This window comes from Salvelinus fontinalis, chromosome 23 (assembly GCF_029448725.1).
Source record: "Salvelinus fontinalis isolate EN_2023a chromosome 23, ASM2944872v1, whole genome shotgun sequence".
NCBI classification, from domain to species: Eukaryota; Metazoa; Chordata; class Actinopteri; order Salmoniformes; family Salmonidae; genus Salvelinus; species Salvelinus fontinalis.
Genome location: NC_074687.1, coordinates 34,777,945 through 34,850,033, shown reverse-complemented (window position 1 = coordinate 34,850,033; position 72,089 = coordinate 34,777,945). Strand labels below are relative to the sequence as shown.

General features: G+C 42.6%; 2 protein-coding genes across 9 annotated transcripts in view; both read right to left on the bottom strand.

The window, feature by feature from the left end:
* Positions 1–14,127: 14,127 nt before the first annotated feature.
* On the bottom strand, positions 14,128–63,283 carry gtdc1 (glycosyltransferase-like domain containing 1). Of its 4 annotated transcripts, none has more exons than XM_055878563.1 (10): positions 63,192–63,283; positions 58,636–58,832; positions 48,542–48,709; positions 47,623–47,796; positions 27,662–27,919; positions 19,032–19,141; positions 17,785–17,929; positions 15,281–15,351; positions 14,789–14,880; positions 14,128–14,591 (listed from the first exon to the last, which is right to left on the bottom strand). In XM_055878563.1, exons 1-10 carry the CDS (start codon positions 63,228–63,230, stop codon positions 14,508–14,510), a joined length of 1,338 nt encoding a protein of 445 aa, XP_055734538.1. In that variant the 5' UTR covers positions 63,231–63,283; the 3' UTR covers positions 14,128–14,507. The 4 variants fall into 4 exon arrangements, with proteins under 4 accessions (XP_055734538.1, XP_055734537.1, XP_055734539.1 ...); XM_055878562.1 differs by having other exon boundaries at positions 27,662–27,922; positions 63,192–63,282; XM_055878564.1 differs by lacking the exon at positions 58,636–58,832 and having other exon boundaries at positions 27,662–27,922; positions 63,192–63,269.
* Positions 63,284–64,706: 1,423 nt separating this feature from the next.
* LOC129821191 (zinc finger E-box-binding homeobox 2-like) overlaps positions 64,707–72,089 on the bottom strand; it is a 52,558-nt gene continuing 45,175 nt past the window's right edge. For 4 of the 5 annotated variants that reach the window (XM_055878556.1, XM_055878557.1, XM_055878558.1 and 1 more), the window contains 4 exons: positions 71,549–71,657; positions 69,157–71,189; positions 68,554–68,731; positions 64,707–66,806 (listed from right to left, as the gene is read on the bottom strand). In XM_055878556.1, coding sequence (XP_055734531.1) covers positions 66,223–66,806; positions 68,554–68,731; positions 69,157–71,189; positions 71,549–71,657 — 2,904 coding nt within the window. In that variant the 3' untranslated portion in view covers positions 64,707–66,222. The remainder of the gene's footprint in view (positions 66,807–68,553; positions 68,732–69,156; positions 71,190–71,548; positions 71,658–72,089) is intronic. The other variant, XM_055878561.1, reaches the window with a different exon arrangement.

Here is a 72,089-nt window from a genome sequence, read left to right as displayed (position 1 = left end):
AATTATATCTGTGAGTAAAACAGAACTCCTTTTGCAGCAAACTTCCTGACAGGAAGTGGAAAATCTGAAATCGATGCACTGTTCTAGGGCCTACCTATTAATGTCTTTGATATTTATTAGTATAGATGCACTTCATACGTCTTCCACTAGATGTTGACAGGCAGTGAAAGAAGAAATGGAGTGTGTAGATGGATCTGGGGATCTGGGGTCGGATCTGGGGTCGAATAATAGCTTTCTGCATGACGTGTCACCAGTTTCCTGTTTTCTGGAGAGCGCGTGAAGGGACCTGGATTTGCCTTCTGATAAGCTGTCATTATGGACGACTAATATCTCCAGCTTTGATTTTATTTGATACATGTGACAATATCATCGTAAAGTATGTTTTTTCAATATAGTTTTATTAGATTATTGAAATTTATTCGGGACGTTAGGCGTGTTGCGTTGTGTGTCTTTGTTCAGGAAGGAGAGCTTAGCGCCACTTTGCTAGCTTTCCGTGCTAATTGACTGGAGAAGAGGACATTCTAAATCCAAACAACGATTGTTCCCGACAAAGGACCCCTTGTACAACATTCTGATGAAAGATCATCAAAAGTAGGACCCATTTTATGATGCTATTTCATATATCTGTCGAACATGTTGTACTAGTCGTTTGCGCCCAGATTTTGGGTACTCTCTCGCTATACCTAAGCTGGATGTAACACGGCGATTGCATGAAGAACTAGTGTATCTATCATTTCCTATACAACATGTATTTTCTAGTAATGTTTATGAATAGTTATTTGGTCAGAATAGTTGGAGTGTCATAAAAATATCCGCACATTCTGGGAAAAAGATGCTACGTTAGCACAATGTATAACCACTGATTTCAGCTCTAAATATGCACATTTTCGAACAAAACACAAGTGTATGTATAACCTGATGTTATAGGACTGTCATCTGATGAAGGTTTATGAAGGTTAGTGAAAATTAATATATTTTGCTGGTTTATTCCCTATCGCTAACGTGCCTATTGCTATCGCTAACGTGCCTTGATGAATGAATGCAGTAGTGTGGTAGGCTATTGTAGTAAGCTAATATAATGCTATATTGTGTTTTCGCTGTAAAACACTTAAAGAATCGGAAATATTGGCTGGATTCACAAGATGTTTGTCTTTAATTTGCTGTACACCATCCATTTTTCAGAAATGTTTTATGATGAGTATTTAGGTATTTGACGTTGGTGTCTGTAATTACTCTGGCTGCTTCGGTTCTATTTCTGACGGTAGCTGTGATGGTAGCTGCAATGTAAAACTGATTTATACCTCAAATATGCACATTTTTCAAACAAAACATAGATTTATTGTATAACATGTTATAAGACTGTCATCTGATGAAGTTGTTTCTTGGTTAGTTTGGTTGGTTCTTGGTTAGTTAGGTTGGCTTTGTGCATGCTAGCTGTGCTGTGAAAAATGTCTGTCCTTTTTTGTATTTGGTGGTGAGCTAACATAAATATATGTGGTGTTTTCGCTGTAAAACATTTAAAAAATCGGACATGTTGACTGGATTCACAAGATGTGTATCTTTCATTTGCTGTATTGGACTTGTTAATGTGTGAAAGTTAAATATTTCTAAAAAATATATTTTGAATTTCGCGCTCTGCCTTTTCAGTGGCATGTGGGAGGAGTTCCGCTAGCGGAACGCCAGAGCCAGACAGGTTAAACTGTAATAATTTATGTCTGAGATTATATGAGCATGACTGGGCATTCAAACATATTTGTATCCATTCATCATCATCAATATCATCTCCCAGTTCTTCCTCACATTTTTGTTTCACATGTTTTGTGTCATCGGGAAAAGCCTCTATCAACCCTTGGTACAGTTTGGAAATCAACTTTAGAGGTTTGTCAGACTGCTTTAAAATAGTTTAAATCTTTTAAGCTTCTTGCTTGTCCCATGTTTTCTGTACAGAGAAAATAAAGTGTTGTGTCTGCAGCTCTGTCACAGACTGGTCTTCCCTGGCTGCCTGACCCTGATTAGACCCCTGTCACTGTCACTGTCTGATCCTATTCAGATGAGGCATGACAAAGAATGACATTAGTATACATTATATTATCCATGAATAGAATCAATGGTTCAACAATTGAAATTACCATTATTCCCAGATCTCAGACTGTAGCCTACCCGTCAACTCAAGATGGAACTTTGTATGCATTCACTCATAGTTATAATATACTGCAAAATTTACCTGAGCTATGTAGACTGGTCTTCCTTGGCTGTCTGACGCTGCAGGGACACCTGTCACCATCTGATCCTTCTAAGACATGATGAGCATAGTGTTGTGTAATGACTGTGTACCATGACAGTGAAGCCTGTAGAGCTGTGTATACTGTGTCAGTGTGAAAAGTAGGGAATTAGCTAGGGAAACTGACAGTTCAAAAACATTACATTGCTATACTGACTAATAAAAACGTCAGAATATCAGTCTTCAATCATTTGGCCACTGGTTTCATCGTTTGATTTAGCTCTGGTGTGATTGAGGCAAAAATAATAGCTAAAGTTAGCGAGCTAGCTAATTAACTAGCTAATGTTAGCCAGCTTTTGGCTAGCTCTGCTAGCTAATGGTACAATGGTACATCATCAAATGTACCTCCGTTGAAAAGGGACAAAGCAAAGGCTACAAAACATTTCCAAACACACAACAGCTGTTAGATACTGTTTTCTGACAGATAGTTAGAGGCTAGCTAGAGCTGAGCTGGCTGTGGTAGCTACTAGCTAGCTAACTAGCTGCTAGTAGTTAATTTACCTCAGTCGGGGGGGGGGGGGATGAAACATTAGCTAAGGTAACATGTCTGTTACACTACTAGCTCAGTACTGGGAATCTATATATTTTTCTTCTGTCAAACAGTAGTTACCTTGCCAGCTAGATCAGCCAACTAAAGAGTAGCCAGTTTCTGCTCTGCTTGCTTTTACAACTCAGAGATAAATCGCAACACAGACAGCAGCTACCTCTGTTCATCTCTCCTGTGCTGGTCTTATACGCCAGCCTTTCAGAAGCTTTGCCTTCAAACAGCCTGTTTGCTCTGTGGTGTCTCTGCGGTCCTAAATCCAGCAAGCTGAAACCAGAAAACAGCCTACCCGACTGCTCTGAGGCATCCGCATGGTCCTAAAGCACACCAGAGACGCGTTTTGTAACACAGCGCAATGATAAAACTATGGGGGACAAAAATGCAATTTCAGAATCTGGGGGGGGGGGGGGGGTGCCCCTTGTCACCAGCGAAAGTTGCGCCCCTGCCCCTGTTGGTCACAGACACCTTAAAAAAAGTAGGGCATGGATCAGAAAACCAGTCAGTATCTGGTATGACCACCGCAGCGCGACACATCTCCTTCGCATATATTTGATCAGGCTGTTGATTTTGGCCTGTGGCATGTTGTCCCACTCCTCTTCAATGACTGTGCAAAATTGCTGGATATTGGGGGGAATTGGAACACGCTGTCGTACATGTCGATCCAGAGCGTCCCAAACATGCTCAATGGGTGACATGTCTGGTGAATATGCAGGCATATTCATATGAAGGGACATTTTCAGATTCCAGCAATTGTGTACAGAGCTTTGCGACATGGGCCGTGCATTATCATGCTGAAACATGAGGTGATGGCAGCGGATGAATGGCACGACAATAGGCCTCAGGATTTCATCACGGTATCTCTGTGCATTCAAAATGCCATCGATAAAATGCAATTGTGTTCGTTGTCCGTAGTTTATTCCTGCCCATATCATAACCCAAAGGCATCAGCTCTGGTGCAGTCAGCATGTCAATTGCACGTTCCCTCAAAACTTGAGACATATTTGCCATTGTGTTGTGTGACAAAACTGCACATTTTAGAGTGGACTTTTATTGTCCCCAGCACAAGGTGCACCTGTGTAATGATCATGCTGTTTAATCAACTTCTTGATCAGGTGGATGGATTATCTTGGCAAAAGAGAAATGCTCACTAACAGGGATGTAAACAAATTTGTGCACAGAACGAGACAAGCTTTTATTTCTGCTCATTTCTTTTATTTAGCTCATGAAACACAGGACCAAAACTTTACATTGCGTTTATATTTTTGTTCAGTGTATTCAATTCACAAATCATTATTCCCAACTGCCTGATATTAAATGGTATTAAACGGTGGTTATTATTCATAGGTTATTACTGCATAATTAGCACTTAGCCTGCAATGTTTCAGAAAATACCTGATTAATAACTGACGGTTTGCATGTAGGAAATAGATTATTTTCAAAGACCTTGACAGTTATAATAAAGCCATTGGAGAGATGATCAACATCTTTATTCAGCATCTCAGTCTCCAGAGTGGAATAGCAGGTCTTTCCCACATAGAAACCTATATCAGATGTAATGAGGAAAACAGTTGTGCCTTATCCATATCCACATGTGCACATGTACATTTGCATAAACACATTTCCCCAGACCAGTCTTTGTTTTTGTCTTTCTTTGAGTTTGTCATTCCATGCTGGAGGTGTTGTTTCAGTCTAGAATCAGACAGCCTCAGAACCAAGAGAACGGAACCAGGCTTTTTTCTGATGCGTGAAATTAATGTTGCTGTTCTTTGTTGATAATCCACCAGTTTCAAAATGCCCCAAACCAACATTTTCTTACTTTCAAATTCAAATAGCAGAGGCTTTTTCTCTGTCTTCCATCTCTCTAAAGAGTTTATTTTTACAAAAAAAGTTAATTGTAATTTTAATATTCACAATAATACTGTCCGTCATATAGGGAAACTATCTGCAGGAGTCAGTTATTTCTTGAAAAATGGCATTAGCCTTAGACATGAGGAAAAATGATATTGCCATAGTTCATGGATGTATGGAAGTATATTTCATTGTGAGGCTAAGACGAGTGAACAAGCCCTGTGCTCAGGGCCACAATCTAGTGATTCAGAACCTCCAGCAACAATCTAGCCGACCTACACATTAAGTCGACCTACACATTAAGGAATGAACTGTTTCCCTTTATTTGACCCGTGGCAAAAATAAAATACTTTAATTACCAGGGAGAGAATTATTCTCACTTGGCTGTACGCATGAGTGGAGGGGATAGGATAGGGAGAGACAACAGACTCCAAATGTAACACCAAGACATAGCGAGAGATCACGGTACGCTGATTCTCATGGGTTAGGTTGTATAGCCTCTTCCTTCTTTACCTTATTACAAAGTAGACTGTCAACTCCTTAAAAACTTTCATAAAACCGTAATCTCTGGAAATATACTGTAACCTAGCTATAAAAGGGATTTAATGATTCTGCTCTTATCAGAAACTAATAACAAATATGGTAGATTATCAAAATAAAGGGAGGGACAAACAAACACATCTCATTCATGGTTCCATCCGACTTAAATTGGGGATATTCCGAATTTTCCTAAATCAAAATGAGGAAAGTGGTCACAAGTCGGTTGTTTTTGAGTAACACAGTCCTAGATCAACAGTCATGTACATATCAAACACACACACACTTTCAGAGCACACAACTCATACAGTAAACACACACATGCAGTACACACGACACCAACTGTTCAAAGCAACGTGTCTTAACAGGCCAATGAAAACGTTTAATGCATTCAGTATTTTATGGACTCTGCTATAAAACCTTTTACAGTGGGGTGGCATTTTGCGACGGGGTAGACGGAAGGCATTGTTATGGGCTTTACGGCGTCGTCAGGTCGCGACCTGAGTCTGTTGTGGCTGCTCTGCTAGTCTACAGCTACTAGGAGCATGGTACAGAAGGCATGGGTAGAGGAATGGTGGATGTGTAGTAGACAGAATAGGGTTGTAATTGATTCTAGGATTAGGGTTGAACCAAGTTATGGACATGAAGCTAAGGTTGGAGTTGAGGGTTGGGGTTGAACCAGGACGTGGACATGAAGCTAGGGTTAGGGTTGTGGTTGACTAGGGTTATGGTTGAACCGGGATGTGGACATGAAGCTAGGGTTAGGGTTGTGGTTGACTAGGGTTATGGGTGAACCGGGATGTGGACATGAAGCTAGGGTTAGGGTTGTGGTTGACTAGGGTTATGGTTTAACCGGGATGTGGACATGAAGCTAGGGTTAGGGTTGTGGTTGACTAGGGTTATGGTTGAAGCGGGATGTGGACATGAAGCTAGGGTTAGGGTTGTGGTTGACTAGGGTTATGGGTGAACCGGGATGTGGACATGAAGCTAGGGTTAGGGTTGTGGTTGACTAGGGTTATGGGTGAACCGGGATGTGGACATGAAGCTAGGGTTAGGGTTGTGGTTGACTAGGGTTATGGGTGAACCGGGATGTGGACATGAAGCTAGGGTTAGGGTTGTGGTTGACTAGGGTTATGGTTGAAGCGGGATGTGGACATGAAGCTAGGGTTAGGGTTGTGATTGACTAGGGTTATGGTTGAAGCGGGATGTGGACATGAAGCTAGGGTTAGGGTTGTGGTTGACTAGGGTTAGGGTTGTGGTTGACTAGGGTTGGGGTTGTTCATAATCAGGAGGGAATAGAAACCCTGTCCACGGTTATGGATAATATTAAATCAGGTGTTAGTGAATGATAACTCAATGAATCCACCGATGGAAGGATGCTAGATGATCCCAGTGTGAATATTGGAACAAAAGTAAGAGTGATGTGGACAATCTAAAGGTTGTCACAGAATAAATTAAGATGTAACAATATTACCTAATCTCTGCCATGACTTTAACTGTTCTATCAGAGGCACGCAGTGATTCATAGCTTCATAACTGTTGGTTATCCTATCGTCTCTCCCAATTGGTCTGTAAAGAGGGGTGACATCTATTCAAATTTCATAGTAATAATACCTTATACAATCAGTGGAGGAGTAAGGAAAGATAGCCTTCCACCTGTGACCAAATGCATCTACTTTTTGGTTAAATTTGAAGACTAATCTTCACACATTTTCAAACAAAGAATCTCTTCATTCTCAATATCCAATGCAGCCAGTCTTTAATACTGTCTACACAACAGTACATGCAGCCAGTCTTTAATACTGTCTACACAACAGTACATGCAGCCAGTCTTTAATACTGTCCCCACAACAGTACATGCAGCCAGTCTTTAATACTGTCCCCACAACAGTACATGCAGCCAGTCTTTAATTCTGTCTACACAACAGTACATGCAGCCAGTCTTTAATACTGTCTACGCAACAGTACATGCAGCCAGTCTTTAATACTGTCTACGCAACAGTACATGCAGCCAGTCTTTAATACTGTCTACGCAACAGTACATGCAGCCAGTCTTTAATACTGTCTACACAACAGTACATGCAGCCAGTCTTTAATACTGTCTCCACAACAGTACATGCAGCCAGTCTTTAATACTGTCTCCACAACAGTACATGCAGCCAGTCTTTAATACTGTCTCCACAACAGTACATGCAGCCAGTCTTTAATACTGTCTCCACAACAGTACATGCAGCCAGTCTTTAATACTGTCTCCACAACAGTACATGCAGCCAGTCTTTAATACTGTCTCCACAACAGTACATGCAGCCAGTCTTTAATACTGTCTACGCAACAGTACATGCAGCCAGTCTTTAATACTGTCTCCACAACAGTACATGTTTATTATGTTCAACAGTCTTGATTTCAATTCTGTTCCAACCGTACTATTGTTGACAAACTGAGTGGGCTGTGCTGTTTGTTGCCTCTACAATACTGCGCCACGACGTGAACAGCAGAGTCAGTCTGACACACTTTGCTTAGCGCGAGAGATTGCATTAATTCTCCCATTTCTCCCTGTGACTACCAGGTGGAAGAGCATAACCACAGGGCAAAATTGTTCAGTGTTTAAAACATGGAATGCCATTTTTCTAGTTGTACGGATTGAATGTGTTAGCGGTAAATTGCAGTGATGTGTCATGTCGTGTTTAGTGGCCATTTAGTTTATGATACCGACGGATCCACATTGCATTATGTTCCGCTCTCTACGGAGCTGAATATTGGAAATGAGAGGGTGTCATCATGGGTAGGATTGGGACAAATATCAGGTCAATTGCTTTATGGAGATATATGTGAAGCCCAAATGGATTACTTTTCTTGTCACAAACGATACCAATATGGCATACACCAAACAAACGGATCCCAAGGGACTACAACAGGGCTCCAAACTGGGCAATCTAGGATTTGAATGAGATTCAAAGCATCAAAGACGTCATTATCTCCTAGTAACCCATCGACTACCGTGGTACTTGATAATACCCTACGCATTATGTCAATAGAAAATACAGCCACCATGCTGAGGGCCCCCTGTGTACTCACCACTCCTACTCACACATTAGCTGCATTCAAAACCTCTGTGAGCCACTCTCTGTGCTGGCTGAAGGTGGGGGGCCAGAGGGGTTTGGGGGGGGGGGGGCAGGAGAGGAGGGGTCCCCAAGCCCCTCCACCCCCTCTTCCTTTTATATCATCTTTGAGAACGTAAAATGCATTGGAAGGGGATTGTGGGTAGGTATGCCCGGGGCTAGAGCCGAGTGTCGCGCTCAGTCGTGTGGGTGGACAGTTTGATGATGCACCCTGAGGCCTGTGTTACCTCAAAGTCCATTAATAACCACGATGGGCGCCTCTCCAGTCCCTATGCAGCATAGCCCTACAACACAGCAGCCCTAAAGTACGTGTGCATAATGAAAAGGTTTAATTCAAATATTAACTCTATCGGTTTAAAACATCTTTTCCTCCTCGGTGTCGTGTGAGCCCGTTTGACTAATTCTGTTTTCTTGGCCTGATTTTACTCCATAAAAGATCAAGGGTATATAAGAAGGCAAGGGATTCAGGTTGCTGCTAGCAACACTAAAGGGGAACATGCTTTGAATAGGGGGGAGAGATTGAAGAAGGGGAAGGAGGCCAAACAATGCTGTGGTTAGGCCTATATGCTTAATTCCTGATGATATGGTTAACGTTTAACCTTTTCACCCTCCGCTAATGAAAGTGTCTGTTCTACCTTGAATACATAGTTGTAAGGTATTCTCTAAAGGGGCTGAACAATTATTTAAACCATGGTAGTACATGATTGCATTGTTAGTACTGGCAGTCTGGGCATGACACATTGAGAGCCCCACCTGAAAATGCATGTACCAAAGATATTTGCTTGTCAGATATGGATTCTAGTATTGTAATATGTTGAACATTCTCAAAACAAAACATTATATTCTACAAAACAATAGAAAACAATGTTTATTTGTAGAACTTTACAAGACAGAGCGTAGACAGAGAGACCTGCATTGATACCAGCAGACAAGAACCTAGCCCAAGTCAGTTTAGGTACTTCAACAGTCTCCTGGAGCCTCATTTACAACTGTTAAATATGGGCAGAATAAGCATGCATGCTGCCTTTAGCAAGTGTCTAAGATTGATTGTATATTCAAAACTATTTACACTGAACAAAAATATAAACTCAACATGTAAAGTGTTGGTCCCATGTTTCATGAGCTGAAATAAGATCCCAGAAATGTGTCATTCGCACAAAAAGCGTATTTCTCTCAACTTGTGTGCACACATTTGTTTCCATCCCTGTTAGTGAGCATTTCTCACTTGCCAAGATAATCCCTCCACCTGACAGGTGTGGCATATCCAGAAGGTGATTAAACAGCATGATCATTACACAGGTGCATATTATGCTGGGGACAATAAAAGGCCACATACTAAAATGTTCAGTTATATCATGTTTTTTTTTAAATTATAATAATTTAGCAGGCGCTCTTATCCAGAGTGACTTACAGTAGTAGTAGTGAGTGGATACAATGCCACAGATAGTCTTAAATTGAGGGAGCGAGCAATTGGCATGCTGACTGCAGGAATGTCCACCAGAGCTGTTGTGAGCATTGAATGTTAATGTCTCTACCATAAGCCGCCTCCAACATCATTTGAGAGAATTTGGCAGTATGTCCAACCGCAGACCATGTGTAGTAACCACGCCAGCCCAGGACCTCCACATTTTGTTTCTTCACCTGCGGGATCGTCTGAGACCAGTCACCCAGACAACTGAGGAAACTGTGGGTTTGCACAATGGAAGAATTTTTGCACAAACTGTCTCAGGGAAGCTCATCTGGGTGCTCGTCGTCCTCACCAGAGTCTTAACCTGACTGCATTTCAACGTCGTAACCGAATTCAGTGAGCAAACGCTCACCTTCGATGGCCACTGGTACGCTGGAGAATTGTGCTCTTCACGGTTTCAACTGTCCCGGGCAGATGGCAGACGGCGTGTATGGCGTCATGTGGGCGAGCGGTTTGCTGATGTCAACGTTGTGAACCGAGTGCACCATGGAGATGTGTCACACTGCATGAGGAAAATGGTGGTCACACCAGATACTGACTGGTTTTCTGATCCACGCCCCTCTCTTTTTTTTAAGGTATCTGATATCTGTATTCCCAGTCATGTGAAATCCATAGATCAGGGTCTAATGCATTTATTTCAATTTACTAATTTCCGTATACTGTATGAACTGTAACTCAGTAAAATCCTTGAAATTGTTGCATGTTGCATATTTTTGTTCAGAAAAGGTGAGGAATTTATTCTGCAATGGTTATGGAAATAAAATAAACAGGAAAAAGATTCCTATGTCTATATTTTAGATTCTAAAAATAAAACACAGATGTTCTCTTCTCATTAAAGTGGAACTGACAGTATTTTAACTACTTTGCAGATACAAAACAGACAATCATATCAGTCAAAAATATCAAATTCCCAGTTTATGCTACAAAACCAACTTCATAAGAGGTTTAAAAAATAGGTTCTATTTGACTCAACGTTCCATGATGTACACTAAGGCATTAGATCAGTTCAATGCATGATTAAAATAATTCACTAATACATTTCTTGGTAGTCCCAAAAATATGACTTTATGGTTGTAAATCACAGCTGGCCTGGTACATTGTTTGCTGCCTCCATTCAGGACACACCGTTTCAGTTTCAATTACTCAATATTTTGACAAAAAACTGACAAATGTAACTAAGGCTGGGAATGTCAATACAATCAAACTAGCAAGGGCAATGATCACCAGTCAGTCATAACATGGCTAATATGCTAGCGTATCTATTTATGTAGCAAGCTAAAAACATAGAGCCTAACGTTAGCTAGATAGCTAGCTAGATAGGTGCTAGGAGGACACTGTGTCATTGGAGAGGTCATGGTCGCAAATTTTCCCCTGGTATTGTTTTTCGGTGGCTACACAGCTAAAGATGCACGTGTAATTTGGTTAGCTAGCAAGAAATGAGAATCGCTTTGCTAGCTAGCTAGCTATGCTGAACGACTGTTATCCAATTAGCATATCTCTTGCATTCTACATTGTAGAATAATAGTAAAGACATCAGACAATGAAATAGCACATATGGAATCATGTAGTAACCAAAAGAAGTGTTACATTTGAGATTTTTCAAAGTAGCCACCCTTTGCCTTGATGACAGCTTTGCACACTCTTGACATTCCCTCAAATCAGCTTCATGAGGTAGTCACCTGGAATGCATTTACATTAACAGGCGTGCCTTGTTAAAAGTTTATTTGAGGAATTTTTTTCCTTCTTAATGCGTTTGAGCCAATCAGTTGTGTTGTGACAAGGTATGGGTGGTATACAGAAGATAGCCCTATTTGGTAAAAGACTAAGATAATATGGCAAGAACAGCTCAAATAAGCAAAGAGAAATGACAGTCCATCATTACTTTAAGACATGGTCAGTCAAAAGGTTAACACTTTTTTGGTTACTAAATGATTCCGTATATGTTATTTCATAGTTTTGATGTCTACACTACTATTCTACAATGCAGAAAATAGTAAAAATAATGAAAAACCCTTGAATGAGTAGGTCCAAACGTTTGACTGGTACTGTAGGGAAAGATAGCCTACCTTTAAATCCCGTTGTATTTAGCTACAGTTGAAGTCGGAAGTTTACATACACTTATGTTGGAGTCATTAAAACTTGATTTTCAACCACTCCACAATTTCTTGTTAACAAACTATAGTTTTGGCAAGTCGGTTAGGACATCTACATTGTGCATGACACAAGTCATTTTCCCAACAATTCTTTACAGACAGTAATTTCACTATAATTCACTGCATCACAATTCCAGTGGGTCAGAAGTCTACATACACTAAGTTGACTGTGCCTTTAAACATCTTGGAAAATTCCAGATGATGTAACGGCTTTAGAAGCTTCTGATAGGCTAATTGACATAATTTGAGTCAATTGGAGGTGTATCTGTGAATGTATTTCAAGGCATACCTTCAAACTCAGTGCCTCTGCTTGACATCATGGGAAAATCAAAAGAAATCAGGCAAGACCTCAGAAAAACAATTGTAGACCTCCACAAGTCTGGTTCATCCTTGGGAGCAATTTCCAAACGCCTGAAGGTACCACGTTCATCTGTACAAACAATAGTACGCATGTATAAACACATTGGCCGTCATACCGCTCAGGAAGGAGATGTGTTCTGTCTCCTAGAGATGAACGCACTTTGGTTCGAAAAGCGCAAATCAATCCCAGAACAATAGCAAAGGACCTTGTGAAGATGCTGGAGGAAGAAGATACAAAAGTATCTATATCCACAGTAATACGAGTCCTATATCGACATGACCTGAAAGGCCGCTCAGCAAGGAAGAAGCCACTGCTCCAAAACCACCATAAAAAAAAGCCAGACTGCAGTTTGCAACTGCACATGGGGACAAAGATCGTACTTTTTGGAGAAATGTCCTCTGGTCTGATGAGGCAAAAACAGAACTGTTTGGCCATAATGACCATCGTTATGTTTGGAGGAAGAAATGGGAGGCTTGCAAGCTGAAGAATACCATCCAAACCGTGAAGCACAGGGGTGGCAGCATCATGTTGTGGGGGTGCTTTGCTGCAGGAGGGACTGGTGCACTTCACAAAATAGATGGCATCATGAGGCAGGGAAATTATGTGAATATATTGAAGCAACATCTCAAGACATCAGCCAGGAAGTTAAAGCTTGGTTGCAAATGGGTCTTCCAAATGGACAATGACCCCAAGCATACTTCCAAAGTTGTGGCAAAAAAAAGCTGAAATAAATCACTCTCTAATATTATTCTGATGTTCCACATTTTTAAAGCAAAGTGGTGATCCCAACTGACCTAAGACAGAGAATGTTTACTTGGATTAAATGTCAGGAATTGTGAAAAACTGAGTTAAATGTATTTGGCTAAGGATGTACAGTACGTAAACTTCTGACTTCAACTGTACATATTTGCAGAAATCCATTTAGCCTAATGCGTTCTAATGATCTAAAGTCGTGCTGTTGCAACCGCCTGTAAACACACAGTCCAGTTCAAAGTGAGTGATGGCAGGCCCTTGTGGCAAATGGCTTGTTGGAATATAGACCTAGTGTACCTGATCGGTGTACCGCACCAGTCTGCGTAGACTCTAGTCCTGGACAAGACAGATGTTTTTATTAGGTTTAATTTACTGCAGTGTCTATTAATTGTCCAAATGCACAGCTGCTTTCCCACTCTATATCGCTATAGAATTTTTACAAATGCTTTAGAATGTTTGGGAAGTATGAATACTAAGAATGTATGACAGTGACCAAATCTAAGTGCTTGCTTGTCAGAAAATGTAAAAAGAAGTGTCATTCCTCCTGGGGGGGGGGGGGGGGGGGTCTATTTTAATAAGATTTTACGTTGCTAAAATACTGTCAGTTCCACTTTAATGGGAAATGGCTGCATTCTTGTTAATATGTTTTATGAATAAGCTTTTCATCATATCCCCCATTTGCACAAAATACTTACTTGCCAGATTGCAATACAATATTTCATACACTAACAGAGATGTGCGTACGCATCGTCTAAAAGTTGTGGGTAGGTGAGCAAATTATCATGTCAAGTACATTTTTTAAATAAATGCCAACTTTTGTGTGAACTGGCGCATGCACATTTTGGGGTATATTTTGGTATGTACGCACAATTTATAAATGAGGCCCCTGGCAACCCAGGTGGGGAGGCAGAGAACAGCATTTCAAGCCACAACTTGGCTGCCACTCTGTCGGGAGTCGTGGGGTGGGGAGCAATTCCAGCTCCAGGTCCTCTCCAGTACAGGATACAAATGAACACAACCGGATATATGAGGTGGCACCGCCTTTGAGAAACCTTTGAAAGAGTTTACACGTTCTTTTCTCTTTATTTCAAATTCAAACCACAGTAGACATAAAAGACCTCTCCCTCTCGCACGTGAAGATGGGGACATTTACAACAGGCACAATGTCTCAAAGGCATGGCTTTGATTTGAGCAGAGTGGAGCTGAGTGGAGAGAGAGAGGTGGTGGGGACAGGCTGTCTGAGGCCACCACAGGTTTGTAGCCCGTGGCTCCATGTCAGGCAGCTATGACGACAGCCCTTGAGACTCTCCCTCCCTCGCTACGCTGCAGACTTTCCATCAACCTTTAAATCCATCTCATTCTGCCACTAATCGAGTGAACTAAGTGTGCCCACTTCTGAGCAGATCCGCGGAGACTCGCATTGGCCCAGTTGTAGTCTGTCCGTCAGGGATGGTGGTCCTCTTTGTATGCCAGCAGACTCCTGAAGTCCTCCTTCAGAGCAGCCCAGGAATAGGAATTGGTGTCAACCTACAGTACAATACAGAGGAAAGAATGAAAGGCAGGATTAAGCTCTGGTGTCAACTGTCAACTTACAGTACAGAAGAAAGCAAGGAACACCGGCAGGGTGAAGGGTGAGGAGAAACCGTAGAGAGAGAAATGAATTGTGAACTGAATGAAGCGTGTGTTAGCTAATCCTGTTCCTGTCATGTCAAAGTGTTAATTACCTTAACGTGATGTCTCCTCACCACGTATGGCCTTCTGCACAGTCCCTGTAGTTTCTTATAAAGTTGCTCAGGTGTAGAGTACAGATACTCCTCTGTAGGACAGAGCGAGGAAAGGAAAACATATTTTGATGAAAGAAAAACCTCAAAGCACAGGCTTGATACAACGCACTTTCTTTATAATTAAAAATACATATTACACTGAACTGGGACAGGTTTTACATAATTAAACTAGTATTCTTTTTAAAGATTCATATTATTTATGCAAATCTAATTTAAGGAAGAGGCACAGCTACGGTGTTAAGAATCAGGTAAATTAGATTTTTTTGTTGTGCTCAGTAATCGTAGCGTTGACTTCAGCGTTCTATTTTAGTGATTTATTTTTCAGATTTACACCTTGAACATCTAAATACAACACATTTCTATAGATGCAAAAATGTGAGAATTAAACATCTTGCAATGCAATGGTGTATTAGCGTATTTGTGTAGTAATACCTGGGAATATTTCAGGATACACCAAAGCCTTGGGGCAGAGTGGATAGCAGCCACAATGAACAGCTTCTAGCCTGCAATATAACATTTTATAGTTTAGTCAGCGTGAAACACATTTGGATTTGAAACACACCAGTTGTATAACATGATCATTGTCTCAGAAATCCATTTACTGAAAAAGTGTGCTCTGGTCATGCAAAAGATAGAAAAACGTTGGTTTACTCTGTCCCCAAAATTGGAAAGTGAACACAATATCTGCCCCTAATAACTTCATGAGCTGAACAGCGTTGTCAAAATGGGTCCCATTGTGTCTTTGTTGACATTGGTTTCTTTTGATGCACAGTTCAGAATAAATGAAGTCCAACAGACTAGCTGGGGAAAGAAAGCATCCGGACATAGCACATTTCTCAGCAACGCAGTGGAACTCTAACCATTCGTAAAAAAAGATGGGGAGAGAAAAGCATCTCTTTCACTGTTAACACATCATCTGCAATGTTACAGGATGTTCAAAACCATCACAAAAGAGAGGACCTAAAATCCATCCAAATGGTTTTCAAATGTGAATAAGTTATTTATTTGTGAAATCTCCTGAAAAAAGTGTAGAGCTCAAAAAGCCTGTTGGTATGGTACATAGAGCTTCCCTCCACGTTCACAGAACTTATCTGAACCTCACTGACCAGTGCAGAAACCTGCCTATTTAAATTAGAATGTGCATCAATATTGATGACACCTCAATTTCACTCCTTTCCATCACTTTATTACATCATTCCTCATGCAACAGACATACATTTTTAAACATGGGATTAGTTCTCGGGACTTTAATTTCATGTTAAGACTAAAATGATGGGTGAAATCCTCACACGTATGCAATGACGCCATTCACTAGTCTGCACTCTAAAATGTACCCAATATCCTCAAACTGGTTGGAAATTCTATCTACAACATCAGCTGCATCTTACCATTTAACAACGGCAATTTTTGAAACGACAAGAATAACAGCAATATTGCTCTTCTGTCATCGTAGTAGGTTTGACAGGCAACAGTTTGTTCCTGGGAAACAGGGGTTTAATAAGTCGAACTACCTTTCGGCACCGTACGAAAGTGGTTAATGCTTTCTAATAGTCTAATTGCCTTTGCCTGCATTCCAAAGAATAGCATGGCTAATCAAGCTAATTTAAAGGTAGCAAGACAATAGCCCCGTGGCTTATGACAGCAAAATCTATGAAACCGATTATTAAGGTCAGTTCCATTTCAGTGGCGTAATGTGTAAGCGTGCAAATGGTTATAAGGCTTTCCATCTCAAATATAATTAGCCGATAATTTTGCTGGGGTAAATGACTTCTTCACTGCAGGGCATGAATAGGCGTTTGCTCACATCGCCAGACCATAATGAATCATATTAGGGCCAAATTCCACAATAATGAGGATGAAACACATTGGTGACACCTCTGTCGGGCAATATGACTGGACTGCTCTTTTTTGTTTATTGTGCTCTTCAGAAGCCTACATGTCTGTTTATCCTTACGCAGAGTGTGGAAATGAGAAACCCTTAACTATTTTCCTGTTTTGAACGCTATGTGAAGCTAATGAAATTGAACAGGTATTCTAAATCACTTGCTAACTTGAAAAGGTTTGTAATGGAACACTCAACGAGCACCGATGTCTATTTTGTTTACTTTCAAAACAGGTGAGTGAAGCCGATTGGAAGCTGGAGGAAACATTTAACACCCTCATCCACCTGAGCATCTCTCTTAGGAGAACCCAGTGTTGATATTCACCCATTCAATGTGCGTTTCTCTGTTGCCGAAAACACACACAAAGGGCCTCCACCAGCACTGCATCCACAAGGTTTACTATCAATAGAGCTTAGTGGGTGGTCGTGTGTCTCAGATCCCCCTGGTTTGGATCAAAGGAAGTATAAAACATCATTGTACAAGACTCCCCCAGAGGGACATCCCTTCCTCAAACTCAGGACAGTGTTTTTCACAACCATAATTAGCACATGGCTTCTTTACTGTGCACAGCCAAGCTTCTAACAGTGTTTTCAGCCAAGCTATCTAAAATAGATTCCCACACTGACTGCATGAAGCAATCCATAGAATGAACACACCACCAGGCTGGTGTTTTGTAAGAACACAACCTTCCTCTCTACTGAAGTGACACTACTCTGGCTCCAGTCCTGCTCTACCTTGGCTGTAGGCGGGATCTGACCAAACCCTTCAAATGCACAGCACAGGTGACTGACGTTTGGCTTCATACGGTAGCAAGTCTCATCATACACTTTGGACTCTACCTCCCTAGAGGTAAAAACACTTAGAAATACGAGTTTTTAGTTTAGTTTTAATGAACGGTCACTACGTTTTTCATGTAGACAGCACGTCAAATTCAAATGTTTACTTCACATGAAAACCAACCAAATTACTTTTCATTCACTCTTTCAGCAGTTCATGTTTTGTTGTTTCTTCAGTAGATATTAAAGAAACAAACCAGGAGAGTGAGTTACTTACATGGCCACTCCAAAAAACTCATGCTTGGCTGTGGAGACCACCACGTCTGCCTGGCAGAGGACATGGAGGTAGTCCTCTTTACTGGGCATGAACCCCCAGTGGAGGACATGGGCATTCAGGGCCACTCTGGCCTCTGCAAAGATGTCTGAATGGGGGCATAGAGACTGATGTATATTATTCACAATAACCATATCTGTTAATGTATAAATGCTTTCATTTGATTGAGTAAAATGCCAGAGTGGACTGATTGACTTTGTCCAGTTGCTCGTTTCGTGAACTCTTTATAACCGATTAGATTCCCACATAAAGGACTTGAGTTTAATGGAGGATAAATTAAATTAAATAATGCAAAGAAAATGCATGTCATTGAAAAGCCATCTGTCCGTGACATTCTGGATTCATAATGAGTTCCATGCTGCTGTGTATTCACAAAATAGTGATGACATCAGGAAGATGTTTCAGTGACCAAAAAGTGTTTGGAGAACAGATCAGTGAAACAGGGAATGGACTGAATCCAGGAAAACAGAGGAAGAAACATCCTATGAAAAACAGAGGTCAGAACTGAAGCTGAGGCATTTACTTTGGACTAAAAATGATATACAACATGAGATCGGGAGAAACAGGTGAGGGGTGAACATAATCAATACCGTGACCCTATTAAGAAAATCAAAGTAGATTAAAATTGTTCTAATGCGATTGCCTTCCGAGCAATCATAAACGTAATGACTAAATATGAGAAAAATTTACAGTCTCTCTTTCCATCTGTTTATGCTCCTATAAAAGTTTACATCCCAATATGAGAGAGTGTGTTTCCTGTAAGGATGTCTTTGCTTCCAGCCATGGGGCCAGAATGTGTATTAATTTACTTAACACTCAGTGGTGAATACATTGGAGTGTACTAAAGCCATTATAGCATCATCATCTACTAATGGGGAGCGGATGTGATCAATTAAACACTGTCCTGAGGGCTTCAAAAGAACTGGCCTGTCAGACGACCTTAACCCCACACTTAGTCAAATTACCAATTACATTGAAAGCCATAACAATTACATACAGTATGCCATAGGTGCACAAACTTATACTACATCGTAAAAAACGAAGTATAGCTTTTCACTCACCTTTCGAGAAGTTGTGCAAAGTTTTCTACTCAAAGTTTTGAAACCAAACACCCACTGCTTTGAAAACAAGTGTCATCGCGAAACCAGAGCCCACTTAATCCTTTGCTTGTAAAATGAGTGTGTGTGTACCTGGTACGTCAGTGAAGGTCTCCCCCAGGACAGACAGTTGAAAGCCCAGGCCTCTCTCTTTCAGCTTCAGCAGCATCTTGAAGAAGAGCTCGGGGTCTTTGTCGTGTTCCCTTCAACCACAAACAGAATTCAGGGCCTTGATGGTGCTACGTACACACACACAACAACACACACAGGACAGGCTCAGGACAGGCTCTGCTCTGGTGTGTGCCGGGCGTCCAAAGGCTTACCCCTCTCAGTACCATTCTGCTCTGCGATTTATTCACACAGAAACACACACACACACAGAGGCCAGGTTACACAAGGCAAGGCAGCAGCCAGAAAAAGAGAAAGATCATAGCACTCCCCAGAGGACACTTGACTGTGGTATCGATGCGGTGTGCAGTACGCCAGGTGGGGGATTTAACAAGCTGACAGACAGAGAGACAGAGATCCCTGTTGGCTCAGAGAGTGAAGCAGCCAGTCATCCTTGATGTGTTCAGTGCCTGGAAGGCCCTGCTTCTAGTTAACACAGGTGCTGTGTTCAGCTGTGGAGCAGATGTCATACTGTGCAAGTGGCCTGTCACTCACCATGCTAATCTGAAGGAGGGAACAGGGAGTACAGTCAACTGATCTAACAGGAGCGTCTGCACATTATCATTAACAGCAGCTAGCATTAGCTCACACCTGCCTTTAGCGATGACAAAACAGGGAATCTGTGAAGGTCGATGACACAAATGTGTTTAGAGTAGCCTTGTGCCCTTACTAGTGCACTGTCATTTACGGTTTGTCACTAGCATAAACTGTAGGAAATGAATGAAGGTTGACTACATGCAAATGTCTGTATATCTCTGCTGATTTCCCTCTGGAGCTGTAGTGAGGGGGTCTGCACCTGAGACTATAAGGGTTGTGGCTGGGAAGTGGTGTTGGAGGACCAGTAGGGGGCACTCTTCCGTCTGGTGTAATAGAGCCCTCAAGGCCGAGGGCTAGTGACCTGCAAAGGGTGCCGTCCCCTGGATGTGACATTAAAATGTAGGTTCTGGCTCTCTCTGGTCACTAAACCTACCATGGCACTCACTAAACGTACTGAGCTGCCCCCGGGTGGTAAGGCAGGTAAAAGCACATCTGACACTCTGCTCCTCAACACGGGGGCAGCTCAGGGGTGCGTGATCAGTCCCTTCCTGTACTCCCTGTTCACCCATGACTGCATGGCCAAGCGCGACTCCAACGCCATCATTAAGTTTGCCGACAACACAACAGCCTGATCACTGACAACGGTGAGACAGCCTATATGGAGGAGGTCAGAGACCTGGCAGTGTGATGCCAGGACAACAACCTCTCCCTCAACGTGATCAAGACAAAGGAGATGATTGTGGACTACAGGAAAAGGAGGGCCGAGCACGCCCCCACTCTCATCGACGGGGCTGTAGTGGAGCAGGTTGAGAGCTTCAAGTTTCTTGGTGTCCACATCACCAACAAACTAACATGGTTCAAACATGCCAAGACAGTCGTGAAGAGGGCAAGACAAAGCCTATTCCCCCTCAGGAGACTGAAAAGATTTGGCATGGATCCTCAGATCAACAAAAGGTTTTCCAGCTGCACCATCGAGAGAATCCTGACTGGTTGTATACAGCCCAGTACGTCACTGGGGCCAAGCTCCCTGCCATCCAGGACCTCTATACCAGGTGGTGTCAGAGGAAGGCCCTAAAAATTCTCAAAGACTCCAGCCACCCTAGTCATAGACTGTTCTCTCTGCTACCGCACGGCAAGCGGTACCGGAGCGCCAAGTCTAGGTCCAAAAGGCTTCTTAACAGCTTCTACCCCCAAGCCATAAGACCTCTGAACAGCTAATCAAATGGCTACCCGGACTATTTTCATTGACCCCCCCCCCCCATTTTTACGTTGCTGCCACTCTGTTTATTATCTATGCATAGTCACTTTACCTCTACCTACATGTACATATTACCTCGACCTGTATATAGCCTCGTTAGTGTTCTTTTATTGTCTTCGATTATCTATTACTTTTCTATATTTATTTTTTACAGTGTACTTTTTATTTTAGTAAGTACTTTCTTAACACTTATTTTTCTTAAAACTGCATTGTTGGTTAAGGGCTTGTAAGTAAGCATTTCACTGTAAGGTAAACTGAATAAAACTCTTCCCACATTGACTACAGCTGTAAGATTTCTCTCCTGTGTGTGTTCTCTGGGGTATAGTCAGATGGCTAGATGTAACAAAACTCTTCCCAAATTGATCACAGCTATAAGGTTTCACACCTGTTGTATTCGACGCTTGTGACAAATAAAATGTGATTTGATTTAAAGCAAGAGTAGGGACTATTACATGCCCAGTAGCTTCAGATGTAAAGAATCACGGTCCTCTCTCCACTTACAATCACGGTCCTCTCTCCACTTACAATCACGGTCCTCTCTCCACTTACAATCACGGTCCTCTCTCCACTTACAATCACGGTCCTCTCTCCACTTACAATCACGGTCCTCTCTCCACTTACAATCACGGTCCTCTCTCCACTTACAATCACGGTCCTCTCTCCACTTACAATCACGGTCCTCTCTCTACTTACAATCACGGTCCTCTCTCCACTTACAATCACGGTCCTCTCTCTACTTACAATCACGGTCCTCTCTCCACGTACAATCACGGTCCTCTCTCCACGTACAATCACGTTCCTCTCTCTACTTACAATCACGGTCCTCTCTCCACGTACAATCACGGTCCTCTCTCTACTTACAATCACGTTCCTCTCTCCACTTACAATCACGGTCCTCTCTCCACGTACAATCACGGTCCTCTCTCCACGTACAATCACGGTCCTCTCTCTACTTACAATCACGTTCCTCTCTCCACTTACAATCACGGTCCTCTCTCTACTTACAATCACGGTCCTCTCTCCACTTACAATCACGGTCCTCTCTCTACTTACAATCACGGTCCTCTCTCTACTTACAATCACGTTCCTCTCTCCACGTACAATCACGGTCCTCTCTCCACTTACAATCACGGTCCTCTCTCTACTTACAATCACGTTCCTCTCTCCACTTACAATCACGGTCCTCTCTCTACTTACAATCACGGTCCTCTCTCTACTTACAATCACGGTCCTCTCTCTACTTACAATCACGGTCCTCTCTCCACGTACAATCACGGTCCTCTCTCTACTTACAATCACGGTCCTCTCTCTACTTACAATAACGTTCCTCTCTCCACTTACAATCACGGTCCTCTCTCCACTTACAATCACGGTCCTCTCTCCACGTACAATCACGGTCCTCTCTCTACTTACAATCACGGTCCTCTCTCTACTTACAATCACGGTCCTCTCTCTACTTACAATCACGGTCCTCTCTCTACTTACAATCACTGTGTGTTTTGAGCATTCTGGTGTAAAATGGCTGCCATGCATGACTCTACACACTGAAGCTACACATTAATGGATGGTTGAAAGTTTCAGGTTTTTGAGTTGCACCCTGCAAAGCACTACAATATACATACCCTTCGTAACACCACACATTGTATTTTATCCCCAACAGATCTCTGAATTGTAATAATCGACTGTACTCTACAACATTTTTGTGATAAAGGACGCAGGATTTGTCTAACAGTGGATAGTGTGTGAAGGTCAAACGCCTTCTACAAAGCAGCCTCATTCAGACAGATCCCTCCTAATGCTACCTCCACAGGATCTCCTTAGGTGAGGTATTATAGGAGCTTATTTATTCTCATTTTCAGCTCTCATATTCATTGGCTTCCCCTGTGGATAAAAGCTAATTCCCTTATTTCCTACCCTTTTTAACTCCTTATGCGAGGCATGAATCCCTATTCCCCCATTACAGATAGAGAGGAGGACAATGAGTGAATGAGACGGTGATAATAATGCTCTGTGCACTAGGCTACCATCCCCCTCTGTAGGAAAATGAGTGTTAATTAATGTGTGGGATATGACTATCAGGAAGAACCTCTCTCTCAAAACACACGCGCACACACACACCTCGGCAGCGTATCACAGTGCGAGCCCTGACTCCCCACTGATGCCCTAGATCTGTTAATGAGGACCGTTAACCCCCAGCGACAGTCAACCAAGTCGGAGGGAGCTGTCATCCCACTGATTAGAGGGAGAGTGACAAACAAAGGCTATGTGGCATCTTCACAAAATCAGCCACACTGCCAATACACACCACTAATCTGCTGCTAAGGCACATCAAGGACGTTTTCTAAGGTACAGTACAGTTTACAGTCAGAACTCCCTCAAGTCAACTGAACTGATGTTTCCCTCCAACTATCCCATTCCCATCAGGTATGCTATCTTCCAAAATCAACAGTTACCCTATATTCTGCTAGTCTGGTCTCGAGAGATACGAGGTTGGTACATCTTCCGTTTGCTTAGTTCTCCCTCCTAAGTTTACAGCTTCGACTAACATTTTCCTCTTTCTGCTCTTACTTTATATGAGTCCTTTGTGGTGCGTTATCACCCCTGTGACCTCACAGATGAATGCAGATGAAGCCGGGTAAAATGATCAAGTAAAAAGTATGTTCCGTACTACCCAGAAAACCTCATTAATATGTATCACGTAGCAGCCAAAAGAAAATAAGATCCTCTCATTTAGAAATCTATGATTAAATATTCTCCTTTATGTTGCACCCAAGAGGTGCGTTTTAAAATTCAAATACTATTTACTCCAATGCACAATGTGAAATGAGCCCAATCACCAGAAACCAAAGGACTGCGCACTAATTAAGGGGACACTTGAAAGACAAAGAGTTGGTTGTTGAAGATAGACCAACATGCAGTAGGAGCGGACCGAGGAGATTCTTCTATTCAAAGGCCTGACAACATGCACCACTGTAGATAGTGGTGATTTTCAAATCATACGTCTAGGAGAACTACAAAGGGTTAGACATTTCTTAAAATAGAGCTAACTTTGGGAACGGCAACAGGCTGCATCTTCACACACAAATACATATCCTTCAGTGCCTGATGCCTACTACAATGTACCGGCCCCACATGACATAGTCTCATTGGAGTATAATGCCTCTAGGTTCAGACTCACAAATGCTGAAGAATGGCCATAAAGCATAACAAACAACACATTGTAGTGATGACTCTGAAAAACAGAACTGCGAGTCAATCAGCTCACACCCCTGTATTTAACTTCTATTTCCTGGTCCTATGTCAGTCAGTCCTGAGGGTTGGTTGAGGTCAAGTTGGCGGCCTGAGGCCATGCCAGGGGAAAGCCCAGAGCAGGATGGGTGGGGGTCAATACTGATAGACTCTGTTGGCACATCACTGGACGAGTCTGTGCGTCAGCACTTAAATGACCAGTGGCCCGTCTGGACAGGGATTAGCAGAAAAACAACAAACAATACACCCAGGCACCTCAGTAACGTTAGGCTAGCCCCTCTCGCAGGGTGTCCTATAATCAGGAATCAAGAATAGTGTCATGTACTCCATAACATTCTGAGGGTCTCACACTGCCCCAAAGTGTTTCTTTTTTCTCGATTGCCTGCTGTGTGCCTACGTGACTTACGCGTCTTGATTGCGTTGTTTGTTTTGCAATCAGAAATACTCCAGGAGGACAATCCTCTTGAGGTAAAAGCTGATCCTGATGAACCTTAGACGAAGTTAAAGCCCCTGGTAGCAGAGATTTAGCCTCCGTCCTGCTATGCTCTTCTCTCCCGCTGGTTATTATCATCACTACTGTGGCACGAAGCCATCTTCACCTGTAAAACAGCTGTCCTGTCCTCTGGTGGGGCTGATCTGATCCCACTGGCCTGGCCGCCCGGGCCATTGCCTGCAATAAGACAGTCCTGTAATCTGAGGATGAACGCCTATCCAGGCCACACACAGATTAACAATCTGCAACCAATGATGAGCACAAAAAAGTGAGGGCAGAGATAGTAAAAATGTAGGAGAATGAAATGCAACAAACTGTGAGCAGCATCAATCGAGGAGATTATCTGGGCTGCTCTCTCTCTCTTTCCTCTATCTCTCTCTCTCTCTCTCGCCCACTGTAAATCCTAATTTACCCCAGAATAAGCCAAGGTTTATGAAGCCTGGATGTTGGGAGCGATAATCCATCTGTGTTTTGCTCAGTTTAGAGGAGATTACATGATGGGTGCTTTTGTTATTGATATAAGAGTAGGTGAAAAACAGACACCCGACCCATGCAAACACAGAGAGGGAGGGATAATGGAGAATGGCAATGATGCCGACAATGGCAAATCACGACGCCAGCGAGGAACTACGGCACTGGTGGTCTTTGCGGTTGTTAATCTGATTTACGGACATGTTTTGGTGAGGAAACTAAGCCTCGCTGCCGAAAGGAGAATGGAGTCAGAGGAGAAAAATGTGAATCCACAGAAAAGCTGTTGTCTTTCCTCTCCAACACAGATGAGCCAGAGATAGAGAAACGGTGTGCCAAAAAAGGGGCCTACACTACTCCGAACAATGTAAAGGATATTTCTGCTTATGTAAAAGAAAAACATTCACAAATCCACCCAGAGTATCTTGAAACTTCCCCCTAACTGTTACACAAGTCATGTTTTAATATGCCATTTAATTTAACTTATGTTTTAACATTCTATGGCTAATGTTGACTGGGAAACAACACAGTAAGAGCATACCTGTTTATAGAAATCCTTAGCAAAGGCCTTAAAGCTTAAACTCAAAACACAACCAATAATATCTAGCTAGTTTCCACTCTTTTTATGACATTGTTACAAAAAAACGTGTTAGTAATTTTCCATGCCCTCGGTTTGTTGTCAAACAACACTCTGATGATCCAAAGCAAATAACTCTCCGCAGGGTTGGTACATACGTACATTGCTGTTAGAGAGGTATTTCCAGGTCATTCTAGTTCCAGAATAGGCCTACGACATGATCTTTGGATTATGGTTTGCATGACTGCTTTGTTCTAAGACATGCCATGCGATGCCAGGAGCGGCAAACACAGCAAATCAAGCAAGGTAACAACAACCCAGTTGCCAAACGTGTTTGCTGTTTTTGTAAATCATGACAGGTGTTTTGATACGCTAACACGCTAGCCTTCACGGTAGGTTCCAAACACTCTCTTCATGTTTCTTAGTTCTGAAACAAATAACCTCTATCCATAGGATTTTCCTAGAGTCCTTACTAAACATAACCATATATGGTTAACATTGAACATTACTTCAGAAAGTACTCATAACCCTTGACTTGTTCCACATTTTCGTTGTGTTACAGCCCAAATTCAAAATGTATTAAATGGAATACATATACAAAAATTCACACCCCTGAGTCAATACATGTTAGAATCACCTTTGGCAGTGATTACAGCTGTGAGTCTTTCTGGGTAAGTATATAGGAGCTTTGCACACCTGGATTGTGCAATATTTCCCCCCCAAAAAATGTAATTCTTCAAGCTCTGTCAAATTGGTTGTTGATCATTGCTAGACAGCCATTTTCAAGTCTTGCCATAGATTTTCATTCTGATTTAAGTCAAAACTGTAACTAGGCCACTCAGGAACATTCAATGACATCTTGGTAAGCAACTCTACTGTATAGTTGGACTTGTGTTTTAAGTTATTATCCTGCTGAAAGATAAATGTATCTCAGTGCCTCTTGGAAAGCAGACAACCAGGTTTCCTCTAGGATTGTGCCTGTAATTAGCTCTATTTAATTTATTTTTATCCGAAAAAAAACCTCCCTTGCTGATGACAAGCATACCCATAACATGATGCAGCCACTACCATACTTGAAAATATAAAGAATTGTAATCAGTGTGTTGGATTTGCCCCAAACGTAATGCTTTGTATTCAGGATATAAAGTTAATTTCTTTGCCACATTTTTAGCAGTTTTACTTTAGTGCCTTACTGCAAACAGGATGCATGTTTTGGAATATTTTTATTCTGTACAGGTTCCTTCTTTTCTCTCTGTCATTTAGGTTAAGATTATGGAGTAACTACAATGTTGTTGATCCATCCTCTGTTTTTTTCTCCTATCACAGCCATTACTCTGTAACCGTTTTAAAGTCACCATTGGCCTCATGGTGAAATCCATGAGCGGTTTCCTTCCTCTCCGGCAACTGAGTTAGGAAGGACGTCTGTATCTTTGTAGTGACTGGGTGTATTGATACACCATCCAAAGTGTAATTAATAACTTCATTATGCTCAAAGGGATATTCAATGTCTGCTTCTTTTATTTTAACCCATCTACCAATAGATGCCCTTCTTTGCGAGCCATTGGAAATTCATCCATGGTCTTTGTGGTTGAACCTGTGTTTGAAATTTACTGCTTGACTGAGGTACCTTACAGATAATATATGTGTGGGGTACAGAGATTAGGAAGTCATTCAAAATCATGGTAAACACTATTATTGCACACATGTAACTTATTATGTGATTTCAGATTTTCATTTTTGTATTAATTTATAAACATTTCTAAAAGCATAATTCTACTTTGACATTATGGGGTATTGTGTGTAGGCCAGCGACACAACATCTCAATTGAATCCATTCAGGCTGTAACACAACAAAATCTGTAGTAAGTCAAGAGGTGTGAATACTTTCTGAAGGCCCTGTATGTGTGTTCTTGTGTGTGTATCTATCTGTGTGTATCTATCTCAAGTGTAGAGATAACAAGACATCAACTCACCACCTATGAGGCCAGACGATATGAAGAGGTCTGACGTGGCTCTCTTCTCCTCCTCCATCCCCCTCTTCCTTCCCTCCCCCAGGCCCTCGCTCTTCCCTGGGGTGAGAAGGAGCCTCGGCCTGCCCGGTGCCTTCCCTCTGATCCAGGATGGCAGCCTCTGGCTCTGGGCTCAAGGACAGCGCTTTGGGAGCCAGAGGGGAGCTGAGACTGAGAAGTCCCTCCTTTTCCTCTTCTACTGGACTTCGTAGTACTTCAGGTCTGCTGTGGTTAAATCAAAGTGACTCATGAAGACATACACACTGTACTGCACCACTTCATAAAGTGATAAAGACATAAATACACTATGGTATGACCCTTGATGATGATCCGGCAGTATATTATTATATACTGAACAGAAATATAAACGCAACATTTAACAAGTGTTTCATGAGCTGAAATAAAAGTTCACATAACTTTTCCATAGGCACAAAATGCTTATTTCGCTAACATTTGGGTACAATATATTTACATTCCTGTTAGTGAGCATTGCTCATTTGCCAAGATAATCGATCCACCTGACAGGTGTGGCATATCAAGAAGCTGATTAAACAGCATGTTCATTACTCAGGTGCACCTAGTGAAGGGAACAATAAAAATGCCAGTCTAGGTAGTTTTCACAACACAATGTCACAGATCTCTCAAGTTGAGGGAGCATACAAATGGCATGCTGACTGTAGGAATGCCCACCAGAGCTGTTGCCAGAATTTCTCGACCATAAGCCGCCTCCAATGTCATTTTAGAGAAATTGGCAGTACGTCCAACTGGCCTCACAAGTGCAGAACACGTGTAACCACGGCAGCCTCCACACCCGGCTTCTTCCCTTGCGGGATCGTCTGAGTCCAGACACCCGGACAGCTGATGAAATTGTGTCACAACCGAAGAATTTCTGCACAAACTGTCAGGAACCGTCTCAGGGAAGCTCATCTGTGTGCTCGTCGTCCTCACCAGGGTCTTGACCTGACTGCAGTTTGGCTGATTTACTTATATGAACTATAACTGAAATTGTTGCATGTTGCGTTTATATACAATTGATATGATAATATGGCAAGACCAGCTCAAATAAGCAAGGAGAAATGACAGTCCATCATTATTTTAAGACATGGTCAGTCAAAAGGTTAACACTTTTTTGGTTACTACATGATTCCGTAAATGTTATTTCATAGTTTTGATGTCTACACTACTATTCTACAATGTAGAAAATAGTAAAAATAATAAAAAACCCTTGAATGAGTAGGTCCAAACTTTTGACTGGTACTGTAGGGAAAGATAGCCTACCTTTAGATTATTTTTTGATCAATAGGACTGTAAACTTCCCAAATGTAAGAGGATTCTCATTGTATTTAGCTACAGTTGAAGTCGGAAGTTTACATACACAAATTTCTTGTTAACAAACTATAGTTTTGGCAAGTCGGTTAGGACATCTACTTTGTGCATGACACAAGTAATTTTTCCAAAAATTGTTTACGGACAGATTATTTCACTTATAATTCACTGTATCACAATTTCAGTGGGTCAGAAGTTTACATACACTAAGTTGACTGTGCCTTTAAACAGCTTGGAAAATTCCAGAAAATTATGTCATGGCTTTAGAAGCTTCTGATAGGCTAATTGACATAATTTGAGTCAATTGGAGGTGTACCTGTGGATGTATTTCAAGGTCTACCTTCAAACTCAGTGCCTCTTTGCTTGACATCATGGGAAAATCAAAAGAAATCAGCAAAGACCTCAGAAATAAAATGTAGACCTCCACAAGTCTGGTTCATCCATAGGAGCAATTTCCAAACGCCTGAAGGTACCACGTTCATCTGTACAAACAATAGTATGCAAGTATAAACACCATGGGACCACGCAGCCATCATACCGCTCAGGAAAGAGACACGTTCTGTCTCCTAGAGATGAACGTACTTTGGTGCGAAAAGTGCAAATCAATCCCAGAACAACAGCAAAGGACCTTGTGAAGATGCTGGAGGAAACGGGTACAAAAGTATCTATATCCACAGTAAAACAAGTCCTATATCGACATAACCTGAAAGGCCGCTCAGCAAGGAAGAAGCCACTGCTCCAAATCCACCATAAAAAAGCCAGACTATGGTTTGCAACTGCACATGGGGACAGAGATCGTACTTTTCGTACAGAATCGTACAAAAACAGAACTGTTTGGCCATAATGACCATCGTTATGTAAGCCAAAGAACACCATCCTAACCGTGAAGCACGGGGGTGGCAGCATCATGTTGTGGGGGTGCTTTGCTGCAGGAGGGACTGGTACACTTCACAAAATAGATAGTAGCATGAGGAATGAAAATGATGTGGATATATTGATGCAACATCTCAAGACATCAGTCAGGAAGTTAAAGCTTGGTCGCAAATGGGTTTTCCAAATGGACAATGACCCCAAGCATACTTCCAAATTTGTGGCAAAATGGCTTAAGGACAACAAAGTCAAGGTATTCGAGTGACCATCACAAATCCCTGACCTCAATCCCATAGAAAATTTGTGGGCAGAACTGAAAAAGCATGTACGTGCAATGAGGCCTATAAACCGGACTCATTTACACCAGCTCTGTCTGGAGGAATGGGCCAAAATTCACCCAACTTAATGTGGGAAGCTTCTGGAAGGCTACCCAAAACATTTGACCCAAGTTAAACAATTTAAAGGCAATGCTACCAAATAATAATTGAGTGTATGTAAACTTCTGACCCACTGGGAATGTGATGAAAGAAATAAAAGCTGAAATAAATCACTCTCCACTATTATTACTAACATTTCACATTCATTAAATAAAGTGGTGATCCTAACTGACCTAAGACAGGGAATTTTTACTAGAATTAAATGTCAGGAATTGTTAAAAACTGAGTTTAAATGTATTTGGCTAAGGTGTATGTAAACTTCCGTCTTCAACTGTATTTTTGTTGAATGTATTATGACACTTTTTCTTTTTTTACAATAAAAAAAACATGTCAGTCATTTCTCATAGCCTCCACTTAGTCTATTCTATCACTGTTGTATTACTGTGGAGCCTCTGGCCTGCCTGGAGACATGGGTTAACCCTGTGAGGCTTGTGGGGCTCTGAAGTCATCAACATGATGCTGGCCTGTGATGGAGATGGAGCTTGTGTTCTAGGAATATTGTTTAAATGCATTTACCCATGCACACACACTGTTCAATTTCACAGCAATCGAAGTAGATATGAAAATCTCCTCATAGAACTGTATCCATCTCGTGCATTGTGAATGGTTTGCTTCACTAATGAAAACAAAAAAACGGAGAAGATCTTCCGACGCTACCGAAATCCTCTGTCTTTGTCAGGTTGCTTTGCTTGGAGAGGCAGACTTGGATGAGGAAGAGAACAAGTATGGAAAGATGCTGATGTCATTGACGAAGGAATGGGAAACACATTTAAAGTGCTGGCACCAAGGCAAGTGTTCGTGGCTAGGGTGAATTTATGAAGGCAGGAGCCACTGCTTTTCATGCTACAGAGTGGCATAGACCGAGGGTCTTGTTACTGTTCTAGTCAGTCTAGAGATCCAGTCTACTTATTACTTCTGGATGATACCACAAGGCCAGACCAAGATTAGGCCCATAAGTATTTAGTCAAGAATTACTGGTTCACAGAGGAATTGTCATTGGCTTTATAAATACCTGTATTTTTCCAGTGGGTGAGGAAGACAAAGATACGGTATATCAAAGCATACCGCACACAGCCTTGGTCTTTCTTAGCAACTACACCTGAATGAACCAGCAACTATTGTAGCAAATACAGTGGAGTTTCAGGCCCATTTCATTAAAAGCTTGTTACTGATGCCAGAAGAATCCTGTGGTGAGAATGACATCACGGTGTGACGAATCTCCGCTAACAGATTTAGCAACGTTACCATAAGATGTTCATGGTGTTTTAAAAAAAATATTTCTGGAAAAGTAATCTACAATTAAGCAATGGGTGTGGTAGCCTATAGGCTACAGTATATGGTTCCACTGCACTTCATTGGGTAAAACCAGTTTCCTCATGTCAACTTCCTTAATCATCTACCTCAAGCACTACCGTCTTTCACATATTGAATCCTTCTTGAGGAAAGAGACTGAAGAGAGGGTGATAATATTGCCTTAGGTGTGGAAAGATTAGCATAAAGAATGCATGAAAACATATGGCTAGGCTAGAGGACAAATGTTAAGCGCTGTCCGTCTCTAGCAATGCACTTGCGTTATTAGAATCTATAAAGCCTTTCTTTTCAGAACTGTGTTGCTGAAATCAAGCAGCAAGACGTTACCTTGACAAGGTATTGATAAACCTGACAAAGTGGGATAGAGTGGGCAGATGGATAAAGAACCTAACCGATATGGACATGGGATGGCCTCTGCCGTACAGCTGGACTGTGGAGCTGACAAACAGCCAGTTGTGGTTAGGTATGACCAATGAGGCTGCCTCACAGTCCCCTAGGAATATTTTATTCGATAAGCCATTTTAAAAATTGGATGAAGGGGTTTAGACTAGGGGCAATAAAAACGCTGCCGTATCTACCGGCAGAGAGCGAGAGAGAGAGGGAAAAAGAGGGAGAGAGAGCGGTACTTAGGGAGAATGCCGCCAATTAGCTTATTTATAAATCAACAGCAATTTCTGTGATGGCTTTACCTCTGCATTTGATTAAATGTGAAAGGATGAAGGGGGGAGTCAAAGTCAAAAATCATTTGATCTAATTTCCTTTATTGGCAATAATCACAAGTGTCTCTCCCACTGGGTAATGAAAAACGGCAGTGATCTTGAGCCACGGTGAGAATGGGCTCTGCTCTGCTCTGGGGAGGGAGGAAAATGGAGGCATCTGGGCTGTACACTCACACAGTAGCATTACACAGGCTAGCCAAGGACTGTTTGGTACATAAATAATGTACAACCTCACATGAAACACGTACCCAAAGAAGACCAAAGTGCTGCTTGGTAATATGATAAGTATTAGCTATGACAATGATTCATTGTAGGTGATGGGGTTTCTTCTTTGTTTGTGAGGTTGAGGTCAGATCTATAGCACAAGTGGTACCAGGAGTTGATCAACATAGGTTCCCAATAAGTAATTGAGTTAGAACTAAACACAGAGTCCTGTTTTTAACGACAACAGACACCACGGTTGAGGTTATCTAAGGACACTCCCTGGTCCTTCCAGGATGAATCTGACCTGACAAAGTAGGAGTGAGTGTTCAGAGTAGGACAGAATACAGGGCACGGAACCATCCAAAGGTTTAGCATCGAGGTTACTGTCCTGAGGGCATCACTTCAAAACAATCTCATCAGCATAATCCCCAAAACTAGCCATTTAGCCCATCTAATAGTGGCTTGATGAGGGACGGCCAGGCCAGTCAGCTACTCTTTAGCCGTTCCTGAGGCAGCCAGAGTACTGGGAGAAGCCTCAGCCTCCGTGGCACGGGCAGAGCAGGTCATTAAAGCCCATTAAGATCTACATTACAGTCATTATGAGGCTGGCGAGCTGACCCTTTAGTCAGAAACTATCGGCGCAGTCCACTCTGCAGCACTCCTATGAGGGATGCTGGTCTACTCGATATGGCATGGCGAACGGAGGCTACGGTCAGCGAGAGGGCCCAGGGGGGGAATTCCCCACGAGTGTTCTGACTTAGACAGAGATTAAGGTGGAAGGGGAGCGAGGAGGACGGAGGAGGATGGAGGACGTTTTGCCTTGAGTATCATGGATGACTGTAGAGCTCAGAGTCTGAGAGACCCAAAAGTCATAAAATAATAGGGAGTTTTTTGTGGTGGTTATTGTGGGAAAATTATGACATTATGTAACATGCATATGGCTTGCAAAATGTGACATCGGGAACAAGCAGCTTACACCAGAGGCACAGAAGCCCAGACATCTGCTGTGGATCGCAGATCGTGCGGTAATACCCTCCGATACACAAAATATAACCTGTCCGCTCAATGTTTTTCATCCAGGTTGAGCTTCGGACATGAAAATCCCCATGTTAGGATTTGATTTGTTGTCACAAACACAGAGAAAAAAGTACAATATAAAGCATAGATCCTTCAGAAATATCCAACTGACCTCCGTCCTCACAATACTAGTGACCGTTTTCCTCTGTGGCAGTAAACCATTATCTTTTACTGGGTTGGAACTAGGATTGCAAAGGGAGGGTATATTACTGGAAACTTTCAAAGTTGACTAGTAAATTACCAGAATTTGGGTAAATTAAGTTACGTTTTGGGGGGAAGTTTTATAAGATGACATCTAGTGGCCTGTTTGGGTACTTCAGATTATCATAGGTGTCATTAATTATCTCTGGCCCTTTGTGTGGCCTTATTACATGTACAATATACAATTGTTATATTTAATAAAAATGATTTGTAAAAAATATATGACAAAGCTGTATAAATATAAAACATTAACTTAGTGAATACCATTGGTGTATGAGGGTTTCAGCTTGAACCAGGGCAGCAGGTAGCCTAGCGGTTAAGAGGGTGGGCCAGTAACCGAAAGGTTGCTGTCTCGAATCCCCGAGCCGACTAGGTGAAAAATCTGTCGTTGTGCCCTTGAGCAAGACACTTAACTCAAATTGCTCCTGTAAATTGCTCTTAATAAGAGCTACTGCTAAAATATAAATATCCTTTACGTATTTTCTTACACACTTTTGTTTATTTTCCTGTCAAAATGTTTGTTGTAAATATTTTGGTGCCAAACTGGTGGCAGTTGTGAAAAAAGACAATAGTTTGAGTTAATTGAAAATAATGCAATTTTTAATAAGATGCTTTTTTCATTAATTAGGCTATTTTCTCTTGAACCATATTGTATATCTACTAGAAACTCATGAACAAAATGGACACAGATAAAATATATATATATATGTTATACATTGAAACATTTACCAGTTACCAAAATTAACAGATTGCCATAGATTACCTGTTAATTAATCAAATCAAATGGTATTGGTCACATACACGTTATTAGCAGTTATTGCGGGTGTAGCGAAATGCTTGTGCTTCTAGCTCCGACAGTGGAGTAATATCTAACAAGTAATATCTAACAAACTACACACAAATGTTAGTAGGAATAAATTAAAACTATAAACATAAGGACGAGCAATATCAGAGCGGAACAGACTAAGATACAGTAGAATAGTATAGAAAACAGTATATACATATGAGATGAGCAATGCAGATATGTAAGCATTATTAGGTGAATGAGATAACGTAGAACAGTATATACACATGAGATGAGTAATGGCAAATATATAAACATTAAGTGACTAAGAGACCATAGAATAGTATAGAATACAGAATATACAGTTGAAGTCTGAAGTTTACATACACCAAATACATTTAAACTCAGTTTTTCACATTTCCTGACATTTAATCCTAGTAAAAATTCCCTGTCTTAGGTCAATTAGGATCACCACTTTATTTTAAGAATGTGAAATGTCAGAATAACAGTAGAGAGAATGATTTATTTCAGATTTTATTTCTTTCATCACATTCCCAGTGGGTCAGAAGTTTACATACACTCAATTAGTATTTGGTAGCATTGTTTTATTAATTGTTTAACTTGGGTCAAACGTTTCAGGTAGCCTTCCACAAGCTTCCCACAATAAGTTGGGTGAATTTTGGCCCATTTTTCCTGACAGAGCTGGTGTAACGGAGTCAGGTTTGTAGGACTCTTTGCTAACACAAGCCTTTTCAGTTCTGCCCACATATGTTCTATATGATTGAGGTCAGGGCATTGTGATGGCCACTCCAATAGCTTGACTTTGTTGTCCTTAAGCCATTTTGCCACACATTTGGAAGTATGCTTGGGGTCATTGTCCATTTGGAAGACCCATTTGCAACCAAGCTTTAACTTCCTGACTGATGTCTTGAGATGTTGCATCAATATATCCACATAATTTTCCAACCTCATGATGCCATCTATTTTGTGAAGTGCACCAGTCCCTCCTGCAACAAAGCACCCCCACAACATGATGCTGCCATCACCGTGCTTCATAGTTGGGATGGTGTTCTTCGACTTGCAAGCATCCCCCTTTTTCTTCCAAACATAACGATGGTCATTATGGCCAAACAGTTCTACTTTTGTTTCATCAGACCAGAGGACATTTCTCCAAAAAGTACGATCTTTGTCCCCATGTGCAGTTGCAAACTGTAATCTGGCTTTTTTTATGGCGGTTTTGGAGCAGTGGCTTCTTCCTTGCTGAGCGGCCTTTCAGGTTATGTCGATGTAGGACTTGTTTTACTGTGGATACATATACTTTTGTACCCGTTTCCTCCAGCATCTTCACACGTTCCTTTGCTTTTGTTCTGGGATTGATTTGCACTTTTCGCACCAAAGTACGTTCATCTCTAGGAGACAGAACGCTTCTCCTTCCTGAACGGTATGACGGCTGTGTGGTCCGATAGTGGTCATACTTGCGTACTATTGTTTGTACAGATGAATGTGGTACCTTCAGGCATTTGGAAATTGCTCCCAAGGATGAACCAGACTTGTGGAGGTCTTTGCTGATTTCTTTTGATTTTCCCATGATGTCAAGCAAAGAAGCACTGAGTTTGAAGGTAGGCCTTGAAATACATCCACGGGTACACCTCCAATTGACTCAAATTATGTCACATAGCCTCTCAGAAGCTTCTAAAGCCATGACATCCTTTTCTGGAATTTTCCAAGCTGTTTAAAAGGCACAGTCAACTTAGTGTATGTAAACTTCTGACTAGAGGTCGACCGATTATGATTTTTCAACGCCGATACCGATTATTGGAGGACCGAAAAAAGGCGATACCGATTAAATCGGACGATATTTTAAAAATTGATGTATTTATTTGTAATAATGACAATTACAACAATACTGAATGAACACTTTTATTTGAACTTAATATAATACATCAATAAAATCAATTTAGCCTCAAATAAAATCATCAAACATGTTCAATTTGGTTTAAATAATGCAAAAACAAAGTGTTGGAGAAGAAAGTAAAAATGCAATATGTGCCATGTAAAAAAGCTAACGTTTAAGTTCCTTGCTCAGAACATGAGAACATATGAAAGCTGGTGGTTCCTTTTAACATGAGTCTTCAATATTCCCAGGTAAGAAGTTTTAGGTTGTAGTTATTATCGGAATTATAGGACCATTTCTCTCTATACCATTTGTATTTCATATACCTTTGACTATTAGATGTTCTTACAGGCACTTTAGTATTGCCAGTGTAACAGTATAACTTCCACCCCTCTCCTCGCCCCTACCTGGGCTCGAACCAGGAACACATCGACAAAAGTTACCCACAAAGCATCGTTACCCATCGCTCCACAAATGCCGCGGCCCTTGCTGAGCAAGGGGAACAACTACTTCAAGGTCTCAGAGCGAGTGACATCACCGATTGAAATGCTATTAGCGCGCACCCCGCTAACTAGCTCGGGAGTTGATAGGCTCTAAGTCATAAACAGCTCAATGCTTGAAGCACAGCGAAGAGCTGCTGGCAAACGCACAAAAGTGCTGTTTGAAATAATGCTTACGAGCCTGCTGCTGCCTACCACCGCTCAGTCAGACTGCTCTATCAAATATCAAATCATATACTTAATTATAACATAATAACACACAGAAATACGAGCCATAGGTCATTAATATGGTAAAATCCGGAAACTATCATTTAAAAAACGAAACATTTATTCTTTCAGTGAAATACGGAAACGTTCCGTATTTTATCTAACGGGTGGCATCCATAAGTCTAAATATTCCTGTTACACTGCACAACCTTCAATGTCATGTCATAATTACGTAATATTCTGGCAAATTAGTTTGCAATGAGCCAGGCGGCCCAAACTGTTGCATATACCCTGACTCTGCGTGCAATGAACGCAAGAGAAGTGACACAATTTCCCTAGTTTAATATTGCCTGCTAACCTGGATTTCTTCTAACTAAATATGCAGGTTTAATAAAATATACTTCTGTGTATTGATTTTAAGAAAGGCATTGATGTTTATGGTTAGGTACATTCGTGCGACGATTGTGCTTTTTCGCAAATGCGCTTTTGTTAAATCATCCCCCGTTTGGCGAAGTTGGCTGTCTTTGTTAGGAATAAATAGTCTTCACACAGTTCGCAACGAGCCAGGCGGCCCAAACTGCTGCATATACCCTGACTCTGTTGCACAGAACGCAAGAGAAGTGACACAATTTCCCTAGTTAAAAGAAATTCATGTTAGCAGGCAATATTAACGAAGTATGCAAGTTTAAAAATATATACTTGTGTATTGATTTTAAGAAAGGCGTTGATGTTTATGGTTAGGTACACATTGGTGCAACGACAGTGCTTTTTTCGCGAATGCGCTTGTTAAATCACCCGTTTGGCAAAGTAGGCTATGATTCAATGATAAATTAACAGGCATCGATTGTATGCAACGCAGGACAAGCTAGATAAACTAGTAATATCATCAACCATGTGTAGTTAACTAGTGATTATGTTAAGATTGATTGTTTTTTATAAGATACATTTAATACTAGCTAGCATCTTACCTTGGCTCCTTGCTGCACTCGCATAACAGGTAGTCAGCCTGCCACGCAGTCTCCTCGTGGAGTGCAATGTAATCGGCCATGATCGGTGTCCAAAAATGCAGATTACGATTGTTATGAAAACTTAAAATCGTCCCTAATTAATCGGCCATTCTGATTAATCAGTCGACCTCTACTTCTGACCCACTGGAATTGTGATACAGTGAATTATAAGTGAAATAATCTGTCTGTAAACAATTGTTGGAAAAATTACTTGTGTCATGCACAAAGTAGATGTCCTAACCGACTTGCCAAAGCTATAGTTTGTTAACAAGAAATTTGTGGAGTGGTTGAAAAACTTCAACTGTACATATGAGAAATGCAAGATATGTAAACATTATTAAGTGACTTAAGATAACGTAGAATAGTATAGAATACAGTATAAACATTTGAGATGAATAATGCGAGATATGTAAACATTATTAAAGTGACTCGTGTTCCATTCCTTAAAGTGGCCAGTGATTCCTAGTCTATGCCTATAGGCAGCAGACTCTAATGTGCTAGTGATGGCTGTTTAACAGTCTGATGGCCTTGAGACAGAAACTGTTTTTCAGTCTCTCGGTCCCAGCTTTGATGCACCTTTACTGACCTTGCCTTCTGGATGATAGCGGGGTGAACAGGCAGTGGCTCTGGTAATTTACCAAAATGACTGAAGATTCCAGTACCTTAGGTAAATTACTGGTAGCTTTGCAGCCCTAGTTGAAACACAGACCAAAATTAGCGCCTTTCATTGTGACACGCAAGCACCATCCATCCCAAGGGGACAAGACTCAGAAGTCATTCTGTTCCAATTAAAACACTCTGTATGCACCGTGATGTCATGCTCTGTGGACCCATCATGGTCACATGCTTGTCATTGTCCTTCTAAATGTAAAGTATGGGGTATAGGTCTAATTTGTGTAATGGGATAAACATTCAGAACAATATGGCACAGGACAGATATGAAATCAAACTTTGTTTGTCACATGTGCCGAATACAAGTGTAGACCTTACCGTGAAATGCTTACTTACAAGTCCTTAACCAACAGTGTAGTTCAAGAAGAGTTAAGAAAATATTTACCAAATAAACTCAAGTTAAAATAATTATAAAAAGTAACACAATAATATAACAATAACGAGGCTATATACGGGGGTACCGGTACCAAGTCAATGTGCAGGGGTACAGGTTAGTCGGGGTAATTTGTACATGTAGGTATGGGTGAAGTGACTATGCATAGATGATCAACTGTGAGTAGCAGCAGTGTACAAAACAAATGGGGTGGGGTCAATGTAAGTTTACTTTACGGGTTGTAGATGTAGTCTGTGGGACTACAGGTTGTAGAGGTAGTCTGTGGAACTACAGGTGTAGATGTAGTCTGTGGAACTACAGGTTGTAGATGTAGTCTGTGGGACTACAGGTTGTAGAGGTAGTCTGTGGGACTACAGGTTGTAGATGTAGTCTGTGGGACTACAGGTTGTAGATGTAGTCTGTGGAACTACAGGTTGTAGATGTAGTCTGTGGAACTACAGGTTGTAGATGTAGTCTGTGGGACTACAGGTTGTAGAGGTAGTCTGTGGGACTACAGGTTGTAGAGGTAGTCTGTGGGACCACAGGTTGTAGATGTAGTCTGTGGGACCACAGGTTGTAGAGGTAGTCTGTGGGACCACAGGTTGTAGAGGTAGTCTGTGGGACTACAGGTTGTAGAGGTAGTCTGTGGAACTACAGGTTGTAGAGGTAGTCTGTGGGACTACAGGTTGTAGATGTAGTCTGTGGGACTACAGGTTGTAGAGGTAGTCTGTGGAACTACAGGTTGTAGATGTAGTCTGTGGGACTACAGGTTGTAGATGTAGTCTGTGGGACTACAGGTTGTAGATGTAGTCTGTGGGACTACAGGTTGTAGGGGTAGTCGTTCGGACTACAGGTTGTAGAGGTAGTCGGTGGGACTACAGGTTGTAGAGGTAGTCGGTGGGACTACAGGTTGTAGAGGTAGTCGGTGGGACTACAGGTTGTAGAGGTAGTCTGTGGGACTACAGGTTGTAGAGGTAGTCTGTGGGACTACAGGTTGTAGAGGTAGTCGGTGGGACTACAGGTTGTAGAGGTAGTCTGTGGGACTACAGGTTGTAGAGGTAGTCTGTGGGACTACAGGTTGTAGAGGTAGTCTGTGGGACTACAGGTTGTAGAGGTAGTCTGTGAGACTACAGGTTGTAGAGGTAGTCTGTGGGACTACAGGTTGTAGAGGTAGTCTGTGGGACTACAGGTTGTAGATGTAGTCTGTGGGACTACAGGTTGTAGATGTAGTCTGTGGGACTACAGGTTGTAGAGGTAGTCTGTGGAACTACAGGTTGTAGAGGTAGTCTGTGGGACTACAGGTTGTAGATGTAGTCTGTGGGACTACAGGTTGTAGATGTAGTCTGTGGGACTACAGGTTGTAGATGTAGTCTGTGGGACTACAGGTTGTAGATGTAGTCTGTGGGACTACAGGTTGTAGAGGTAGTCGGTGGGACTACAGGTTGTAGAGGTAGTCGGTGGGACTACAGGTTGTAGAGGTAGTCGGTGGGACTACAGGTTGTAGAGGTAGTCTGTGGGACTACAGGTTGTAGAGGTAGTCGGTGGGACTACAGGTTGTAGAGGTAGTCTGTGGGACTACAGGTTGTAGAGGTAGTCTGTGGGACTACAGGTTGTAGAGGTAGTCTGTGGGACTACAGGTTGTAGATGTAGTCTGTGGGACTACAGGTTGTAGATGTAGTCTGTGGGACTACAGGTTGTAGATGTAGTCTGTGGGACTACAGGTTGTAGAGGTAGTCTGTGGGACTACAGGTTGTAGATGTAGTCTGTGGGACTACAGGTTGTAGAGGTAGTCTGTGGGACTACAGGTTGTAGAGGTAGTCTGTGGGACTACAGGTTGTAGAGGTAGTCTGTGGGACTACAGGTTGTAGAGGTAGTCTGTGGGACTACAGGTTGTAGAGGTAGTCTGTGGGACTACAGGTTGTAGAGGTAGTCGGTGGGACTACAGGTTGTAGAGGTAGTCTGTGGGACTACAGGTTGTAGAGGTAGTCGGTGGGACTACAGGTTGTAGATGTAGTCTGTGGGACTACAGGTTGTAGATGTAGTCTGTGGGACTACAGGTTGTAGATGTAGTCGGTGGGACTACAGGTTGTAGAGGTAGTCGGTGGGACTACAGGTTGTAGAGGTAGTCGGTGGGACTACAGGTTGTAGAGGTAGTCGGTGGGACTACAGGTTGTAGAGGTAGTCGGTGGGACTACAGGTTGTAGAGGTAGTCTGTGGGACTACAGGTTGTAGAGGTAGTCGGTGGGACTACAGGTTGTAGAGGTAGTCTGTGGGACTACCGGTTGTAGAGGTAGTCTGTGGGACTACAGGTTGTAGAGGTAGTCTGTGGGACTACAGGTTGTAGAGGTAGTCTGTGGGACTACAGGTTGTAGAGGTAGTCTGTGGGACTACAGGTTGTAGAGGTAGTCTGTGGGACTACAGGTTGTAGATGTAGTCTGTGGGACTACAGGTTGTAGATGTAGTCTGTGGGACTACAGGTTGTAGAGGTAGTCTGTGGGACTACAGGTTGTAGATGTAGTCTGTGGGACTACAGGTTGTAGAGGTAGTCTGTGGGACTACAGGTTGTAGAGGTAGTCTGTGGGACTACAGGTTGTAGAGGTAGTCTGTGGGACTACAGGTTGTAGAGGTAGTCTGTGGGACTACAGGTTGTAGAGGTAGTCTGTGGGACTACAGGTTGTAGAGGTAGTCTGTGGGACTACAGGTTGTAGAGGTAGTCTGTGGGACTACAGGTTGTAGAGGTAGTCTGTGGGACTACAGGTTGTAGATGTAGTCTGTGGGACTACAGGTTGTAGATGTAGTCTGTGGGACTACAGGTTGTAGAGGTAGTCTGTGGGACTACAGGTTGTAGATGTAGTCTGTGGGACTACAGGTTGTAGATGTAGTCCGTGGGACTACAGGTTGTAGAGGTAGTCTGTGGGACTACAGGTTGTAGAGGTAGTCTGTGGGACTACAGGTTGTAGAGGTAGTCTGTGGGACTACAGGTTGTAGATGTAGTCTGTGAAACTACAGGTTGTAGATGTAGTCTGTGGGACTACAGGTTGTAGATGTAGTCTGTGGGACTACAGGTTGTAGATGTAGTCTGTGGGACTACAGGTTGTAGATGTAGTCTGTGGGACTACAGGTTGTAGATGTAGTCTGTGGGACTACAGGTTGTAGATGTAGTCTGTGGGACTACAGGTTGTAGATGTAGTCTGTGGGACTACAGGTTGTAGAGGTAGTTTGTGGGACTACAGGTTGTAGAGGTAGTCTGTGGGACTACAGGTTGTAGATGTAGTCTGTGGGACTACAGGTTGTAGAGGTATAACTAAAATGAACATGAAAGTAACATAACAGTACTTATTGTTAGTGTTATTGGGATTAGTTCAGATATCAGTCTTTGGAGGGTTTGTCATGGACACATTCTCAGTAACAATTTTGTTATTGAGAATGTGTGACGCACATTGCAGACGAGCCATGTGCTAAATGTAGAAATAAATAGGTGATCATTTTCAATATCCTCCTCTATCAGCTTTGGCTGAGGCAAAGCTCCCCTAGTTAGGAGATTATTGCATTGTGTAGCTTGTTTTGAAAACACCCATTTTTCTTGATTATGTCACCACTGAACAGATGCCAATGTGTGTTAGCTAAAGTTTGGTATTAAGGATAAATCACCAATGCAGGGTTTGATCCTTAATTCATTCCTATTCATCACGGTTAGTTCCCCGTACTTCAAAGCCACCATATGGACCTAATTGTGGTCGTTCCTGGCACATGAGCGACTGAAAGCTGAGGCACTACCGTACCTCCAGTTTCGCTGTGCACTGTCATCATACTTTGTGCTGAGCATTTATTGCATACTGTTCTGTACTCAAGCTACATGCCAGGTGAACTAAACTGGAGGTTTTTTTTTGGGGGGGGGGGGGGGGGGAGTAGAATGAAAGGATGGGGAGTTGGAAGATATAAGAGGATAAAGGAGGACAGAAGTCAAATCAAGGTAAATAGAAGAAAGGTGCCCACCGACCAACAGCTGTTTTCATCACGTCACAGATGAGCTTATACAGGGGTGGTTTGATTAGGAGAGCTAGGCTTCCCCCTCCTTCTCACAGGCAGGGTGACCACCGGTCGGTGACTGGAGAGTAATCAAAGAGGAGGTTGTGGGATGAGCGTCTGAGGATGAGGATGACAGGCTCAGGAGGCAAATGGTGACAGCGTATTTGACCCCTGCGGGCCAGAGCAGAGCAGGGCCTGCTGGCTGGGCTGGGTGGCTGGGTGAGTGAGGTTTAGGGAGATTTACCTCATCATCTCAGGCTGTATCTAAACGGTGTCATGATCAAGATTAGAGGTTAGATTGGAGTACACAACAGATTACATGGTCATATAAATCTGTTGAACACAACATATTGTTCTAGATTTTCATTAGTGGTAAACAAGGGGATAAATATCTGGGATCAGTTGAAAGTCTATCCATGAACAAAGTCAGAGAGAACGTGGTGAATCATTAAATTCACAGGGAGGTGGTATGTATCATCAATTTGATAATACAAATAATGGAATCAAGCAGACAATGTAGCTTGAATTCTTTACACGTTTCTACATATCATAAAGAGACTAAATAACCACATGAAGGACTGTACTACAGCACGTTTCTCTCTTTCCGTCTATTTGGTAGATGTTTGTTCAATTATTGCAAAATGATCACCCTATTGACCTAATGGTAAATCAATTCCAAACATCAATCAATCCTTGTTTCTGTCTACAACACACCTGTTTAACATGGTCTCCTCAAGCCAGTCGACCCAGACAGCACTGCCTTTCAAATTCCTCTGCTCCATCGCTTTAATGTTTCCAATTAGTCCCCACAGTCCCACGGCTAAACAGCCTCACCAAGCTTTACCAAGGCTCGTGGCAACAAATGCCTTCAGATGTCTATAATCTAGAAAACCTTCGACACTCCTTGGGGTTGTTTGTTCTTCATAGGTTTTCTATGTGGGGTGGATGATACAACAACAATCTCTCTCTGCCCTTAGACACAAATCAGAAACCAAAGCAAACCGGTTAACCTCTCCATTTTTCACACAAACATTATTCATCCAAAAGTCTACATTTTTCTGTCTCATCAGTCGTTTAAACAGTGAAACACAAACTGTATAATAGAATATATCTGATTAGGTTATTATGGATCGTGTTGGACTAAACAGATTATATTTGTCCTCCTGTTACCATCTTCAATCAGTTGCGAAAACGTCCAGTTGCACTTGAACTTTGTCAAAGGAACGTTTCAAACAGGATATCCTGCCATCTGCTCCTCCAGTAGACTCATTCCAGGAGTCAGTCACTTGAGACCTGAGTTGACTGCCTGCTTCTTCACACAGAGCCACATCAATGTCTTTTAAAAGTAGCCAAAAAAGAACAACCTTTTCCCAATCAACTTAAAAGTATCTTCAGTTATCTGCAGCGAGTTAAGGGACTTAATGAAAACCGGCCATCAGTGGGGAGGTCCTAAAGAACGTACAACGCTTTCAAGCGGAGTTGAAACCTGCATTAATATCTTTTCATGGAAGAACATTAAAGGAATCCCTCCTTTTGTCTCCTAACATTAACAATGGAGAACCTGTTCCATAGAAGCCTACATTCCCTTGGTTCCTTCCACATTCCTTTTTTAATGCAGATATTACATGTGAGAAAATGAAATAACAATATACTAATCATGATCAATCTGGTTTCCCTTCCCCTTAAACACCTGACGGCATTCTGTTCTCAAGAGGAAAAGGAACACACGCTGTCTGACAACCTGACAGCCACACAAAGGCCTCAGAAAGTACTGGGGTGAGTGGGGGAAACTGCAGTGGGGTCCCTGGCAAGGCCTGACAGAATTTGGCACCTGCTGATCACGTGCACATTTGATGACCCCCTCTCCATTCCCCACCCACTATATATATATAATATATATATTTGAATATTGTCAATACGCTGGTCTGGTCTGGTCTGGTGTGTGTGTGTGTGTGCTTGTGTGTGCGTGTGTGTGTGTGTGTGTGTGTGTGTGTGTGTGTGTGTGTGTGTGTGTGTGTGTGTGTGTGTGTGTGTGTGTACACACACAGACCAAACCAGCGGATTGACAATACTCAAAGAAAGTCAATGCCCCGCTGTTCCACGATGATAAATGTGATGGCTTTGTATCTCACCGCAGGTTTCTGCTGGCTCAGGTCAATCGCTATTAAATTACAAAAGTCCACCTCTCAAAAGCCGATTGATAGATGGATACTGCAAACACACAAACCACAAAGAGCCCTCCATTGCTTTCACAAACCCACCAGTTGTGCAGCCTGAAAAAAGGGCTTTTAGGTTGTTGAGAGTTTTTATTTGTGCATTTGCAAATTAATTTGGGCTCTCAGTAACACCATAAACTCTCCAGAGCTTGGACCGAGTAGACATTTCTGAGAGCGACAGAGTGACATAAAAATACCTATACAGAAGAATCTTCTGGTATTTCTACTCTATTTGTTTCTCTGAGCGTTTTATATTTTCAAAGAGCTGGACTAACTGTGTTTGGAAAAGGACCGCGGGCATGTTGGGGGATTGTCGGCCATGCATATAATCGCTTACTTACACTCTGTGAGTTTGCTTTGGATCAGGCAAATTACCATCTGAAAATGAGCTGAAAAACACTCTGGGCGAGAGGCCTGCGTCATCCATGGCAGTTCACTTTCAGTATTTCTTACCGCAGCGAATATACAGGGAAACATGCAGAGATGCACACAAACACATACACTGCTCAGAAACTGTAGTTGCATCATTGCTTTCAATGTACTTAAAATTTAAAGAGAAAAAAATACTCTCTAAATACTATAAAAACAAACCTTACTCTTAATCTTGGCCTCAAAATCTGTCTAGTTATGTGGTAATGCATTATGATGATGTTGAATGTTAAACTTGTCACTGTGAGGGAATATGCGCTTCCAGCATAAAGTGGACTCAAATCACATAATACACTCGCTCTAATTGGGAAGGCCATAAAATAAAGTCTGCGTGACACAATTACTGCAGGCAGGGTCACACAAACACTCTCACACACAAGTTTCATGGACAGGGAGACGTAGGCTTAAATAATTAGCTATAATATGCCACAAGAGTAGGCTCAGAACAATATGTGCACTTGGGTGAGCGGAGGAGACTGCTTTCATCTTTTCCACTGTGTTCGGTCACCCCCGAGAATGGCAAGGCTTGAAAGAAAGCACAGGAATCGCTAAAAAACTGCATCATATGTTTATGAATTTCTATTCAATAAATGCCATGCCGCCTTCATGAAAATATGGGCATTATGGTTTTGCTTAAAATGGGATATCATGGAAGAAATTCCAGCTGTGATACATAAGAGAAATGTTCAAGCAGCAACACCAACATTGGATTGACAAGCACACACCTGTGTGGTCAACACTTAGAAAAAGGACTTTGTCTCAATACCTTTGGCGTTTCAATGTTAATATTCAAATTGAAACGGTTATGATGCCGTTGTTTTCATGTGAAGAAGTGGCTGCTGTTGATTTGGCCTGTAATAGGAAGCAGACCCTCTGTTGCGTCGAGGTTTGGAGCACTTAGCAGCTAGAGCATTGTTTTGGAACAGAGCAATAAAAAAGAACCACCCCTCATCACTGAGCCGAGACAACAGCTTATAAAGAGACGCCTGGATCCAATCGATCCACAATGACAGTTCTCTAATCTATATGCATGTTATTTTACTTACAAATGTAAACTTATTATTTGGTATTAGCTGAAGTGAATTTCTAAGTACAATTTGACGTAACAATGGATATTTTCTGCCGCTTTAGTTGAAATAATTCATAATACATCTAGCAAATAGTATTGCTTGATTCAATAAATTCCTTAACCGCAATGTTCTAATTAAATTATTATTATTTTTTATCTTTTTTTAAATATTTTACCTATACTGATGAAGCACTTAAATCAATCCAAAGAGATACAGAAAAACCCCTCTCCTCCTAAAAAGGTTGCCACCTCTTTCCATCTCACCCAAACACTTCACATAGACACATCAACATCTGTAATGAATTCATCAACATCTGTAATGTATACATAGGCGGTACGTGCGAGAGTGATAGAGAGGCCTTAGCGAAAACACGAAACAGGATATTAAAGCTCCGTAGACACTACTAATCTTGACTCTTACACAACTAACTTCTCTCCAGTCAGTCAGATTGCTATTAACCATGCTCCCAAACCCTATCAGCTCTCTGGGACGGATTAAAAGCCTGCAACTCTCTTTCTCTTTCCACTCTGCTTTATTTAATCAGTGGCCTGGTTATCCCTAGAAGGCAAATTACTGTAGCCAGGGATGATGACACTGACCTTGTGACATGGGGGAATTGGATGGGGAAGTGGAGGACCCGACACTTTGGGCGTATGAGCTTGTCCAGGTCTTTGGGCCTGTGGTCGGGGATCATCTTCATGAAGGACGAAATGGAGGACAGGAAAGAGTCCATGTTGAAAGAAGAGTTGAACGCCACCACATCTGCCACCAAGCTGGGGGGAAAGGAAAAGAAGGGTACACACACAGTCAGTGACACACACACGCGTACGTACACACACACAAAGTGACAGTACTTCATTTGCAGATTCAGTGTGTGCCACATGGAACAGTTCAGCATAGTCTGCATTTATCAGTACCGTCTTAAATGGCTCCCATTCTCTTTCATTAGAACGAAAGTCATGCATTATAATTCAAATTAGCAAAGCAATCTGGCTTGAATCCAATCAAACATCTCTTAATGATCCATTCCCTTTGAGTAGCGTATTATTTAATGCTGCCATATTTGACTGGGTTAATGACATTAAAGTAGATTGAGTGGGCCTTGCAGAACTGACTTATTGACGCGTTGCCCTATGCAGATCAACAACAATCACTTTTCTTTAGAGTGCCCCTCTCTTTACTGTTCGCCTTCTGATTAATGACAGCCCAGTCGCTCGACAAGAGTGACTTCAATTACCCAGAGAGCATCATGTCGGCCTGCCGTAATTAACCAATCATGTTGCGCCCCAGACATGCTCATTAAGACAAACTATTACCGTATGAATAGTGTGTTGTTTGTTTATTTTAAATACACAAACAAACAGAGCAATTATGCTGGTTGCTCATCGTCTTTGCTTGTTACGACCTCTTGTTCCTACTGTTAACTGTGATAATAACGTGCACTCACTGCGCACCAGATAGATTGTGTACTGTATTATACATTGTGTACAGCACACTCAAGGCCGGGCTGGTCTTTACCATGACAGGACCTGGTTGTATCCGTACTGGAAGTCTCTGTCCTGGCTCTTGCGGACTGGATAGACCAGCTGGTTCTCGTGGAAGTAGAGCACCTTCTTCAGTGTGGCCAGGTCAGGACGCAGGGCCACCAGTTCAGACAGGTTCAGCACAGAACTGGCAAACAGGACCCTGAGGACCAGAACACAGCACAGGTGGTTAGGATGGTGAGGGTGAGTTAATCTATCTGCAAATACAGTGCATTCAGAAAGTATTCAGACCCCTTGACTTTTTCCACATTTTGTTACGTTACAACCTTATTCTAAAATGGATTAAATAACAAAAAGTCATCATCAATCTACACACAATACCCCATAATGACAAAGCGAAAACAGTTTTTTAGAAATGTTGCAAATGTATAAAAACTGAAATACCTTATTTACATAAGTATTCAGATCCTTTGCTATGAGACTCAAAATTGAGCTCAGGTGCGTCCTGTCTGTCCTTCAGATGTTTCTACAACTTGATTGGAGTTCACCTGTGGTAAATTCAATTGATTGGACATGATTTGGACAGGCACACATCTGTCTATATAAGGTCCCACAGTTGACAATGCATGTCGAGCAAAAACAAGGCCATGTGGTTGAAGGAATTGTCCGTAGAGCTCCGAGACAGGATTGTGTTGAGGCACAGATCTGGGGAAGGGTACCAAAACATTTATGCAGTATTGAAGGTCCCCAAGAACACAGTGGCCTCCATAATTCTTAAATGGAAGAAGTTTAGAACCACCAATACTCTTCCTAGAGCTGTCCGCCCGGCCAAACTGAGCAATCAGGGGTGAAGGGCCTTGGTCAGGGAGGTGACCAAGAACCCGATGGTCACTCTGACAGAGCTCCAAAGCGCCTCTGTGGAAATGGGAGAACCTTCTAGAAGGACAACCATCTCTGCAGCACTCCACCATGAGGCCTTTGTGGTAGAGTGGCCAGACGGAAGCCACTCTTCAGGAAAAGACACGACAGCCTGCTTGGAGTTTGCCAAAGGGCACCTAAAGGACTCTCAAACCACGAGTAACAAGATTCTCTGGTCTGATAAAACCAAGATTGAACTCTTTGGCCTGAATGCCAAGCGGCACCTATGGAGGAAACCTGGCACCATCCCTACGGTGAAGCATGGTGGTGGCAGCATCATGCTGTGGGAATGTTTTCAGTGGCAGGGACTGGGAGACTAGTCAGGATCGAGGGAAAAATGAACAGAGCAAAGTACAGAGAGATCCTTGATTAAAACCTGCTCCAGATCAATCAGGACCTCACACAGCCAAGAAAACACAGGAGTGGCATCGGGACAAGTCTCTGAATGTCCTTGAGTGGCCCAGCCAGAGTCCGGACTTGATCCCGATCGAACATCTCTGGAGAGACCTGAAAATAGCTGTGCAGCAACGCTCCTCATCCAACCTGACAGAGCTTGAGAGGATTTGCAGAGAAGAATGGGAGAAACTCCCCAAAAACAGGTGTGTCAAGTTTATGGCGTCATACCCAAGAAAACTTGAGGCTGTAATTGCTGCTAAAGGTGCTTCAACAAAGTACTGAGTAAAGGGTCTGAATACTTATGTAAATGTGATTTCGTTTTTTTATGTCTAAAAACTTGTTTTTGCTTTGTCATTTTGAGGTATTGTGTGTAGATTGATGAGGAGGGGAAACTATTTAATCAATTTTAAAGGCAGTAACGTAACAAAATGGGGAAAAAGTCAAGGGGTCTGAATACTTCAGAATGCACTGAACAATTATGTCTAACAAACGCTGGGCCTTACTTCCATATCTTCGTGCTTACTAATGTCTGACTAAAATGAAACCCTGGGAGGTGAGGGATAGCTCTCTTTTTAGCCGAGCCATATCAGACTTGAATGTCCCCACTGCTTCCAATGCCAACCACTAAAATGCCTTTCATCCATCAAGGGGATAAATCCTGCTAAATACGACCCATTTATCGTAACCAGCAGGTAAAATAGTAACATCACCCAAATCGAATAATTTCCCAAGCAGGATAATCCACCCAGCCCTGCCCAGCTCTGCTGCAGCCTCTCAGACAATGCAGCATTTCCATGTCTCTAAAAGCATATCTCTCTCTCTCTCCGTCTCCCTCTGCGGCATCTCTGTATCTGTTGCGTGCTCAGCGATGAGGCTTTGAAGCTCCATCATCTCCCTATGTGACCCCATCCTCCACTTCAAGCCTTGGCCCATCCCTTCATCAGTCAGTCAGTCCCCTTAACCCATGAGCGAGGAATCTTTGATGTGGTCGAGTCCACAAGCCATCGCTAAGATCACGTCCCCGTGTGCCTCTCAGACATGGGATTAGCCCAATTTCCTAGCCTGTTTGGGCCTTCGATCAAAACTAAAAGAGGCCTACAGGACTGCATGTTACAGAAATCACCCTCACCCCCTAAACTCTGTCGGTAATGCGGGGCTCTGACTCAAACCAGATGAGAGTTCTCTATTTTTACCTTTTTCATGCCAAGAATATTCCACAGGGACATCCTGTGTAGTTAAGAATTAGACGCACTGAAACTGCAGGACTAAAGTATTCCTTTAGTGGGAGATGGATTTAAAAAAATGATATTTACCTTTTTCATATAAATAAGTAGAACATTTTGATTTGTTATGTGCTGAATTACCACTTGTCATCCCATAGAGGGAACAGCAAATATCCCATTCTGCAAAATCCAAAACGGCAACAAACAGCAGAACTGAGAAAGGGGGTTATGCTTAGTTACTTACTGTATGAGCTATTACTTAGCCACATGACATTCCATAATGTACCTAGCCACCAGAAGTGGGACCAAGACACGATTATTCAAGTCTCAAGTCACAAGATTCAAGTCAAGTCCCAAATAGAACTGTTAAGTCTTGAGTCAAGTCCAAGTCGTGCATTCAAAGAGCAAGTCAAGTCGCAGGTTTTTTCAAGTCAAGTAAAAAATAAAATAATAATAAAGGCAATGAGTTGTTCAAATACAAATCTTAGTTTATTTATTGAGATTACCAGAGAACAAGTTATTTTGTCTACAATGCATTTTGATTAGGCCTACGTAATAATTGATTTGAACAACACATTCCAAATGGGAGCTTCATAAGTAAATGATCCATTTCAGGCAATTTTGACTTACCAAAAGACCAGTAGGTCTATGCTAGTAATTGTTGCTTGAGGCCCCATTGCTGGTGATCTTGCAAAGTTAACAGTTCATATTATTGACCAATGGTGTAAAGTACTTAAGTAAAAATACTTTAAAGTACTACTTCAGTAGTTTTTGGGGTATCTGTACTTTACTATTTATATTTTTGACAACTTTTACTGCACTACATTTCTAAAGAGTTCCAAGATGGCGTAGCAGTGTAGACGTCTTTGTCCTGTCGTGTCCCGTGTCCCTTGTATATATCTTTTTACATCTTTTTCTTCGCATATCTTTTTAAAAATATTTTCTTAAACCTCAACTTCTACTCTCCTGCAACCCGCCTCACCCAATGTGGCGTGGATCTGCTTTTTTCTAAAGTATTTCTATTTACTTCTGATCTGGAATCCATCAACTGAAGATAGCCAGCTAACCACCTACCAGCTATCAGTTAGCAAACCATTGCTAGCGGTCATCAGCTAACCTTTAGCTCGGAAAGCTCTCGCTAGTTCGAACAACGTGACTAAAACCAGAGCATAACGGACCTATTTCTCTCCATATCCCCGGATTCCTACCGCAAACTCTGAACATTTTCCTCTGGATCTTCGCAACTAGCTAACCACAATCCCGGGTGACCACTCCTGGCTAGCGTTTCCATCCCGGAGCAAGCACCAATTAGCCTGAAGCTAGCCCGGCTAGGGCTCCTGTGCTACCACTGAAGCCCACTCCTGGGCTACAATATCCGGACCCCTTTACTGCCGGTATGGAGCACGGAACCCCGCCGATCCTCTACGACTGGAATACCGACATAATCTGCCCGAGGACTCCAACAGGCCCCTCAGGCGTGACGCCCGCTGAAGGCCCATTCTGCTAACCTACTAACCTACCTACCTGCCTGCCCCGGTCTGCTAACTGCTAGCTTATCTTGCAGCTAGCGCAGCCAGGAAGCTAGCACCAGTTAGCAAACACAATTCTACAATTCACAACCTCTCTTTCGCCATCGCCATCCGGCTTGGATTCTCTGTCGACACGACCACGTCTGGTCTGCAGACAAATACCCCATCCGCTGTGCCCTCAACCAGCCTCCGTCTGAGCAGACCCCCTCCGTCTGAGCAGACCACCCCCCGGGCTACTAACTTTAAACGCGTGCTAGCTTAGTGGAGGCCTCACTGCTCCATCTACGGCTGCCCCCTGGACACTATGATCACTTGGCTACATAGCTGATGCCTGCTTGACTGTCCATTAATTCACGGTACTCCATTCTGTTTATTTGTGTTTTATCTGTCGGCTCTGTGCTTTAACTCAGGATCTGTGTGTAGTTAATCCGACCCTCTCTGCCTAGTCGTCGCCATTTTTACCTTCTGTTGCTGTGTTAGCTGACTAGCTGCTGTTATCTCACCTGTTGTTTTAGCTAGCTCTCCCAATCAAGACCTGCAATCACTTTATGCCTTATTGTATGTCTCTCTCAAATATCAATATGCCTTGCATACTGTTGTTCAGGCTAGTTATCATTCTTTTGGTTTGCAATGGACCCCGTAGTTCCACTCTCCGTACCTCTGATACCTCCTTTGTCCCACCCCCCACACATGCGGTGACCTCACCCATTGAGACCAGCATGTCCAGAGATACAACCTCTCTTATCATCACCCAGTGCCTGGGCTTGCCTCCGCTGTACCCGTGCCCCATTATACCCTGGTCTGCACATTATGCCCAGAATCTATTCTACCACGCCCATAAATCTGCTCCTTTTATTCCTTGTCCCCAACGCTCTAGGCGACCAGTTTTGATACCCTTTAGCCGCACCCTCATCCTACTACTCCTCTGTTCCTCGGGTGATGTGGCGGTAAACCCAGGCCCTGCATGTCCCCAGTCACCCTCATTTGTTGACTTCTGTGATCGAAAAAGCCTTGGCCTCATGCATGTCAACATCAGAAGCCTCCTCCCTAAGTTTGCCTTACTCACCGCTTTAGTACACTCTGCCAACCCTGATGTCCTTGCCGTGTCCGAATCCTGGCTTAGGAAGGCCACCAAAAATTCTGAGATTTCCATACCCAACTATAACACTTTCCGTCAAGATAGAACTGCCAAAGGGGGAGGAGTTGCAATCTACTGCAGAGATAGCCTGCAAAGTTCTGTCATACTTTCCAGGTCTTTGCCCAAACAGTTCGAACTTCTAATTTTAAAAATTAATCTCTCCAGAAATAAGTCTCTCACTGTTGCCGCCTGCTACCGACCCCCCTCAGCTCCCAGCTGTGCCCTGGACACCATCTGTGAATTGATCGCTCCCCATCTAGCTTCAGAGTTTGTTCGGTTAGGTGACCTAAACTGGGATATGCTTAACACCCCGGCAGTCCTACAATCTAAGCTTGATGCCCTCAATCTCACACAAATCATCAAGGAACCCACCAGGTACAACCCTAAATCCGTAAACATGGGCACCCTAATAGACATTATCCTGACCAACTTGCCCTCCAAATACACCTCTGCTGTCTTCAATCAAGATCTCAGCGATCACTGCCTCATTGCCTGTATCCGCCACGGGTCCGCGGTCAAACGACCACCCCTCATCACTGTCAAACGCTCCCTAAAACACTTCTGCGAGCAGGCCTTTCTAATCGACCTGGCCCGGGTACCCTGGAAGGATATTGACCTCATCCCGTCAGTTGAGAATGCCTGGTCATTCTTTAAAAGTTACTTCCTCACCATATTAGACAAGCATGCTCCGTTCAAAAAATGCAGAACCAAGAACAGATATAGCCCTTGGTTCACTCCAGACCTGACTGCCCTCGACCAGCACAAAAACATCCTGTGGCGAACTGCAATAGCATCGAAGAGCCCCCGCGATATGCAACTGTTCAGGGAAGTCAGGAACCAATACACGCAGTCAGTCAGGAAAGCAAAGGCCAGCTTTTTCAAGCAGAAATTTGCATCCTGTAGCTCTAACTCCAAAAAGTTCTGGGATACTGTAAAGTCCATGGAAAACAAGAGCACCTCCTCCCAGCTGTCCACTGCACTGAGGCTAGGTAACACGGTCACCACTGATAAGTCCGTGATAATCGAAAACTTCAACAAACATTTCTCAATGGCTGGCCATGCCTTCCTCCTGGCGACTCCAACCTTGGCCAACAGCCCCGCCCCCCCGCTGCTACTCGCCCAAGCCTCCCCAGCTTCTCCTTTACCCATATCCAGATAGCAGATGTTCTGAAAGAGCTGTAAAACCTGGACCCATACAAATCAGCTGGGCTTGACAATCTGGACCCCCTATTTCTGAAACTGTCCGCCGCCATTGTCGCACCCCCTATTACCAGCCTGTTCAACCTCTCCTTCGTATCATCTGAGATCCCCAAGGATTGGAAAGCTGCCGCGGTCATCCCCCTCTTCAAAGGGGGAGACACCCTGGACCCAAACTGTTACAGACCTATATCCATCCTGCCCTGCCTAGCTAAGGTCTTCGAAAGCCAAGTCAACAAACAGATCACTGACCATCTGGAATCCCACCGTACCTTCTCCGCTGTGCAATCCGGTTTCCGAGCCGGTCACGGGTGCACCTCAGCCACGCTCAAGGTACTAAACGATATCATAACCGCCATCGATAAAAGACATTACTGTGCAGCCGTCTTCATCGACCTGGCCAAGGCTTTCGACTCTGTCAATCACCATATTCTTATCGGCAGACTCAATAGCCTCGGTTTTTCTAATGACTGCCTTGCCTGGTTCACCAACTACTTTGCAGACAGAGTTCAGTGTGTCAAATCGGAGGGCATGTTGTCCGGCCCTCTGGCAGTCTCTATGGGGGTACCACAGGGTTCAAGCATACCACCCTGCATACCACTGCTGGCTTGCTTCTGAAGCTAAGCAGGGTTGGTCCTGGTCAGTCCCTGGATGGGAGACCAGATGCTGCTGGAAGTGGTGTTGGAGGGCCAGTAGGAGGCACTCTTTCCTCTGGTCTAAAAAATATCCCAATGCCCCAGGGCAGTGATTGGGGACACTGTCCTGTATAGGGTGCCGTCTTTCGGATGGGACGTTAAACGGGTGTCCTGACTCTCTGAGGTCATTAAAGATCCCATGGCACTTATCGTAAGAGTAGGGGTGTTAACCCCGGTGTCCTGGCTAAATTCCCAATCTGGCCCTCAAACCATCATGGTCACCTAATAATCCCCAGTTTACAATTGGCTCATTCATCCCCCTCCTCTCCCCTGTAACTATTCCCCAGGTCGTTGCTGCAAATGAGAACGTGTTCTCAGTCAACTTACCTGGTAAAATAAAAATAAATAAAATAAAAAATTCTCGGGCCGACTCTTTTCTGTGTATACATCAATGATGTTGCTCTTGCTGCGGGCGATTCCCTGATCCACCTCTACGCAGACGACACCATTCTGTATACTTCCGGCCCTTCCCTGGACACTGTGCTATCTAACCTCCAAACGAGCTTCAATGCCATACAACACTCCTTCCGTGGCCTCCAACTGCTCTTAAACGCTAGTAAAACCAAATGCATGCTTTTCAACCGTTCGCTGCCTGCACCCGCACGCCCGACTAGCATCACCACCCTGGACGGTTCCGACCTAGAATTTGTGGACATCTATAAGTACCTAGGTGTCTGGCTAGACTGCAAACTCTCCTTCCAGACTCATATCAAACATCTCCAATCCAAAATCAAATCTAGAGTCGGCTTTCTATTCCGCAACAAAGCCTCCTTCACTCACGCCGCCAAACTTACCCTAGTAAAACTGACTATCCTACCGATCCTCGACTTCGGCGATGTCATCTACAAAATAGCTTCCAATACTCTACTCAGCAAACTGGATGCAGTTTATCACAGTGCCATCCGTTTTGTTACTAAAGCACCTTATACGACCCACCACTGCGACCTGTATGCCCTAGTCGGCTGGCCCTCGCTACATGCTCGTCGTCAGACCCACTGGCTCCAGGTCATCTACAAGGCTATGCTAGGTAAAGTGCCGCCTTATCTCAGTTCACTGGTCACGATGGCTACACCCACCCGTAGCACGCGCTCCAGCAGGTGTATCTCACTGATCATCCCTAAAGCCAAAACCTCATTTGGACGCCTTTCCTTCCAGTTCTCTGCTGCCTGCGACTGGAACGAATTGCAAAAATCTCTGAAGTTGGAGACTTTTATCTCCCTCAACAACTTTAAAAATCTGCTATCCGAGCAGCTAACCGATCGCTGCAGCTGTACATAGTCCATCTGTAAACTACCCACCCAATTTACCTACCTCACCCCCATACTGCTTTTATTTATTTACTTTTCTGCTCTTTTGCACACCAGTATCTCTTCTTGCACATGATCATCTGATGATTTATCACTCCAGTGTTAATCTGCTAAATTGTAATTATTCGATTTATTGCCTACCTCATGCCTTTTGCACACATTGTATATAGATTCTCTTTTTCCTACCATGTTATTGACTTGTTTATTGTTTACTCCATGTGTAACTCTGTGTTGTTGTCTGTTCACACTGCTATGCTTTATCTTGGCCAGGTCGCAGTTGCAAATGAGAACTTGTTCTCAACTAGCCTACCTGGTTAAATAAAGGTGAAATAAATAAAATAAATAAAAAAATAAAAATAAAAAACCTGGCCAGATGATTTCAAGTCATCAGTCTCCAATCAAAGTCGAGTTTTGAAGCTCCAAGTCAAATCTGAAGTTATTGTACTTTCTATCAAGTTGAGTCTCAAGTCATGACATTTGTAACAACAGTCAGACTCGAGTGCACACCTCTGCTAGCCACTATCGATTTGACTACCTGTCTTCATTTTGACTGATGACCTTTTTGAAGTTGGAATTCTACTCTATAGGTGACATGGCTCGCCCACTGTGTTCTCCAGTAACGTCTGTTACTGCGGTGTTGCAGAGATGACAGAGAGGGATCAAAACCAGACAAGTACACATCAATCTGAGCGTTAGCCCTGTGTGTGGGTGAGCTGCAGCATCATGCATCGCTTCACCAAGCGTATAGTAAATCGCCCTATATTTGCCAATCATCTGTGAAGTACTCACCAAGTCCTGAATCAAACCCGTTTCTGCAAAGCAGAATTTATAATCAAATAAAATGATGAATAATAATCATAGTGCACCCTCTGGTTTAATGACAGGATAGTATCTAATTGATCCGTGTTTCCCTAATAAAATGTACAAAGTAATTACAAAGCAAAAAGAAAAGATAGCTAAGTACTTTTACACATTGGGTTATTCCCCTAAAAGTAATGTGCAAAATAAAACGGAAAACATATTGACACCGAAAAATAGAGAGTGAAAGGTTGGGGACATTTCAAGCAGCTGTGTCTCATTACATATGATCTAAATCCACTCTGTGGAAGTCAATGACCTAATGGAATCCCAATCTCTGAAGTCCACTAGTGAGTGATACAAGGGTACCTGAAAAATGGCTGACAACCACATGGCCCACTTTCAATCTCACTGTGCCAAAACAGAGGAATTGGATTTCCCCTTTACAGAGCTCACAAACAACATGTTGGAAAGACCAACAAAAAAAGCAGTGTACAGTACCAGTCAAAAGTTTGGACACACCTACTCTTTCAAGTTTTTCTTTATTTTTACTATTTTCTACATTGTAGAATAATAGTGAAGACATCAAAACTATGAAATAACACATATGGAATCATGTAGTAACCAAAAAAAAGTGTTAAATCAAATTTATTTTAGATTCTAAATTATCCACCCTTTGCACACTCTTGGCATTCTCTCAACCAGCTTCACCTGGAATGCTTTTCCAACAGTCTTGAAGGAGTTCTCACATATGCTGAGCACTTGTTGGCTGCTTTTCCTTCACTCTCCGGTCCAACTCAACTCAAACCATCTCAATGAGTAGGTGTGTCCAAACGTTTGACTGGTACTGTATATTTCACAATAACAATGATCTAGCAATCTTAATCAGCACTGTATCAATTCCAACAGTCATGTTTCTATGTATACCGGTATGAGGGGCTAGCCGGGATAGCCTGCATGAAGTACAGGGCTGCTGTCCTGGCCCTCCAGTGCCATTTCTTAGCCGGCAGTGTGTAGGACACGCAGTCGTCCACATTCTCTCTAAGCAGGTCTATCAGCTGTTTGTGGGAGCCACCGTAGAACGCCTCTACCAGTAGCACACTCATGGATGGGCTATTCTGAATCTGAGGAGAGAAAAATGGATGATAATAATCAAGGACAAGATAACTGTAGTAAGAATAGGGAAATGACGGGGAAATCATTGCTTTCAGAGATTGACAATGAAGGCCTCCTTGGCAGGGAAAGAGGAAGAGACCAGTTGGATTTTGGGAAGTGTAGTCTATTCATTTCCTGTGGGACAAAAGAAATCTGACCAGCTGTATCAGTTATGGTAAACTGACCTGACCACATACAAATAGTTTTTTTGTAAAATAGTCATTACAAACTATCTGGTAGTGTAAATTAATGGCAAAAGCTAGGAAGAATATGAGTGATGATGATGGAAAGAAATTGCAGCCCAAAATGCTGAGGATACATTGATATAATATAACTGTGTTCCCGTGCAATTTCTTTTCCAACAAATTTCCTCCCCATTATTTCCAGTTTATTACAGTAAATGTTATGTCCTCCATCTCATTCTTCCATTAAGCTGCCCACAATGGGTACTAAGTTATTTGCCACACTCATCATTCGCCCACAGACTTTCCAATCAGTCAATATCTTGGTCCCTCTCTCGTTCTTAAATGCAAGTCATATCTTAAGCAGAAAACTTGCTATGTAATTTTTTTGGACACCATAAAACCTTAAAAAATGTAAAAGACGGTACATATCGAGTTGAGTAGGAAGTAAATGCTTTAGAAATGCAAACAGAAGTTTAGACCAATGACAAAAATACATCTTCCTGAAAGCACAATTGTGACCCATTGTAACAAAACACTTAATGGAAAACCAATATATACTGCCAGCATTAAATTTGTAAACAAAATCTAAATGTTTAGATGACATATTGACATCTCTGACCTGGTGTGTGACTCTTGCCAAGCACAGAGCATTATTCAAGCTTTCACAGAATTTGAAACAATTATGTGGATAGACAATGGACCATTACTGTATGGCATAACAGCTAACAGAAGACAAACATCTCATCTGGAATAGAACACGAAACAACACATTTTCAACCACATCTCCGGGGGGATTTCCAATCTTACCGCCATGCATTGCATAATGGACCCATTGACGATCAAATCTCTCCTCATCTATACCTTTCGCCCACCTTTTCAGAGTATTCAGGTTATTGACCCCATTCCACCTCAATGGCAGACATGAACTGAAGGGGTTAATGTCACCATTCTCTCCCCCACACACTGATGTGACAGGGAATCCCCAACGCACCAAACTACTCAGGAATTAATAACACGGTAATGACACTGTGAATGTTGACAAGTCATTTCACGACCTGACTTGTCTGACTGGAGACTCTCAGATAGGCTTTGTCATTAAACCGAAACACCATTTCAGCCTGGAAACAAAACAACATGACAAAAAGTGAATATTGGAACATAATAAGAAGGTACAAATTGGAAGGTCATTTTTTCCCCTGGCTCATTGTTGTTGTTGGCTTTTCTAATATTTAGCACAACACCCTTACATTTAGAATTTAGCTTTACATCCTCAACATCACTGACAACATTGCCAGTGTATAGGGCAACTATAGTACAAATTCATTCTCTTCTAAATCTAAGTGGAAAATCACCACCACAGCTTTATAAATCCTGTGTGTATCCCGGAAAAACACACTGAAGTGCATAACACTCCCCTCACCACACACACATCACCCTGAGGTGCAAAGGGATTTCATGCAGAAATACAGGATTTACATAGGCCTAGATAGCAAGGGTGGGGTGAGGCAGCCAGCATTTCCATATAAAAATGCATAAAAATGTCACTGTGAGGACCAATCGTGACCATTAAAGTCATCACCAGAAGCCCTACCCCCATTGTGCCCTTGGGGGTAGCAGGCACAGGGTTGGATGGGATTGCAGGGACCGGCGGCAAACACAGATCGCTGGAGCGTGCGTGCCAGATTCCGACACCTCCCTTTTGGTCCCTTCGGCCATGCAGGGTTTAAGCATGCATTCTGTCTGTGTGTGTGTGGGAATCATCTTAGATGGTGGCTGACAGGGAGGAGGATAGCTCTGATTCCTTTTCTTGGAGGATTTATTTATCCTAAACATGGGATCAGATGAGAGATCCCCCTCAGATACTGTAGCAGCTGGGAAAATGGCAGATTGAGGCTAAGGCTAACCAAAGTTATTGAGCACTGTCCGGAAGGTAGTTAGGGTTTACAATTGGCTCATTCATCCCCCTCCTCTCCCCTGTAACTATTCCCCAGGTCGTTGCTGCAAATGAGAACGTGTTCTCAGTCAACTTACCTGGTAAAATAACGGTAAAATAAAAAAATAAAAAATAAAAAAAAGGGTTGAGGGCCCACTTGACCAACCAGCTAGGTGGCAAATGTAGTAAATACTAACACATATAAGATAAAGGCAACATAACACATTTATTATACATCAAAATAAAAAAAATTACTAGACATAAAAATTAACTGTAGTCTGACATCTGGGAAAATAGTTTAGCCTCTGTGATTTTATGTTACTTTAATCTGAATAAAATTCCTGGCACCAAATGTACTCGAGAGCAAATGTTTTATGATTGAAATGTTTTGAAAGATGACATACTTGAAAGACTACATTCCTTGTGTATTGAATTGTGTATCTGTGGGCTATAACTGAGTTATAGGTCATAGAAGCATTTCCTATTTTACACCATTGGTGTAAATGGCAATAATATTCACAGATATTTCTAAAAACTATGATTACATTAGGATCAGTGCTCAACCAGCAAAACAGAGGGTAATATTGTGTCCTAAAAACCTTTTCATTCAGTGTTCTCATGACAGGCCTTTCAGTTTGACAATGCAAATTTAAGCAGCTTCGCACATCGAGCAAGGAACGTGTAATGCTATTCATAACTCCTTTGATCTCATATTAGAAAAGGGGAGGAAGCTCCCATTTTCCACGGATTAAGGTTTCAAAGCGGTGAAATGAGTGAGAAGTGACTTTCCTTCTTTTAATTGAGGAAGTAGTGCCCTTGTACTTCACAAGCGCAGGCTTTACGTAAAAGCTAATCATTTAAGGATCCACTGAAAGGGACTACAGCTATAATTATAGGCACATGGACATGTGCTAATCTCTCTGTGCTGCCTTGGATGGGGAGAAGGAGAAGGCACAGTGATACGCACAATAGCCAGGAAAATGAAAAGTCAGGCAGGCAGCACAGCAGTCCAATGTAGAACTTTAGACTTCATATGACAAACTAAAATGAAATGGTCTATCTACCACACTCAATAACATGAGATCTCCTTTGGTAAATTAAACTACATGTGAGCTATGAATGTGCTACTATGTACTTTTGTCGGTTATTAAAACTATACTGTATTTGTCAAAATATGATTTCTCATGCAGATGACGGATCACACTTTCAGGCATTCTAGGCCACTGAATGAAATAATGCTTTTTTTCTTTACATGATGTAGGCAATTTTCACGACTTTGGGTGGCCTTGTAAATTTAGAGCATCCCTTTGAAGTAGGCCTCAAGAAGCTTACTCATTTAAAACCACATCACTGGTGAGCTACTGTAGTGAGAAAAAACATATTTTCTTAAGCAACACAGTAAGCAAACTGTCATAAACGACAATACTATTCTCTGTATTTTAGTATGAACTGACTGATCAGATGTAGGCAGACAAATATTGTCATCAGTTGTGACTCGAGGGCTTGAAACACATGGGTAGAGGTCTATTTAGATTTCGTATGAAATGTAAGGCAGTAGAGTAGGGGAAACTATCTAACCTACTAAATGGAGAATCAGCCTTTCCCTTCAGCCTTTAAAATGTGCAACATTATTGCAACAATTAACACTGGCTGGCTATGCATATAATACAAAACAAAATACTAGCTGTGTGTGCGCATGACAACTCGTAGTAACCTAGCCATACAACAAAAAAAGGCGGTAAACAAAATGTTCTCAAAATATCTACTTTATTTCGTATTTTGGAGAAATAGCGGCTGTCACATAAGAGAGAATAGTTCTTCAGCACTCTAACGTCATCTTTACTTTGGTGAGTTGGGTAACGTAAGTACTGTACATTAAATCCAGTCACTAAACAAACTGTTCAAGGATTTCGTCTATGGCCTTTACCGCTCAAAGATCCAGAAAATTCATCTTTAGCAAGCCGCACTAACGCCATACTGGACCAGAGCTAGATTGTACAGTATCCAATATCTCGTTTGACACAATAATTTAATCCGTAACCATATCCATCATCGAATACATATAGCCTAGTCTCGATATGCAAATGCCCCCCCCCCAAAAAAAACAATCCTCTTCACTAAATAGAAATGAATGTAGATGTAAAGTGTTTGAAACAACGTGCTATGCGTTGCAGTGTTCTTTTGTGTCTGCATGTGGAATGAAAACTCACCTCTTCCTGAATATGCTTGCTAGAAAAAAGGACGCACATATTTCGTCCATGCGTGATACCGTCATTTTAGCAACGCCTCTCACCCGATGTACACTATTTACCACAGCCACAAAGTAATAAACCCCGCCTATTTCTACAATTTTGTTTCTTAAAATGTTTTTAACCTAACCTTAAAAACGCTGCTAACCTTATGCCTAACCCTAACCTTTAAATTTAAAAAAATCGTTTTTGTTTTCATGAATTTTTATGATATAGCCCATTTTGACTATGTGGCTGTGGTCACTAGTGGAAACCCTCTCACCTTGCTGGTTGCATGATCAGAGCATTCCGGGATCCTTGGGACTTCCCTACTCCAAACTCTAACCTTAACTCCTACCCTAAGCTTAACCATAATCCTTACCTAACCTTTACCTTTACCTTAACAATTTTAAATGTCAACTTCAATGGGATAGGGATGTCCCATGGATCCCAGATAGCAAAGACCCTGGTTGCATAGATCTTCAGTGGCTTGAGCGATAGAGCTATCTCACACAGTATTTTGACAATTCTGTCAAGTGGGAATTTTGCTAGGCTACTTGTGAGCATATTCTCTGCCAATAACTGATCTTCCATGTATTAGTTGACTCAGTGATGAAATGTGCATTTCTCTAACCCAACATCTGATCGATCGACTATCTACTAGACTATCTTCTTTCTATGTGTGTGTGTGTGTGTGTGTGTGTGTGTGTGTGTGTGTGTGTGTGTGTGTGTGTGTGTGTGCATGCGTGCGTGCGTGTGCGTGTGTGTGTCTAACACGATGATCTCTTCACCTGCTTCTATTTGCATTTCATTACGTGAGTTCAATTAGTAAGGTCATGGATAATGTCATTCTTCTGAGTTCCTGTGCAAACAGTTCATGGCAAGTTTGACGGTCCGCTGCTGGTGACAATTTTAGCTCAAGCCTAGTTTTTCTTTTCAAACTTTAAAATGGCAAAAGTAATTTTAAAGTCTATCACACACAGCCTCAAAGAAATCTGGTACATAAAGTAAAATCCACATCAGAAGGTAAAGATAGCAATAAATTATATTTGAGAGGGAGACTTGAGATAATTTTTCCAAATTTTATAGTAAAGTAAAATACTGTACTAATGAGTTTATGTTAATTAGGAACTTTCCCTGAGTAGAACATGAAACTAAAGCTTGGAAAATGTCTACAGTACTTTTGAAAATGTTTCCCTTTAAAAGTGTTAGTACATGTTTATTGAATGTTCTATTATATTGGCATGTTCAAATTCAATTATTATTAAATTGTAAAGTTAAACAAAAACACAACACAGTAACGCTTCCTACTTTCACATGCTAAGATAGAAAGTTTCCATACGCTGAACTGTGACATTTCACAATTTCATGTGCTGTCTAGTTAGGACATTGGAAAACAACCAATAATCTAGACAATAATTTTAATAAACATGAGACTTCTATACTCCACATACACATGATCACTGTGAGATTGTTAATAAATAGAAGTAGTTCAAGTACAAGAAGAATAACACAGCTTTATTAAAATTTTATTTGGCTACATTTATTCGAGCATGGTCATTTCCAAGAGAAATTAAAAATTCAATAATACTTCAGACATTTCAGGAATTTTTCATTATCAACAGTCCCTCTATCTTCATCTCTTTACCTGGATGAATAAAGTGGATTTTTATTGTCAAAAAATACAGTGTTTTCACAATATTGTATCAAAAGTTCCCCAAATTTTGTATTTCCAGTAGTTGAAAGGAAATAAAACAATGAGAACAAAATTTCAAATTTTAACAATTCATGTTTTTCCAAATACCATAGAATGCTCTCTATTTATAATTTGCTCCAATAGTCAATGACAGAATCCTTTACTAAAATATATCTATTTTTTGAGGAACTATAATACTGTACACTACAGTATGAAATAAATAAAATTAGGAAATATAAAATGAGTCACATAAATAAAATGGTAATTTTAAAATAAAAACGAAATGTAATTTATGCTTGGAAAAAAAATCAACAAAAAGTAATACTGACAAAAGGTCATGAAAAAAATACAGAAAATTGCACAAACATAAGTAAACTAATGAACTGCTGTCTCAATCTATGCTAATACTGACATAGGTACTTGGAAAACAAGGTGAAATATTTATTTAATACTGAAGCCAGAGCAAAGATAACACAAATCAACTCTGATTTACACTGTACAAGGATGGCACTTGCAGAAACGCACAGGTGAAAAGGTTTGCATATAAGGCTTTCTGTTGAGAAAATAAAACATACAAAGGCTCTGTCTTACGCACAGAGCCCTCCATATTTCATTGTTCTCTCCTTCATTCTGTCACTCCCTTCCGGTCCAATTTAAGACTCACAACATATCAAATTCACACAGGTTTAAAGTTTCCTTCACATAAAGAAATTTGTGAGGCCCAAAATTGTGTGGTTAGTTTGCCTGGCAAAAAGGATGGTAGAACCAAGGACATCACAGTAAGTGGTAGACAAAGTACAACACTGACGGACTGCTACCGAGTCTTCAAGCACGGTATAAATATACATAGGCTTTTTTTTTCAAAAAATGTTTTTGTAGTGATTAAAGGGGCAGAGTGCAATTTCCTAGTTTGGGGTTTTAACACAATGAAACACAAGGGTTAAGAACATTATAGCACCACACAGCTTTTAGGCCTTATTTAATACTGTACATTAAAAACAGCTTCATTTCATTTTTCATTATAATGATAATCATTATTACTTCATTTTTTTTGCATAATGTGGATTCTTAAACAATCCCACCCAGCTTGTCGTCACAACTCTGATGTTGGCAGTCACCACATTGCATGAGTCCATCATTATGAGCTTCTGAGAAGCTAGAGGCAAGCGCTCGCGCTTGCTTGACTGAGCCACCGCAGTGCCTATCTGAAAACAAAGCAAGTTTCATGTTTGTTGGAAGAATGGAAAAAGGAAATGAAACAACCCAACATAACAAATATTTGCTGAAAGCTTTTTTTCAAATGACTGCAGTATTGACTTAATCTGCTTCCTCCTGGTCCGACTTGGTGTCTGTTTTCCCTTCTCTTGAACTCTCATCCATTGAATGCTCCGCATCTTTTCCCTCATCATTCCTCGCCGTGTCCATCCTGCTGTCATCCTCTTCCTCGTCCTCTCCTTCCCTGAAAGTTCCCGTCTCTCGCCTGTCTGTCACCTTCTCATACGTCTCGTCCACTTCCCTCTCTCCTCGTCCTCCTCTCATCCCTCCTTCAGTGCCGTCCCTCAGAATGGTGCCACCCCCATCCTCCGGCTGGTCCTCTGGGTCAGAGTAGCCCAGCGGCCCCAGACCCTGCAGGTAGGCCCTCCTCATCAGCAACTCTGTGGGCTCCAGGGGGCCCTTATCCCGGGCCTCCCTTTCAGCCGCCTCCCTTTCCTCTGCCTCCCTCTTGCAGTAGGAGTACCGGTGGTTCATGTGCTGGGAGTAGGAGCCTGAGTGAGAGAAGCGCTTGCCACACTTGTCGCATTGGTATGGCTTTTCACCCGAGTGCAGACGCGAGTGCTCGATGAGGTGGTGCTTATGTTTGAAGGCCTTCTTACAGATCGTGCACTGGTGTGGTCGCTTTCCTGCGGAGACACAGGGGACAGGGGAGAGAAAGTGTTACTACGGTGTTACTGCGCTCCCCTTCTCTAGAAACACAGAACAGTACAAAAGGAAGATAAATGGTTATTCAGGAGAACAGACATACAGTAGACATGCAATATTAGAGTGACTTTGATCTGACTTTGGCACAGAATGTATTGATCATGTTAAGTGCATCTTGAGTGTAAAAGCATTTATATCATATATCAGGATTTCTTCATTCCCTCCCATCATGGTGAAAATAATTAACACAAGAAAATAATGATAGGAATGAGTAATGTTGTGATTGTACAAATAAACTCAAGTACATTTCTCAAATACATTTCTGAAAACAAAATAAAAGAAAGTGTTGAAAGTAACCTTACATTTATGGTTGACCACCTAACCTTAGAGATATTTTCAGTTGCTGCTAGATAACACTGGGGGGAGGCAGGTGGAAATAAGAACCCAAACACTCTATGATTGGGTCGTCTGTGACTGCGGCGGGGCCAGTGAGCAGCGAGCTAAGCCAGTGAGCTCAGATGTTTAGAACACCAAGCAAGGTGAAACTGAAGCAGCCTGGCACCAGTGACAGAGTGTGTTGTCATGACATCATTGGTCCAGATTAAAATGACTAGGATTAGGCATCCTTCGCGTGATAGTGTGATGGTTATATTTGTAGGAGGAGTAACTTCACACCCCTTCGCTCCCCTCCCCTCCCGTTCCCCACACCATGCAGCTCCTCGCATTAAAGGTTCACTACTACTCAGTGGCGCTACCGGAAATATATTCCCTTCCATCTGACTTCTATTAGACAAGATGGGCCTCTCTAATGCCAGTTCAATCGGCCCATATAATAGCACCCTTCTAAAGCTCACATCCCACGCACACATGCACAAACACCTCCCATCCTACGAATGCCAATACACATACAGTACACACATGCGAGCGGCCACACAACGGAATGCACGCACACACACAGGCAATTCCTAGCCACAAATAGCCTTGGAATGTCTGCAACATCTTCCATAGTTGGCATTCTTGAAGTGCCCCCCCTCCTCGCCCTCCCCACCACCCTCACAGTGTGGCAAAAATAGACGAGACAGCGAATTCCTCATGGAGCATTCCTGCACAGAGTGACAGGAGGTGATGCAACCTGATGAAAGAGAGGAGTCCCCAGGAGGAGAGGTCACATCTTTGAAGATCCTTTCAAAAAGAACCAGAAATGCCATACAGGAAAGCCTTCTATACGACCTGGCATTCTGTTAAATACCACCAGGGTCAACGTAGTCATTCTTTTCCCTGTCACTGAAGGCACTGTGTATGTACTGTATGAACTTTAAAAAGACAGTCCCTCTTGAAGCGGCAAGTTTGTTTCCAAAATGGCCACTGGTCCTGTTAACTTCTGGAGAATGTCTGGAGCAATAAATGCAATGAAGCTTATGTCTACTTTACTGAACGTTTATGTAACCTCTGTCATACCAAAACATGTCACTATTACCCACCCCTGTCAAAAAGAAAGGAACATGTTAGGTCATGGATCTGAACACATTCAACATAAAAATATGTGAAAGACAAGAGAGAAAATAAGAACTGAGATGGGAGAAAAAGCTATGTGATCAAGAACGAGAAAAGATAATCAAAAAAGATAATCAAAAAGATAGCTTTCAAAAGACACAAAACATGGAGGGGGTGGGCACAAAGGCGAAGAGGGGGGGTGGGGTAAAAAAGAAGTGTCCAAATGTTATATACCTGTGTGCTCATATTTGTGTCTTAGGAGGGAACTGGTCTTCTGGAATGTTTTGTCGCACAAGTCACACGCGTACATACCACTTTCTGTCTTTTTAATCTTCTTCCGGGAGAGGAGCGATTCGTCTGTCAGGTCCTCCAAGCCTGACAGATAGTCCACAGTGCCGTCCAGTAGCTCCCCCTATGAGATGAGTGAGGCAGATTTTTCAATTATTTGTAAGTAATCCACACCTGTCACCTAAACATAGACACCTTCTGCTCTGAGTTTGATCCCAAGTCTGGACAGGGCTTAGCCGTCGATCAGTGCAACCTGTGTAAGACCCTTCTTACTGCCCAGGAGAGGAGACATAAAAAGGGGAACATATGGGCTTTTTAAATCTGTGTTGTGGATTTTACGTGTGTAGTGTAAGTATTAACAAAACAGACAAAACACTATTTTACAGGAAAAAATGACATTACAAAAATTTAAAATATTTTATTTGTTTTGTGTTGAGTGTAACTATATCCATTATACACTCATTTAAAAGGGCAAAATGTTTATTGCAAACCTCTTACTAAAAATGTACTTTAGTGAATGGATCTAAAACCACAAAAAGGCTTGCTTACCTGGAAACCTGGTTTCCGTTGGTACTTCCTCGACCTGTGTTGCATTTCAGCAAATGTGGCTGCCCCAGCATAAGTGTAGGCCATGTGGGGCAGAAAGCTCATTGGATCCAGCCCTGGGTATGGCCTCAGGCCTGGGATGCTGGCCTGGGCCTGCATGAAGCTATGCGGGGGGAACGCTCCATGTGGGGGCAGAGGTGTGTACATGTGACCACCACCGAAGGGGTTGATGCCAAAGATGGGGCTGGCACTCTTTTCCATCTGGTGGCCGCTGTTCCCTCCGTTGTCTCTCCCTGAGCCCAGGAACTCTTTTTTGATGTGGGCCAAGTCCATGGGCTCAGTCCCCTGCTCCCGGTTGGATTGGTGGTGGTCACCATTGCGGTCTGAGACATAGCCGTTTGGTTTGGACCTCTTTTCTCCCAGTGAGATGCTGTTGCTCATCATGTGTTTTGGTAGAGAAAGGTCCAATGGTGCGTCCCCCCCATGGCCATCCCCTTCAGAGGCCAGGCTGTTTGGAGTGTACGAGCTGCTCTGGGAGTTTTTAGAAGAAGTGGAGGAGAGATTAAGAGGAGATGACGTGCTGCTCCTAAGGTGGTCCAAGGTCTCTAGTGGTTTGTCACCCATCTGCCTGTTGGCTGTAAACTGGTTGGCCTTAAAATGTCTGTGGGGAGTGTCACGGTCACCATTGGTGTTGCCGCTGTGTAAATCCGCAAGTGCCATAATGCGATCCACGTGTTGCGCCATGGACATCGGTGACCTGGCCAGGCCGTGGTGGTTGCGCTCCTCTGCACTGCTCCGGTCTGGCGGTGGCGACCGCTTCCTGGAGTTAGCATTACCGTTGTTGTGTTGTTGTTGTTGCTGCTGATTCTTCCACTGGGAGAACCACTCCTTGACAAACTCCTGTGGGAGGCCGACTGCGATGGAGATCTTCAGCAGCTCCTCTGAGTTGGGCTCCATGTTCATGGCGAAGTAGGCCTTGAGCACTGACACGTGGTCCTTGAAAGGGTTGACGGGGCTGGTGGCGCCCCTCTCTGACAGAGAGGATTGCAGAGCGGCCTGCTGCTCTGAGGGGAACACCCCCCTGCGGCTGGGAGGCACGCCCTCACTGGGCTGGAGGTGGTTGATCTCCTCGTTCTTCTTACACAGATAGCGCTCATGCTGGTGCAGTGGGATGGGCCCTGGGAAGGTCTCCTTGCAGAACTGGCAGGAGAAAGGCAGGAATGGAACCTGGTGGCTCTCGTGGTGCGACTTCTCCTCAGGATCCATCGAGTGGTTTAGCCTTTCCTTCTTGATGTCCATGTTGATCTGCCTTTTGGAGTCGTCGATCAGGCTCTTGGCCTCGTTCACCTTCTCCAGAGTGTAGTCGATGATGCTTTTGGTGGGGCTGCCATGGCCCACCACCTGGAAGCCAGCACGCGGGGAGGACAAAGCCAGCTTCTGCTCCTCCATCTGGGCCCCCAGCTCCTTCATATAGGCCCTGAGCTTGGAAATCTCCTCCGGGTTCCCATCCATCTTCTGCCTGCACACAGTGTTGTCCACGATCTGGAGGACCTTCTGCACCTCGCTCAGGTTGTTTCCCAGGGAACCGTAGCCCAGCAGGGGCAGGTCCAAGCCCATCCCACTCAGGTGCTGCAGGGGACTCTGGGAGGAGCTGTGGATCCCCAGGGGGCTGCCTCCTCGGCCGGCTCCGTTCATATAGCCCCCTGGCCCTCCGACGCCATACTGAGAGGCCATCAGTAGCCTGTAGTCATTGAAGTCCATGGGCTCTGCCTTGATGTCCAGGTGGCTTTGCTGGTCTTGGGGGCCCATGGGGCGGCCGTTCTCCAGCTTGTGGCGGAGCTGGGCCAGGGCGGGGCTTCCCGGAGAGGAGGCGGTGGAGTTAGGGGAGGAGCCAGCCTTGGTGTTACCTCCTCCGTTGCGTACTCGTCCGTTGACAGAGATCAGACCGATGCACTTCTTGCTGCTGATGTGGGAGCTGTAGGAGCCGGAGTGGGAGAAGCGCTTCTTGCAGTTGGAACACTCATATGGTTTCTCCCCTGTAAACGGGAAACAACGACATGTATTTCAAGTTACTTCATTTTGAATACTTGAATTTGGCTGGTAGTGAAATAGCTGAAGATTTCTTTCAGTGTGAAAATGAGAATTTCTATTTCTATTCAACTCTCATTTTCTTGAGCTATGGCCTCATCCATATGGCTGAATTAGTCAGTTATGAAACAGGTCTGAAACAGTGAGCTATTATAAAACAGAATGACTCATTTACTGACAGAGGCCAAAAAGGAACATTATCAATTTTAATTTTATGGCATAAGCCCTCTCAGTCATCTAGCTACAGTCACATGAATACATTTAAAAATGGTGGGTTAAAGCCAGCTTGACTCGGCTTAGTACCTACCGCTGTGAATGCGGAGATGCTCCTTCAAATGATGCTTGTATTTGAAGGCTTTTCCACACTCGGTGCATTTGAACTTGCGGTTGCCGGCCCCTTCATTCAGAAGCTGGGGCTGTGGAGGAGATAGAAAGGGGAGTTTTAACATCAGTGCCACCTAAACGTGGTGTGTAAGAGTGGGAGGTCACAAATGAACAAGGCACTAGGGAAGATTTCATGGTAGCTAGTCTTGAGAAGGAATGTAATGAGTTTGTCATAGCTTCAACGGTAGGCTACTTTGCAACACAATAACACTCCCTCACACAAGTTAACTAGCCTATATCTAACAGTTTTTTTTTTTGGGGGGGGGGGTTACATCCTAAATATCGTAAACAAAATGATGAAGCACACAAGCAACTCTCATCGATTTCGAGAATACAGTGTGGGTTGAGTTTTTGTGTTCTGTTCAAAGGTAACTGTTTAGTGTAGGTGCATTTCCTGCATTTGAAATTCAAATGAGTGCAGATAACAAACAAAACAATGTCTAGGGAGATGAAGCCCCCACAAA

Coding starts and splice junctions, on each gene's coding strand:
- gtdc1 (XM_055878562.1), bottom strand. CDS start 63,230: ATGTGCGTCCTTTTTTCTAGCAAGCATATTCAGGAAGAG. Junction 27,923..47,622: donor CAATTCCCCCATGTCACAAG/GTCAGTGTCATC, acceptor ATTTAACCACAG/CAGACCTGAAGTACTACGAA. Junction 14,881..15,280: donor GTATCCTGAAATATTCCCAG/GTATTACTACAC, acceptor TCTGTCCTACAG/AGGAGTATCTGTACTCTACA.